Source organism: Heloderma suspectum, chromosome 6 (assembly GCF_057233095.1).
Source record: "Heloderma suspectum isolate Gila_16-S chromosome 6, 16-S_ref, whole genome shotgun sequence".
Classification (NCBI taxonomy): Eukaryota; Metazoa; Chordata; class Lepidosauria; order Squamata; family Helodermatidae; genus Heloderma; species Heloderma suspectum.
This window is the reverse complement of record NC_139463.1, coordinates 94,738,265-94,810,353: the sequence shown is the minus strand read 5'-3', so window position 1 is coordinate 94,810,353 and position 72,089 is coordinate 94,738,265. Positions and strand designations below refer to the sequence as shown.

Genomic DNA, 72,089 nt, shown 5'->3' with positions numbered 1-72,089 from the left:
GGGCTGTTGTGGACACAAATGGCGGCCGCTGTAGCGGCCGCCATTTGCATCCAGCCAGGCAGCCATGATAGGCTACATAAGAATTTACATAGCCTATCATGGCTACCCCCCCCCCCAAACAACCCAGCGTACACAAATGGCAGTGGCTACGGTGGCCACTATTTGCATTCCCTATTTTTTGCTGATTTATCTTACGTAAATATTTACATAAGATAAAACGGCGAAAAAAAGGGGATCGCAAATAGCGTAGTGGGCTCTATTTGCGTTCCTTTATTTTTCTCCGTTCTAGCCTACGTAAATATTTACATAAGATAAATCGGCGAAAAATAGGGAATGCAAATGGCAGCCACTGTAGCTGCCTGCATTTGCATATGCTGGGTTTTATTTTGGGGGGGGGGGCTTAGCCGTGATAGGCTACGTAAATTCTTACATAGCCTATCACAGCTGCAAGGATGGCAATGGTGGTGGCAGCAGCCCAGCCGTGGCCGACCAGGCGACCAGCCACCGGAGCTGCCCCCGCCAAAGCCGCCGCTGCCAAATCTGTCGCATACGCCCCAGGTAAGCGCTGTCCCAGGGGGATTCCGTAGGGGGACAGGGGGGTAGGAGGCCGTTCCACCACAGATTCCGGGTGGCCCGATTCTAAGGAATCCAGCCTCACTGGAATCTGTGGCAGAATTCTCTGCCATCCCTAGAGCAGCTTGCTCTGCTCCACTCTGCTCAACTGGGAGGCAGGAAACAGACTGAAGCTTCCTGCCCACACAGCTACTGGGAGTACTCAGGCTACCCCTCCCCCAATTCAGTTGGAGCTCTCAGAAGCACCTGGTGAGCTCACAGCCACTCAGAAGGATAAATGACAGTCCCCTACAGCCCACTTACCTCTTTGCCTCTGTCTCCTTTGTCTCCTTTGTCTCTTCTACCTCCTGGTGAGCTCACAGCCACTCAGAAGGAAAAGGACAGCCCCTTGGGCTTCCTGCAGCCCACTTACTTTGCCTTTGTCTTTGTCTTTGCCTCTGTCTCCTTTGTCTCTTCTACCACTGCATCTCCCCTGGCCGACTCCTGTTTGCTCCCCCTGTTTGCTCGCTCTTGTCACTCGCTCTCTGGGAGCTTGCTTGCTTCTGTAGTCCCTGGACCAGCTGGACCAGCTTGCTCTGCTCTACTCTGCTCAGCTGGGAGGCAGGAAACAGCAAGGAGGGTGGGGATGAAAGACACTGCACCTAACAATGTGAGCCTTGTGTACGATGTGAGGAAACATTGCCAGCTGAAAGGCCACCAGAACCGCCAGTCTGAGAATGAGTTCAAATTTTACCTTCACAAGCAAGCACACAAATCCCTCTATTTTCTCCTACAATACTATAATTGCAGTCCCTGAGATAAATTAAAACCTGCCTACTTGAAAGGTACATATGCACACATGATAGGTCTCAACCCAGGAGAATCCAAGATCAGGATAGTGGATCCTTCCTAGTTCCTCCCTGGTTCTAAATGGTACTGGGTGTATTTATAATTTCCTTCCCACTCTTTCCAATTACTTTTATGTGTAGCTACTGAAACACCACATGATTTGGATAAGCATCGGAATTAATTACCATCCTTTTGGTAATGAAACAGGAGGGTAATTATTGTCAAAGTTGGGGATTCCCTGTGGAACTACTGAAGAAATCTTGTTTGTCAAATTTTCTGAATAGACATAGATTATTTTTCTCCTGCCTAGTCAATTGGCAAGGGACTGTTGGGCTTGGAATGTTCCATAGCAAGAAAAGGCCACCAAATTTAATACTGTACAGAAGACATCTCTAACCTGGCACCCCACAGATGTGTTGGATTACAACTCCCATCATGTCCAGCCAACATGAGTCTAGGGTGATGGGAAGAAGCTCAGCTGAATAAGAAACTAAGTATAAAAGGTAAAGCGGGAATATACATACAGCTGATTTCCTTTCAATCAATTTGAAATTGGTTTGATTTTCCAATGGTTTCAAATAGGGATGTACGAATCCCTTACCTTGTTCCATTCCGGGGATCTGCGGTGCGGGGGGGAGGCAATCCGTCCCTCCCCCCGGAATCCTCCCCAGCCACCTCTGCTCCACAGCAAGACCACAGAGCCGCCAGCTGGGGCCTGCCGCAGCCACAAATGGCGGCCATCGTAGTGGCCACCATTTGTGTCCTTGCATTAGGCCAGGATAGGCTACATAAGTATTTATGTAAATACACAGCAAAAGGCAGGGATGCAAATGGCAGCCGCTATGCCATTTGTGCCTCCCTCTGTGCTTTGCCGTGATAGGCTACATAAGTATTTACGTCGCCTATCATGGCCTAATGCAGGTACGCAAATGGCGGCTGCTACGACGGCTGCCATTTGTGGCCGCAGCAGCCTGGCAGCGGCCGGAAGACAAGCCGGAGCCGCCGGTCCCACCGCATTCACCACTGCATCTGCCACCTCTGCATCCACCACTGCCACCGCATCTGCCACCAGGTAGGTCCATCCCGGGGGGGGGATTTCAGGGGGTGGCGGGGGAGGCCGTTCCACCATGGACTCCAAGGGGCCAGATTCCTTAGAATCCAGCCTCACTGGAGTCCATGGTGGATTTCTCCAACATCCCTAGTTTCAAAATAGGCAGAGTTACAAGAGTTTTTGGTATGATCTATCTGTCTGTCTGTCTATCTATCTATCTATCTATCTATCTAGTACGTGTTGAGAGGAAAAGCTGCACAAATATCACTAGATGGCAAGGCATAGCAAAGAACATAGTCACTTAATTTCATTTTTTTCTTCTTCTTATCGGCCGGTCCCTGTTCTTCAGGTCTCAACAAATTAATGAAACACTTGGGGGATCCAACCCAAGAGTCCAGAGCTGGAGGCTAAGATAGAATATATTTCCACACAGCAACTATATATTTTCACTTGGAGCTCAGGTAGCCTTGAACATAGGGTAACCAAACACCACAAAAGACCACCACGCCGAATATGATACACTTGGCTTCACTGAAACTGTCTGGCAGCTTCCTGGCGAGGAAAGCCACAGTGAAACACAGCACTGAAAGGAAGCCCATATAGTGCAGGACAGAGTAAAACATAGTCCCAGATCCTTCATTACACCCCAGTACAATTTCTCCAGTCACTGAGTGCATGTCAACATCTGGGTATGGGGGAGAGGTTGCCAACCACACAGTACAAATGCCTACTTGGAGAAGGGTGCTGTAGAACAGAAAACAGCGCCACAGTTGTAGAGAACCAATTATGAAACTGCAATTAGCACACAACTGAAAACTAGTCTCAGTATATTAATCTAAGAATGTAACAATATTTAAACTCACAATCATTTATAATTTTTGCAGATTTTCTTTCATTGAAAACGATTAAACAGAAATAATATAAATGTGAAAAAAACAATGTAAGTATATGCGCATGCATTATTAGACAATTTAAACATCTATATCAAAACTTGTATTCAAAAAATCTTTCTGAAAATCTTTTTCCAAGAGTCTTTTCTGAAAGCTCACAGGAACCTGGTGTGATCCTGTTCGCATATATATGTAGCTTCTTCAGATTGAAAAAACTGTAAAGATATTGCAGATATCAAATCTATGCATGCGTTTCTTTAAAATGAATATACCAACATTCATTGTGATTCACTGTAATTACACATGTATAAGACCATGATTTCAAATAAGCATTGATATTATTTTTTAAGACTTATTGCAATAACATTTCCAAGGACATTTTTTAAAAAAAGCATTTTCAAAAACCAGGGCCTACAATTTACAAACAAAGATGTTACTTAGACTCACCGCCTCAGACTCAACAAAAACATTGTGGCAATGATGCAAATTGCAAAGGGTTTTTTTTTTTTAATGAACTAAGCTGCTTTATCTGTTGGCACTGATTGCATTTTTGCCTTGTACAGCTTCACAGAGCTAAAATAGATAGATAAATAAATAAATAAATAAATAACTTGAGCAATATAATATCGGTGAGGCACCAATAAAATTAGAATGAGACAAGAAACGAACAAACAAACCTCAAACCACAGGCTGATAATGTTGCATGCTCTAACGGTGGTAACATGAGTTGGCAGCTGTGAGTATTCTACTCTAACGGTTTTTTAAATACCCCATACTATAAAATTGCTGATTTGTCCACGTTCCCATTAAGGGTATAACTAGGGTTGGCGGAGAATTTCTCCCCGAAACTTCGGGGGGCTGAGCGCCAACGTGTTCCGCCCCCCGAAGAAGTTTCAGGGAGAAATTCTCCGCACCCCCCCACCCCCCGCACCCCCCCCGGGACGCGACTTACCTTTCCCGAATGTCCCTCCCGGCGGCGGGTCCCAGCAGTGGTTCGTCAGGTCTTCGTCAGGGGCGGGGGCGGCAGCCGATCTTTCAACCGGCTGCCACCGCCGCCATTACAAGCAAAGTAAAAAAAAAAAAACGCCCCCGTGATAGGCTACGTGATGATTAACGTAGCCTATCATGGCTAGATTTGCAAAGTCAGCCATGATAGGCTACGTAAATCATCACGTAGCCTATCATGGGTGACTTAAAAAAAAAAAGCGTGCTATTTGCGTTGCCCTTATTTTCGCCGTAGTCTACGTAAAGATTTACGTAGACTACAGCGACCAAATAAGGAACGCGAATGGCGGCTCCCTATGGGGGCCGCCATTTGCGTACACACTTTTTTTTTTTTAAGTCACCTTTGATAGGCTACGTGACGATTTATGTAGCCTATCACGGCTGACTTTGCAGATCTAGCAGTGATAGGCTACGTTAATCGTCACGTAGCCTATCACAGGGGCGTTGGGTTTTTTTAAAACTTTTTATTTCACGGCCGGGCGAGGCGAGGCGAGGCTCTTCCTCCCCGGCCTGAATTTTGGCCGGGTGAGGCGGGAAGCCTCCCCCCCCGGCCTGAACTTCGGGGGGGAGAGCAGCGAAGCGCCTCCCCCCTACCGCGAAAAGTTGCGAGACCAGGTAAGTGGCTTTCGTGCACTCCTAGGTAGGGGTGGACGAAAGTCACTTACCTTTTCTCGCAGCTTGTTCGCGGTGGGGGGGAGCGCTTCGCTGCTCCCCCTGCGAAGTTCAGGCCGGGGGGGAGGCTTCCCGCCTCGCCTGGCCGAAATTCAGGCCGGGGGGGAGGCTTCCCACCTCGCCCAGACAAAATTCAGGCCGGGGAGGAGGCTTGCCGCCTCGCCCGGCCGCGAACGCGAAAGTAAAAAAAAAAAAACGCCCCCTGATAGGCTACGTGACGATTCACGTAGCCTATCATGGCTAGATCTGCAAAGTCAGCCGTGATAGGCTACGTGAATCGTCATGTAGCCTATCACGGGTGACTTTAAAAAAAAAAGAAGCATGTACGCAAATGGCGGCCCCCATAGGGAGCCGCCATTCGCGTTCCTTATTTAGTTGCTGTAGTCTACGTAAATGTTTACATAGACTACGGCGAAAATAAGGGCAACGCAAATAGCGTTGCCCTTATTTTCGCCGTGGTCTACGTAAACATTTACATAGACTACAGCGACTACAGCGCCGCCGGGAGGGACATTCAGGGAAGGTAAGTCCCGTCCCGGGGGGGTGTGGGGGGCGGGGGGGTGCCGAGGATTTCTCCCCGAAACTTGTTCGGGGGGCTGAACACGTTGGCGCTCGGCCCCCCGAAATTTCGGGGAGAAATTCTCCGCCATCCCTACTCCTAGGTATAACGCATGTCTTCATACAAGGTCAAATAAGTATCACTGATATTGGATGCCTCTGTATGTTACAAATAGGATGCCAAATCCAGACTGGAACTCAAATCTTTGGAGATCACGAATTGCAGTTTGAAAATCCATTCAGCCTCCTTATGTAGGAGTATGTTGTGGTAATCTGTTGAATTGCATTATGTGAATACACACTATCAATAACTAGGAACTTAAAGTCCCCATGTGTATGAACCTATTCTACAAAATGATGCACTAAAGTAGCATCCAAAACACTGTTTCTGAATTTGGACTGATGTTCAGTCATCCCAGGTTGAATAGCGCAGAAAGTTTTGCCTAGGTATAGTAAACCACATAGGCAAATCGTAGGGGTGTACGAACCCCACCTACCTGAATCCGCCGGCGGGTCCGTGGGGGGGGAGGCAATCCATTCCTCTCCCCTGGAATCCTCCTCGGATAGCTCCGCTCTGGATTGAGTCCCCGGAGCCGCCAGCCGGGTCCGTCTGCTGCCGGACTGCCAGATTGCAGACGCAAATGGCATCCAGTGTAGTAGACACCATTTGCGTCCCTGCTCTTTGCTGTGATAGGCTACATAAATCTTTACGTAGTCTATCACGTGAAGGGACGGGGATGCAAATACGCCATTTGCATCCCTGTTCCTTCACGTGATAGGCTACATAAAGATTTACATAGCCTATCACAGCAAAGAGCAGGGATGCAAATGGCATCCGCTATGCCGGACGCCATTTGCGTCCACAGTCTGGTAGCAGTCGGACCCAGAACTGGTGGCGGCAGGTAGGATCTGCCCGGTGTGAACTTCTCAGGGTGGTGGAGGTGAGTGGTCCATTCCACCATGAACTCATTAGAGTCCATGGAGGAATTCTCCGCCATACCTAGGCAAATGATAACAGTTCTTCTTTGAAATTCATATTTCTCTGCATTTTTGCAGTGGAGTTCTCCAATCAAAATGTGTGTACAAAAATGCATATATTATGGAAAATAACATTCAAAAGTGCATTCAACTAGAGAAATTCCTTTAAGATATTATGTTAGGCAGAATGCATACAAAATACATTTATTTTGTGAAAAAAATGCTGAAGAGGTTTTTCAATATTGGGAGAGAGAGAGAGAGAGAGAGAGAGAGAGAGGAAGACCCAAATTCTGACCGATAAATTCTCAAAATTTGAGATGAAACAAACTTAAGAAAAGATTGGAAAAAAAATGTGTAACAGAGAGAAAGCAAAACTGATAGATTTGTCCATCCTTACATGTAGGAAATGTGGTGATATCAGCATAGCTGAAGGTAGTATTAGCTCTAACATTTCTCCACATTTTTTTAGGGGTGTACAGACCCCACCTACCTGGGTCTTCTGGGGGGTCCGTGGGGGGGGGAGGTGATCCGGTCCAGAATCCTCCCTGGCCAGCTCTGCTCCATGGCAAGTCCGTGGAGCCGCCGACCAGGACTGGCTGTGGCTGGACTTCTGGCCGCGGCTGGTCTATAGACACAAATGGCATCTGGCATAGTGGACACCATTTGCGTGCCTCTCTTTGGCCATGATATGCGATGTAAAGATTTACGTCACCTATCACAGCAAAAAGGGAAGGATGCAAATGGCGTCCACTATGCCAGACGCCATTTTGCATCCACATGGGGCAGCGGACGGACCCGGCCGGATCCTGATCCAGCGGTGCCAGCCTGCCAGGTAGAATCCGTCCAGGTTGGACTTTGCAGGGTGGCGGAGTGGGGTGGTCTGTTCCGCCACGGACTCTGGGGGGGGGGGCGGATTCTAAGAATACAACCTCATTGGAGTCCATGGCAGAATTCTCTGCCATCCCTACCTTTTTTTTAAAGTCCTAAAAAACTGCTCGCTCCCTCACTTTGTCATTATTATTCATGTCAAAGTGATGAAGCCCTTGGTTGCTGTTTTTTAACATCTTCCTCACAGCCTGGATTATAAATTCTCTACCTCTTTCCATTTTAGTTTATCAGGCTTTATGGCAACATGCCTGAAAATGTTGGTAAAAGCTCTGGACACTTTACCTGCCTTGTCTTTTAGACTTCTATATCGACTCTAAGTTGTCCTGCCCTTCGGCATCCAGTCCAGACACATTGCTCTTGTTTCTTTTAAAATGGACTTTGGCTAGTCAATGCATTGTGCAAGCATCCTTATCTGAAAATCATCAGCAAACATATTTTAGACAGTATTTTCCTCTACTTTTTGGCTTCCTGAAACAGATGTTGGACTCCCACAAAACTCCCAACTTTCCAAGGCATGTAACATATATTCTTTAATTTCTTCAAGCTCTACCATACTGTTGGTTAAAACAAGTGTAGACACACAGGATTAAAAAGAACTAATTTTATTGGTACCAAGAAATCTTAGCTTTCAGGGTTCAGATATGGTACAAATAAAGAAAATGCAGGAAATAGCATGTGAACACTTTACATCCTGATGCTCAAGATTGCCATTCAGCACATTTTCCTGTGAAAGTGTATAAAGCAAAGAAGCAATTCAATAATTTTTAATACATTTGTATGAATAAAACAGGAATATCAAACAAAACACTAAAGAATTACTATAGTGAGGGCTTCTGTATTCCAGATTGTCAAGGGGGGCGGGGGTAACCAGAACATGGCACAGGCTCAGTCAAAACTCCCCAGGTCCATTTTCTCTGCAGACTGGCTGGCTTGTTTCATAAGCATAACTCCATCCACACTTTCAGTGGATTTTATGAGTTCCTTGAGACAGCCTCTAGTTTCAATGTCTCCTCCCTTTCTGGGACTAATTTTCATACATCTAAGAGGAAATGATAGACACTGACACATCATGTGGGTTCTTCCCTTCTTTCTAGGGTGGATGTTTAAGGGTGCTGTGGGGAAGGAAAAGCCCAGTGTCACCAGCTGTGCTCTCAGTGCCTTTTTGTTTATTTCCCAGAGCTTGTCTGGGCATGTTCATAGCAGGTGCACTGCTCTTAAGCCTCTTCCTATTGATAGGGGGTGCTGTGGTGAGTACATAAAGGGTGGACATTATACTCCCCTTTCAAACATGAGAGGTGATAGCAACAACTGATGTATTTCTTAATTACATTTTGATAGTGCCCAATAGCTGAAGCCAAACAACTTAAGGGGTTCTGTTTCTGATCCAGGGTTACACTGCATCATTTGCAGCCATACAACATTTGTTCTGGCAACTAGGGATGGTGGATAATTCCCCCACCAATTCCAGTGAGGCCGGATTCTTTAGAATCTGGCCCCCCAGAATCCATGGCGGAATGGCCTCCTGCCCCCCGCCCCCCTGTAGAATCCCCCTGGGATGGCACTTACCTGGGGCGGATTCAGCGGTAGCAGCGGCGGCAGCTCCGGTGGCGGTGGCTGGTCTCCTGGCTGGCCACGGCAGGGCTGCTGCCACTGCCATTGTCATCCTTGCACCGTGATAGGCTATGTAAGAATTTATGTAGCCTATCATGGCTAATGTAAAAAAAACCCCAAAAATGCAGCATACGCAAATGGCGGCTGCTACGGCAGCCGCCATTTGCGTGGCCTATTTTTCACTGACTTATCTTACATCAATATTTACGTAAGATGAAAAAGCGAAAAGAAAAGGGAAGCGTAGATAGTGTAGTGGATGCTATTTGCATTCCTTTATTTTTCACCATCCCCTTCATGGATCACTGCCTTGTTGCGGCGAAGGGGCTTGTGTAACTCAGTGAAGCCATAAGCTATGCCGTGCAGGGCCACCCAAGACGGACAGGTCATGGCAGAGAGTTCTGACAAAATGTGGTCCACTGGAGAAGGAAATGGCAACCCACTCCAGTATTCTTGCCAAGAAAACCCCATGGAACGTATCACAAGGCTAAAAGATATGACGCCGGAAGATGAGCCCCTCAGGTCGGAAGGTGTCCAATATGCTACTGGGGAAGAGCAGAGGGTATTTCCAAGTAGCGCCAGAAAGAGTGAAGCGGCTGGGCCAAAGCCGAAAGGACACTCAGCTGTGGATGTGTCTGGCGGTGAAAAGAAAATCCGATGCTGTAAAGAACAATATTGTTTAGGAACCTGGAATGTCAGATCAATGAATCAAGGTAAGCTGGAGGTGGTCAAACAGGAGATGGCAAGATTGAACATCGACATCTTGGGAATCAGCGAACTAAAATGGACAGGCATGGGCGAATTTAATTCAGGTGACCATCATATCTACTATTGTGGGCAAGAATCCCTTAGAAGAACTGGAGTAGCACTCATAGTCAACAAAAGGGTGGGAAAAGCAGTACTGGGGTACAATCTTAAAAATGATAGAATGATCTCAGTACGAATCCAAGGCAAACCATTCAACATCACAGTAATTCAAGTCTATGCCCCAACCACTGAGGCCGAAGAAGCTGAGGTTGATCGGTTCTATGAAGACCTACAACACCTTCTAGAACTAACACCAAAAAAAGATGTCCTCTTCATCATAGGGGATTGGAATGCTAAAGTAGGAAGTCAAGAAATCACCGGGATAACAGGCAGGCATGGCCTTGGTGTACAAAATGAAGCAGGACAAAAGCTAATAGAGTTTTGCCAAGAGAACATGCTGATCATAGCAAACACTCTTTTCCAACAGCACAAGAGGCGACTCTACACATGGACGTCGCCAGATGGTCAATATCGAAATCAGATTGATTATGTCCTTTGCAGCCAAAGATGGAGAAGCTCCATACAGTCAGTAAAAACAAGACCTGGAGCTGACTGTGGCTCAGATCATGAGCTGCTTCTTGCAAAATTTCGGCTCAAATTGAAGAACGTCGGGAAAACCACTAAACCGTTCAGGTATGACCTAAATCATATCCTTGATGAATATACAGTGGAGGTGAGGAATAGATTTCAGGGATTAGACCTGATAGACAGAGTGCCTGAGGAACTATGGACGGAGGTCCGTAACATTGTTCAGGAGGCAGCAACGAAATCCGTCCCAAAGAAAAAGAAATGCAAGAAAGCCAAGTGGCTGTCTGATGAGGCTTTACAAGTAGCTGAGGAAAGAAGGGAAGCGAAAAGCAAGGGAGAAAGGGGAAGATATACCCAACTGAATGCAGAGTTCCAGAGAATAGCAAGGAGAGACAAGAAGGCCTTCTTAAATGAACAATGCAAAGAAATCGAGGAAAACAACAGAATGGGAAAGACTAGAGATCTCTTCAAGAAAATTGGAGATCTTAAGGGAACGTTTTGTGCAAAGATGGGCATGAGAAAGGACAAAGAAGGCAGGGACCTAACAGAAGCAGATGAGATTAAGAAGAGGTGGCAAGAATACACAGAAGAACTATACAGGAAAGATCTGAATGTCCCTGATAGCCATGATAGTGCGGTCACTGAACTTGAGCCGGACATCCTAGAGAGTGAAGTCAAGTGGGCCTTAGGAAGCATTAGTAACAACAAAGCTAGCGGAGATGACAGTATTCCAGCCGAGCTATTTAAAATCCTAAAAGATGTTGCTGTTAAAGTGCTGCATTCAATATGCCAACAAATCTGGAACACTCAACAGTGGCCACAAGACTGGAAAAGGTCAGTTTACATTCCAATTCCAAAGAAGGGCAATGCCAAAGAGTGTTCAAACTACCGCACAATTGCGCTCATTTCACATGCCAGCAAGGTGATGCTGAAAATCCTACAAGCTAGGCTTCAGCAGTATGCGAACCGAGAACTACCGGAAGTACAAGCTGGGTTTCGAAGAGGCAGAGGAACTAGAGATCAAATCGCCAACATTCGCTGCATCATGGAGAAAGCAAGAGAATTCCAGAAAAACGTCTATTTCTGCTTCATTGACTACGCTAAAGCCTTTGATTGTGTGGATCACAACAAACTATGGCAAATTCTTAAAGTGATGGGAGTACCAGACCACCTTACCTGTCTCCTGAGAAACCTGTACGAGGGTCAAGAAGCAACAGTAAGAACCAGAGATGGAACAACCGATTGGTTCAAAATTGGGAAAGGAGTACGACAAGGCTGCATATTGTCACCCTGCTTATTTAACTGATATGCAGAGTACATCATGAGAAATGCTGGGTTGGATGAATCAGAGGTCGGAATTAAGATAGCCGGGAGAATTATCAACAACCTCCGATATGCAGACAATACCACCCTAATGGCAGAAAGCGAAGAGGATCTCAAGAGCCTCTTGTTGAGGGTGAAAGAGGAGAGTGCAAAACCTGGTTTGAAACTCAACATTAAAAAAACGAAGATCATGTCATCTGGCCCTATCACTTCCTGGCATATAGAAGGGGAAGAAATGGAAGCAGTGACAGATTTTACTTTCTTGGGCTCCAAGATCACCGCAGACGGTGACTGTAGCCATGAAATTAAAAGACGCTTGCTCCTGGGGAGGAAAGCTATGGCCAACCTAGACAGCATAGTAAGAAGCAGAGACATCACCTTGCCGACAAAGGTCCGTCTAATCAAAGCTATGGTTTTCCCAGTAGTAATGTATGGCTGTGAGAGCTGGACTATAAGGAAGGCTGAGCGCCGAAGAATTGATGCTTTCGAACTGTGGTGCTGGAGAAGACTCTTACGAGTGCCCTGGACTGCAAGGAGGTCAAATCAGTCCATCCTAAAGGAAATCAACCCTGACTGCTCATTGGAAGGAAAGATAATGAAGCTGAAGCTCCAATATTTTGGCCACCTAATGCGAAGAGAAAACTCCCTGGAAAAGACCCTGATGCTGGGAAAGACTGAAGGCAAAAGGAGAAGGGGACGGCAGAGGATGAGATGGCTAGATAGCATCACGGATGCAATGAATATGAACTTGAGCACGCTCCGGGAGAGAGCGCAGGACAGGAAGGCCTGGCGTGCTATGGTCCATGGGGTCACGAAGAGTCGGACACGACTGAACGACTGAACAACAACAACAACAACAAAATTTTTCACCATTCTAGCCTACATAAATATTTACATAGGCCAGAATGGCGAAAAATAAAGGAGCACAAATAGCGTCCACTACGCTATTTGCGTTCCCCTTTTTTTTCGCCGTTTTAATAATATTTAAATATTACAATATTTAAGTAAATATTGACGTAAGATAAGTCGATGAAAAATAGGCCATGCAAATGGCAGCCGCCATAGCCGCTGCCATTTGCATACGCTGCGTGTTTGTTTGTTTGTTTATGTTAGCTGTGATAGGCTACATAAATTCTTACGTAGCCTATCACGGCTGTCTAGCTGGATGCAAATGGCGGCCGCTATGGCGGCCGCCATTTGTGTCCGCACCAGGCTGTCTGCAGCTGGAAATCTGGCTGTGGATGGCCCTGGCCAGCTGCTCCATGGTCTGGTCGAGGAGCTGAGCCGGCCGTCAAGGATTCCAGGGGGGGAGGACTGGATTGCCTCCCCCCCATCGAGGATTCCGCGAGGAGGGACGGAGCAAAGGTAAGTGAGTTTCGTACATCCCTACTGGCAACAAATGGTATCATTTTTGGCAATGTGCAACAACAAAATATGCCATTTCTAGTCAAATGGCCTTCATTTTGTTACCATGATCAATCAAATGGTGCTTTTTTTTTTCCTTCACAGGTGCTGGCAACACTTCTGATCCCATGGTCTTTGTTATTGATACATGACTGAGTACATGGGAGTCATCTCTCCCTCATTTGTACAGGATGCAGGGCCACCCTACTACCTTCATATGCAGATAACTCTTTGAAAGTGAAACCTTGCTAGTAGTAGCACTATAATGCCACAAATAGGAAAAGGAGGTGTACTAACTGCTACATAATAAAGTTGCAATATTTAATCAGGTTTATTTATATTGGAAATTAATCAGTCTCATTGCCATCACAGTTCAGAGATAACAGTGTTTATTTCTCTCTGTTTGAGCCAGGGGATAATACACTTCCATTCACATGTTCAGAAGGATAGTCTCTGAGTTTCCTTGCCAGCATTAACTATTAGAGAAGAATTCTAAACTAGAGATGGCAGAGAATTCCGCCACAGATCTCGGGGAGGCTGAATCCCATTGCATTCAGCCCCCTGAAATCTGTGGCGGAACGGCCTGCCCCCCCGCCCCCCCTCGGATCCCCCCGGGATGAGACTTACCTGGGACGGATCTTCCGGGCGGCGGCGGCTCCGGCGGCGGCTCCGGTGGCGGCGGCTGGTCTTCCGACCGGTTGCCACCACTGCCGTTTGCAGGTTTTTTTGGGGGGGTTTACACCAACGTAATAGGCTACATAAGTTTTTACGTAGCCTAAAACGGTAAAAAAAAAAAAGGCGTACGCAAATGGCGGCAGCTACGGCCGCCGCCATTTGCGTACGCTTTTTTTTTTTTTAACCCAGACTTTTTAGGCTACGTAAAAACTTATGTAGCCAAAAACAACTGGGTTAAAAAAAAAGGCGTACGCAAAAGGAGGTGGCTATGGCCGTCACCATTTGCATTCCTTATTTTGGGCTGTCTTAGTCTACGTAAATAATTCTGTAGACTAAGACGGTAAAAATAAGGGGAACGCAAATAGCGTCCGCTACACTATTTGCGTTCCCCTTATTTTCACTGTCTTAGTCTACGTAAATATTTACGTAGATTAAGATGTCAAAAATAAGGAACGCAAATGGCGATGGCTGTAGCCACTGCCATTTGCGTACGCAGTCGTCCCCCCCCCAGAGCCCTCCACAGCCGGAAATCCGGCTGCGGACGGCTCTGGCCTGGCTGGGCCTGGCCGGCTGCTCTGCAGAGCCGCCGCGGAGCACAGCCAGCCAAGGATGATTCCGGGGAGGAGGAACGGAGCATCTCCCCCCCATCCAGGATTCCAGGGGAAGGGACGGAACGCCTCCCCCCCACCATAAACATAATCCATAAACAGGTAAGTGATTTTTGTACATCCCTATTCTAAACTCTTCAAAAATTAAAAAGCTGCATATGAGCTTCAGGAAGAGTACTGAAAGTGAAGCTTAGGGGATAATAAGGTGTGTGTGTGTGTGTGTGTGTGGTATTTATATTATGTTTTTCTTTAAACATGTCTTGATTCCATTCTCCAAAGAAGGTGAGATACAGAGACCTGCATAGAAGCTGCTGAAAGGGAAACTCTGAGCAATATTCCAGTGTGCAGACACAAAATTCTAAATTGCGAATTATAATAAATGACAATTCAGTTATTCAGTATTTTCTTCTCATGAGCTGTTCCCTGTTGTTCAGCTCAGGTCTCAGCACAATAATGTAACATTTTGGGAGAAAGATGCAACCCAGCAATCCAGCACTAGAAGCTAAGATAGAAAAGATCTCCACAGCTAACATGTGTTTCCCTTTTGTACTTAAGTAGGTAGGAACAAAAGATAACCAAACACTGCAAAAGACCAACATGCTGAAGGTGATGAACTTGGCTTCATTGAAACTGTCAGGTAGCTTCCTGGCAAAGAAAGCCACAGTGAAACTGACTATAGCCAGAAAGCCCATGTAGCCCAATGCACAGTAAAACATTGTCGCAGAGCCCTCATTACATTCCAGTATAAGTTCTTCAGTCACTGAGTGCATGTCAACATCTGGAAATGGGGGAGAGGTTGCCAGCCACACCGTACAGATGCCTGCTTGGATAAGGGAGCAGGAAAAAACAATAAAAGTAGCCAGTCTTTTCCCTACCCATTTCCTCATCCTGGATCCTGGCCTAGTGGCCATGAAAGCCAGAACCACTGTGACAGTTTTTGCTAACACAGAAGAAACAGCCACTGAGAATATAAGGCCAAAGGCTGTTTGCCGGAGGAGACATGTCACCTTCTGTGGCCGACCAATGAATAAGAATGCAGAAAGGAAGCAGAGCAGGAGGGAGATTAAGAGACTGTAAGTGAGGTCCCGGTTATTGGCTATGACCATGGGGGTGTTGTGGTGCTTCATAAATATTCCCAGCACAAGAGCTGTGAACAAAGAAAAGGAAAGAACAAGAGAGGCTAAACTGAAACCCAAAGGTTCTTCATAAGACAAGAAGGTTACAATCTTGGAAATACAGAAATCCTGGTTTTCATTTGGATAGTTTTCATCTTGACATTTATAGCACTCGTTCCCATCTGAAAGAGAAAATATATGTTCTTGATCACACAAAGTTGCCATCCATATCACCAATGCATCATAATTGTTCCTGTAATGTAGGCTGATTTTATTTACTTCTATTACAGGCTGCTGTTTTCATATGGAAAAGTAAGGATTTTTCTGTTAAATTTGTATTTTAAGAAACTAAAACACATGAGCTTTCTTCTAGGACAGTATTAATTGGCCTTAAAATATTTTTTCTTTATTTTCTGGCCTCTCTACAAGACCACCAGCAATGAATAAAGTCACCTCTTACTCTTTTTCATTTCGAGCAGAGTTCTTTGCAGTTCTTCTTTTTTGTGGGGATAACTCAGTTGTTGTTAGAAATGAGGCACTTTTTTTTCAGTCGACATTTTAATGCAAACTTTGCTAATTTTGATATTTCAAGCACTGCGCAAACTTATCCTTCTAAGTTCACAGTTTCATGAATTTTGGAATTAAGCTCTCCAATGGAAAAAAAGTGTACTACAATGTGTGTATTACAGAAAATAATGTTTAAATATGCATACTATTAGGAAAACTGCTTGCAAAAAAATGTGTATTAGGCAAAAATAGGGATGTACGAAATTGGCGTTACCTGGCTCTGCCGGGTTCTGCTGGGGGGGGGAGGCACTCCGTCCCTCCCCCCAGAATCCTCACTGGGTGGGAGGTGCTCCACGCCTCCCCCCCGGAAACCTCGCCGGCCAGCTCCACTCTGTGAGGATTCCGCGGAGCCGCCGGCTGGCTCCGCCAGCAGCCGGACATCCGGCCGCTGGCTAGCAGGGACACAAATGGTGGCAGCCGTAGCCACCGCCGTTTGCATCCCTGTAGTCAGCCATGATAGGCTACGTAAAACTTTACGTAGCCTACCACGTCTGACTTTAAAAAAAAAAAATGCGCTTACGCAAATGGTGGCGGTATAAAATATTTACGTAGACTAAGACGGCGAAAATAAGGGGAACACAAATAGTGTAGCAGACGCTATTTGCATTCCCCCTTATTTTCGCCGTCTTAGTCTATGTAAATATTTACGCAGACTAAGATGGGCCAAAATAAGGAATGCAAATGGCGGCGGCCGTAGCTGCCGCCATTTGCATACGCGCGTTTGTTTGTTTTTAAAGTCAGACGTGATAGGCTACGTAAAGATTTACGTAGCCTATCACATCATTGTTGTTGTTTGTTTAACCTAGCCATGATAGGCTACGTAAATCTTTATGTAGCCTATCACGTCTTTTTTTTTAACACTGGAAATGGTGGTGGCGGTAGCCGGTCGGAAGACCAGCCACAGCAGCCGCCGCCGCCCGGAATATCCGCCCCAGGTAAGTCTTATCCTGGGGGCGATCCACGGGGTGGCAGGGGGGTGGCAGGCCATTCCACCACGGAGTTTGGGGGGCTGAATGCACTGACATTCAGCCTCACTGAGATCCATGGCAGAATTCTCTGCCATCCCTATGCATGCATTTGAAAAATGTGTACCAAAAATGCTTATGAATTTTCATTCAAAGATAGGGGGAATCCTCAATATTTCAGATGAACAAAACTTAAGACTGGAGAAATTCCCAGTGTTCAAGATTAACAGAGCTTTAGGTTGGAAAAATGAGACTCAGAAGCCCTATTCAGGTGTTCAGCAAGTGCGTGAGAAGGAGTGTTCTAGCCCCCTTCACACATATCAGTTACCCTGGACTTGTGGAGGGTGATGGTTTGAACAGAATAATCTATATTTGTGGAAAGGCACCACACGATCCAGGATCCTGATGGTACAGCATCCAGGAACACGTGGAGAACCCCCTGGATACAGGAGGCTCTCCTGTTCAATTTGTTGCCCTCCATTACAGGGGAGATGGTAGGGATGTCAGAGAATTCCACCATGGATCTCGGGGAGGCCGAATGCCACCACATTCAGCCCCCCGAAATCACTGGCGGAACGGCCTGCCACCCCCCATCCCCCCAGGACAAGACTTACCTGGGGTGGATCTTCCGGGCGGCGGCGGTTCGGCAGCGGTTTGGCAGTGGTGGTGCAGCGGCCCCGGCCGGTCTTCCGACCGGCTGCCACCGCTGCCATTTCAGTTAAAAAACACAAAAAGACGTGATAGGCTATGCAAATGTTTATGTAGCCTATCACGTCTGACTTTAAAAAAAACCAAAAACCGTGTGTACGCAAATGGCGGCGGCCACAGCCGCCACCATTTGCGTTCCTTATTTTGGCATGTCTTAGTCTACGTCAAGATTGACGTAGACTAAGACGGCGAAAATAAGGGGAATGCAAATAGCGTAGCATACGCACGCTGTTTTTTTTTAAAAGTCAGATGTGATAGGCTACGTAAACATTTACATAGCCTATCACGGCTGACTGCAGGAATGCAAGCGGCGGCGGCTACGGCTGCCGCCATTTGCGTCCCTGCTAGCCAGCGGCCGGATGTCCGGCTGCTGGCGGAGCCAGCTGGCGGCTCCACAGAATCCCTGCGGAGCGGAGCCGGCTGGCCAGGATTCTGGGGGGGAGGCGCAGAACACCTGCCCCCCCAATGAGGATTCCGGGGGGAGGGACAGAATGCCTCCCCCCACCATCAACATAATCCGCAAACAGGTAAGTGACTTTCGTATATCCCTAGATGGAAATGTCTGAAAAAAGGGGCGGGTCTAGAGCCCTCTTTCTTCTTGTTTCTTTATACATAGACTGCACACTAGAGAGAAACTGAAATTGACAAGTGTGTCCATCCCTAACAATAATCATGAATTTTAAATTTTCCTCATTTTTCCCATGCTGTAGAATTCTTAAAATTATTTTTTATTATTACCCATAAATAAAACCAGTTTCCAATGGACAGCTGCATTTGTAAATCAGGGACACTTTTGGCAGTATAGGCTGAAGAGTCCTTCTTAACATATAATAGAACCTGATGTATTCACGATATTCCTTTATTATGTCTTGAAAACAGTGTAAATATGAGGCAAGGCAAGATAATGCACATATAATGCTCTGAGTACTGTATAATCTGGAAGTAATAGAAAAAATAGGGGACAAATTCCTCCCTTAAACTGTTGAAGGTGACAATATTATGTACTTGGTCAGTCTTGAATCTAGTCCTCATAAAAGGACTAGATATCATTATGATTAAGAATGGCCAACTTGCTGTACATTAGAAATGGTCTTTAGAGATAGGCCCAAGTAAAGTGCATTACAACAGAACTTCATAAAGGCATGGATGATTTTTGTTAGGTCTAGGGAAAAGCTTGCACCATCCATATTAATGATTTTTCCCCAAATCAGGTAATAGTTACTCATGGTCAGTGTTTGAAAACTCATGTGTCAAAATTCTGGTGAACAGAAGATACTGATCCCCAGGTGTGAACGGTGTTTTCTCTCTATCGCTACCATGTGACTTATTGGAATGCACTGTAATTTTTATTGGCTGCATTTATTTACAATAAACAGGACCTAATTATCACACACTTGTATGTGCGCGCGCGCGCGCACACACACACACACACACACACGCACTTCTTTCTTCTTTAGCAGCTTCCTCCCAGCCTTCCTTAGAAAAAAAAAAATCACTCATTTTCAAAACATTGAAGACCAGCAAACCTGAATAACTGTATGTGAATATTCCTCTGATTTACAGCCATTCTGTTTTATAATTCTGTGTGATATATACATATTTTACTGCCCTAGTCTCAGATATTCCCATTTCTGGATAGGCAGGTTCCCCTAGATTACAACCACTTTATTTGATAAACCTTTACAGTTCATTTCTTACCCTTCTCAGTTGAAATCTTCCCTTCTGGACATTGGATGCAATCATAGCAGCAAAATGGTTCCCCCTCCTTTACTTTCTTAAAAAAACCAGGATAACAACTTTTACTGCATACCGAAATAGGCTGTGCCTAGTCCAGAAATGAAAGAGGAGAATGATGAGAGCCAGTGTGGTGTAGTGGCAAGAGTGTTGGACTGGGAGCTGGGAGAACTGGGTTCTAGTCCCCACTTGGCCATAGAAACTCACTGGGTAACTTTGAGCCAGTCACAGATTCTCAGCCCAACCTACCCCACAAGGCTGTTGTTGTGAGGATAAAATGAAGAGGAGGATAATATAAGCTGCCTTGGGTTCCTTGCAAGAGGAAAAAAAGTGGGATATAAATGCAATTAATAATAATAATAATAATAATAACAACAACAACAACCTGGAGAATAATGAACATGGTATCCTAAAGATTCTGGGGCCTTTCCTACATGTTACTTAAATGATGAGACATTTCAGTAATGTATAAATGGACACAATAGAAAATGTTTGATATGCTAAAGTTTGGGACAGTGGGAACATTTGGCAATTTGCAATACTGTCATGGTACCACCACACAATGGCTGCTTCAATGGAATTTGGCCTCCCTGGGATCCGTGGAAGAATTTTCTAACATCCCTAGGATCCCCTTGCTTGCCTGACTGAGCATGCACTGAGTCGGGCAAGCTTGGGGATCCCTGAACCCTCACCAAGCCACAAAATGGTGGCTCTGACTTTTTTGTAATGGCCAATTTCACACAAATGGCAGCCGTAAAGCAGCCATTTATGCAAGATTACATGTGTAAATGGCAATTTACTTCTATAATCTTGAGTAAATGGCCACTTTACTGCTGCCATTTGCATAAATTTGGCCTTTGTGGAAAACACTGCACTGCCATTATATGCACAATGGCAGTTTGGTGAGGTTTGGGGCAGCCACACACCATTTGCTGGGTGCTTGCAGACCACCCAATGACTGGGTGCATGAGTGGATTTCAGCTCATGCTGTGGGAGTTTCCCTTCCCTTCCTCCCCAGTGCAGCCCCTCACACATTCCCAAATCTGCTCTGGATGGCCCCTCAACCCACTGGAGCAGATTTGTAAGGGGGGCTGGAGGGGGAAGGAGAACTTTGCTCCAACAACATTGTCCATTCTGCTATTGGAGAGACACCATTGGACACAACCCCAGATGTCCCTGTCTCTCTCAGAGACTTCCTTGATTGCCGCATGAAACAGGAGGAAGAAAAGTGAATTAAATCATATCATTTCATACTTTAGTGATTGTGTATTGAGCAAGCAAAGGACAGAAAGATAGACTGAGATATTTAAAAGTAAGTAAATACTTTTAAGAAATGCTGGGATAGATCTTTTATTGTGTGTCTGCTTTCTTCTTCCTGCCTGTGTAGTTCTGTTTATTAGAAGTGATTTATAGTTCGTCTTTAGTTTCACACTATCTTTTCCCTGAAAATCTCTTTGAGCTTTGCCAGTAAAAGCCACAGAGGTTTAAAGGTCTCATGCTGTAATTTGGGGAGGGGAATCACAGATTAACAGTACTCTCCTAAGCATGCATTTTTTTAGAATTACTATTTCACTCCCAGTTAAGTAGGGATGGTGGAGAATTCCGCCACGGACTCCAGTGAGGCCGAATTCTTTAAAATCCGCCCCCCTGGAGTCTGTGGTGGAATGGAGCAATCCCTCTGCCACCCTGCGAAGTCCCCAAGGACCATATCCTACCTGCCTCCAGTGGTCTGGATCTTGTCACTGCTGACCGCTGCTCCGGTGTGCAGCCATGAATGGCATCCTGCATAGGGGATGCCATTTGCATCGCTGCTGTAGCTGTGATAGGCTACATAAATATTTATGTCGCCTATCATGGCTAAAGCAGGGACACAAGTGGCAGCTGGTGTAGTTCTGTCTGTGCTGGTCATATGGGGAAAGGGGTTAGGAACATGGATTCCTGGATCTGACACTGGAGCGCTGTCTCCAGCCTCAGATCCAGGAATACAAAATATTCTATGACTGTGATCCCCAGACACTGTCATGGGGCCATAGGATTGCTCCCTAAAATTGTTAAGGCATGACCCTTAGGTTCCCATTTCCCTTGCTTAGTGTTGATGTTGTTCAATGTCACAAATTGTGCATGCTTACAACTTCCCTTCCATATACCCACACTTTTCCTTAAACCATGAAATCCTTGCTTGTCTACTCAGAAATAAGTCCCACTGTTTTAACAGAGCATATTCCTAGGTAAATCTGTAGATACGGATTGCAACTTGAATCTACAACATCACTTCCACTCTCCCCACCCCCAAAAGAAAGAAAAAAGAAAGGCCTGAGATATCTTTTACCCATTAAACAGTATACCTTTGGATCTTTTTGAGAAGCCCTAATTTTAAGCAATAAAACGTTCCTTTCCCCTTTTTATGCACACACACACACACTCCCTCTGTCCCTTGCACTTTGATGTACATTGTCTGTGAACATGGAGGTTCTATCTCTGATACTTTTCCAGAGCAAATTGAATGTCACTCCCTTCTCATACAACTCTCTCTCTCTCTCTCTCTCTCTCTTCCTTCTTTCCATTAAAAAAAAGCCAACAACAACAAAAGCGTAGAGGTATTTCATGTCTAATTTACCCACCCTAAGGGTATAGTTCTCTCTTATCTCTCCATCTTAGTAACATTCCACCTTTCTCTTTGTCCTACAGTCATTGGTATACTGGCTTTGTACACAGAGGAGCTTTGGACCTTTTCAGGAGAAACATGAATTCTGTTGTCTCCTTCTCCTTCTATTTTCCCCTAAATAAACATATTTCTTGGCTGAGATTAATCCTATACCCACTTAACTGGCTTATGCACTTGCCCCATGCCTCTCCAATCCCCTTCCCTCCCACTCTGCAGTGCTCAACTAGATAGGTGAAAATGCCCATCAAGGAATATTGCAGAGCAGGAGGAACACAGAGACAAAGACCCATGCTCCTCTTGCTTTGCATCGGATGGCCATAACCTCCAATTTCAGAGGCTTACCAACATTGGGATTGTGCCCTTAGCTGGCTTTTAAAAAAAATTCCTGGTTCCTGGCTTTTAAAAAATTTGATCCAACATGAGATAAGCTTTATTCTGGCCTTTTAAACTGGCTGATTTTTGTTGTTTTTTTAATCATTGAATTTACTTTGGAGCACTGAACAAAATTTCCCCATTTCATGTATATCCTATGCCCAGTGTGGATACCTTATTGCACCACCTGGGGGAGGCACTTTTCTTATGTAGATTGGGCATGACAAAAGGATACTCATTCCTCTTAACTCCACTTCACAGAAAAAGACAACCTTTGGTACATCCTGGTGTTTAGGGCTATGCTACAGTTTAGGACTATGCCATTTGGCTTGAGGGGGTCTACAGCCACTTTTCAAAGGATGGTGGATTTCCTATCAGCCACTTTCCAAGATTTTGTTCCTGCATACATAGATTATGTAATTACCTATAGTAATTCCTCGTAAGAACATCTGCAACATAATGATCTTGTCTTTAAGACCATATGAGATGCTGTCTTGCACTTCAATCCAATGAGTTGTCACAATGCAGGAATAGAGCTGGTTGATAGATTCGCAACCTTATGAATTTTCTGTGTGGTATAGGGCAGGTCACAAGCATAATAATGCTTACTTCTTTTTTCTACTGGGTGTCAGGGCAATTTCAGAAGGATGGACTATTTTTAAGGGAAGGGGTGCACAAGAAAGGAAGTGATTTGAGTTGACATCCTGTCTATGCTAGGTGGCTGAAATCAACTGGATCTGAGGCAGTTAGGGGAAGTCTGGGAAAGCAGTGAAGCTGAAAGAGCAGGAAAGAAAGCAGTTTTAGAAATCCCAGGGAGCTTGGAGGAAGAAAGAGAAAATGAAGAGGACAGAATCAGTGAAAGAAGGCAGGAAGGAAGCCTCTAAGGAAATATTAGATTCCCAGTAATAATTAATTTAGGGATGTACGAAAGTCACTTACCTTTCCGTGGATTATGTTGATCGTGGGGGGGGAGGTGTTCCATCCCTCCCCCCGGAATCCTTGACGGCGGGGGAGGCGATCCATTCCTCCCCCCCAGAATCCTCCACGGCTGGCTGTGCTCCGTGGCAGCTCCGCTGAGCAGCTGGCCAGGCCCAGCCCAGGCCAGAGCCATCCACAGCCAGATTTCTGGCCACGGAGGGCTCTGGGAAAAAACAAAACAAAACCACGTACGCAAATGGCAGCAGCTACAGCCGCCGCCATTTGCGTTCCTTATTTTTGGCCGTCTTAATCTACGTAAATATTTACGTAGACTATGACGGCGAAAATAAAGGGGAATGCAAATAGTATAGTGGGAGCTATTTGCGTCCCTTTTTATTCACCATTTTAGCCTACGTAAATATTTACATAGGCTAAAACGGCAAATCAAAAAGGGACGCAAATAGCGCCCTCTATGCTATTTGCGTTCCCCTTTATTTTTGCCATCATAGTGTACGTAAATATTTATGTAGACTAAGATGGCCCAAAATAAGGAACGCAAATGGCGGCGGCTGTAGCTGCCACCATTTGTGTACGCTGTTGTTGTTTTTTTAAGACCCAGCCATGATAGGCTACGTAAATCTTTACGTAGCCTATCACGTCATTTGTTGTTGTTGTTGTTGTTGTTGTTTTACAAGACTGCAAATGGCGGTGGCGGCAGCTGGTCAGAAGACCAGCCGCTGCCGCAGCCACCACCGGAGCCGCCGCCCGAAATATCCACCCCAAGTAAGTCTCGTCCCAGGGGGGATACGCGGAGGGGGGCGTGGGGGTGGCAGGCCATTCCGCCACGGAGTTCGGGGGGCCGAATGCACTGGCATTCAGCCTCACCGAGATCCATGGCGGAATTCTCTGCCATCCCTAAATTAATTGTGTTGTAAGTGGGAGGGATTGTCAGGCCTCAATCCTACACTAGGAAGAGTTGGGTATCCTAGCTTTAAGAACTGAGAGCTGGAACAGTTCCAAGAAGAGTCTGAGAGCACTCGAGGGTTTGTAATTTTAAGGACAAAACTCACATCTTGAACTCCATGAAATGTGAGATTTCACAGCAGCCAGTTCCTTACTCAAACGTATGAGGAGACAGATGGGTAGATATCGGGGGGGGGAGTCAGGGGGGCCATAGCATGCCTCCGCAGTGCCTACTATTTATTTCCATGGTGACCATGGCTATCTAAGACACAGTTCCAAGGGATGTAGGAAGCAGACAAATATAAGAGGTCGGGTTAATTAAAGGGGCATTGGAGTGCTCCTTTAGTTAAGGTGAGTAGCAAAAAAAGGTTTCCACTATTACAGGCCTCAAAATTCTACAGCTTATACAAATGACACCTGTTCAGCAAATAATTTTAAACTTGGAATCCATGATCAATGTAATGAGGTCTAGATTTGTGAAAATGTGAAAGTGATCTGATAAAATTGGCACAGGTACAGCAAATTAAAAGGTGCTGAAAACTGACAGTTTTGTACCTTTTACCTAAGATGCAGCTCAACACATGTATTCCTTTCCAATTGTGGTGAAAACTACTGATGTACTTTATTCAGGCTTATCTGAATCAGGATATTTGAGTGGTGGATAAGGGGATTTAACACTTTGCTCTTTGCCTGTAATTTACGTTGCAACTGGATGCCTTTTTGGCAAGATACATTGGAGGCAAGGGATTTATTGGGGCAGGGGGATGCCTTCTGAAGGCTGTTGTTTTAAAATGTTTTAAACAAGTCTCTTTGAAACCAGGCCAACATTTTTTCCATTATTTTGAATATTATTTACATTTATAGCTTAAACCTGCCCCCTTCCTCATTTCAGGCTAACCAAGAGCAGGTGTGTTTGTCCTCTTCCTTCAGCTAGCCCTGATAAGAGGATGTGGAGTTCCTGCTTCTTTGAGACTTGGGGTCCGTTGGTACCTGGATATATTATCTTTTCAGACCCTGATTCTCCTCTCAACAAAGAGTTGGATGTGAGTCAAGTATTCCATGGTGACTGTCATGTGGGGCTAATTTTGGAACTTTTTGTGTGAGTGTGTGCACATGAGTGTCTTACCTTAATTCAAGGGACACTTCAATGAAATTTCCTCCAATCATTTCTCAGTTAAGAAAGTGAAGATCACAGCAATCAGGGCAGAAACTTGTGGAGGCATATTTGTTATATCAATTCGTGCACTGTGTTTACTGCAATCAAAAGTCAGTCTTCCATAAGTGTTCATCATTGCCCAATGTAATTAATTTTGAACATCAGAACACACTTCGATGTTCATTCAGAAATGCAGGATTTCCCAACTGCTGATGGAATGCCTCCACCCATATACGCCTGCCCATGCTCTAAGATTATCTACAGAGGCCTTCCTCCTGGTTCCCTCTCATTCTGAAGCTCGAAGAGAGAGGATTTTCTCAGTGGTGCCCCTCACCCCAAGTTACGGAATGCCCATCCCAGGGAAATTTGCCTGATACCAATGTTATTTTCCTTCTGTTAAGACTTCTTTGTTTTCCCAGGTCTTTCAGATCTTTGCTATTTAATCCCTATTACATGTTGGTGGTTTTAACTCCTGCTTCATTTCTTGGAATGAGCTTTGCATTGTATTTTTTAAAAATCATTTTGGCATGTATATTTACATCCGTATTCTTATCATCTTTGGTTTGTATTGTTATATCTTTAGATCTTTATTTGTATGTTATTGTATTATTGTTTAATATTAGATAAATGTGCTGCCTAGATAATGTTTTATAGGCATTTTATGAATATAAATAGTAAAATAAATTTCTAATATATATTTGGTATCCTACCTGTTCAAACCAGCTGTGCCATGTTATGGCCTCTTCATTGATGGTTAAGGCCTGGTCTGGAGGTGCCTGGTGATCCACGGTCCCAACTTTCACATGATGCACTGATTGGTTGGGGGAAACAATCCAGTTGATCACATCAAATCCAGCTACTAACTCTGCATTCTGGTTAAAGGAAACCTTGTCTCCAGCACTGTTGTTAAAAGAGACACCTCTCAGAAAGTGATGGAGCTAGATTGAAAGAAACATGCAAGAGTTCTGAAAAACCTAAATTGAGATATTCTGAACTAAGTCATAATGGCATTAGAGGAATGATGCCATGGCCAGTTACTTGGTTGGGGGAAGATTTATGGAGGAAATACCTAATTTAAATTATATTATTTTTATTCATAAAAGAGTTCAGACAGCAGTGATACTCATGCAGTTCAAATCTGAGAAAGACTCTCTCTAGGCAGAATCAGGCCAATCCATGAAAGTCTTAACTGCAGTGCTCTAACTACAGGAGGTAATTGTGATGTCCTTCCTAGTGCTTTAGAAGGCTACAAGAGGGCCATGATTTGCGCCTCCCCTCTTTACGGCCCCTTTAGCCTCCCTCCCTGGATGTCTCCATCATGTCTCTCTCTGAGTATCTGACATTTTGAGAAGTACAGTCTGGTCTCCACCTTTATATTGCTTTCTTTATCCAGACTGTGTATCCAGATCCACCCATGTTATGTTCCTAGGCAGGATCTCTCTTTATCTAGCTGTCTGTTGGCCTGAAGCTTTCCCTGCATGCACTTGATTTAGTCAGATAATCCTGCCACATCCCAACAGTTCCAGCTGCCTTAAAATCTATGTCCCATGGTTGAGGGTCATTTCAAGGCAACTGAGACAGCCTCACTAACAGCTTAAATCCTTGCCTTCTGTCTGGGGCAATGTCAGGACCAGAAGAACCCTTGCTCCAAGATGAGCACATCCAGAAATGGGCAGGAGAGGGTTGCAGGGGTGCGGAGGAGTCTAATTCAAGTTGCCACAAGGAACCACACAGAGAAGAGATGGATTCTGACTGGGCTGGTTTCACATGTGAATGAAAAACATTTGTACTGAACTTAACATGGTTCAGAACCAAGAGGTACTTTGTCAGGGGCAATCTACAGAGAAAAACAAATGTAAAATTAAGGGAGCAATACTATGGCTGCTAGTCAGTGGCTAGACAGCCATAGGATATCTGGTTTTCTGGGAACTGACCTTCACCCTTCTTCTGCACTGCCTCACAGGCAGTGTGGAACAGCCCAAGCTCCACGCTTGGAAGAGGAGCACAAAGCGGACAAATTGGGGCATTCTGGGGGGATGTTCCAGGGTGGGGACATTCCAGGGTGGGGAAGGCGACATATCTTATGTGTCATCCAGCAGCCTCCTCCCCTGCTCCACCTTCCTGTAGCTAGAGAACCAATATTGGCTGTCAAGCTGCAAATGCAGGTCAGGAGAAACATGGAGGGAATGATCTCCTCCGTGCTTCTCCTGCCCTGCACTGAATAGGTGGTTGCCTCCGAGTTCAGAGGCAGCCGTCTATCCTCATAGCATTGTGCCCTAACTAAGTAAATGAAAAGCTTTACATGAAAGTTTAAATGAATAAAACATTTCAATTATAAAACCTTACAGTTTTGCCTCCCCATGTTCTGCCTTCCCAGGAGGAATCACGGCCCCACCACCACACACACAGAGAGACTCACAGACACCACCACTGTGCACTATGCACTATGTATCTATTAGTTAAAGAACTAATAGATACATAGCTGCATGCTACATATTTAGATGATGTCCACTTTGGCCCTCAGTTCTCCCACTTCACTGCAGTTACACAGGAGTTGGGAGGTAGCATATGCAGATCAGTGGGAGGAGATAAATTGGTGAAAGTCAGACAGGAGATAAGGCTTGTGGATTATATTATGGGTCCCCTAATATCCTCCCCATCACTGGCTGACTGTGACAGTGGAACAGTGGGAGAGAAACATACACCTCCAGAGAGATTCAGGAGGGAAAAGAATTGGGCTTCCTAAAGATGTACTACCATATAATCACATTTATTTCCTAGTATTCACAGGACGGGACCCTGTATGAATCAGCAAAGTTACAACAGTATACAGTTCGTATAATTCATACAGACTTCATATAGTAAATTCACAGAGATCAAAGAGGAAAGTAAAGAAGTATTATTGATGTATGAATTATTATTTCATCTACAGCTGATAGGGTTACAGTTCATAACAGATACTAGAGCCTGTTGTAACACCTACAGATATGGCACTATTCACCATGGGGACGCTGAGCCCATTACCTGCCAAGAGTCTTGATTCTGAAGCTTCAGTCCTCCTCTACCTGCCATTTTTCCATGCTTGACTCTAGATGAGGACATGGCCTGTAAGGAATAGGCCACAGCATAGACAGCATTGTAGATGCTGTAGCTATGGCCAGTCATGCTCATTTCAAAGAAGGTCTCTGGAAGACTCTCCAGCTTCTCCTCCCCTGTGCAAAAAGTCTCCTCCTCCACATCATCATCCATGACTGTATTTGGGAACACACAGCCAAAGGCTTGTTGCCAAAAGTCCCTGATAAAACCATCTCCCTTTGTGCCAAAAGGATTTCTGCTCTCAACAAATGACTTGAATCGTGGTGGATTGTTGGAGTCAATTGTGAAGGACAGAGCGCCGTGTATTACTTCTGTATCCCAATTCCTTTGATAGATCGATGCTGTGAGCTCCATCTGTGCTGTCATTATCCACACTATACCTTTTGGTTTAATTGTCTTATCTTGAATATGTGAAATATATGGCAACCATCTCAAAAACACCATGGAAAAAGATTCTCCATAGAACACTGATGCATTTGCTTTACCACCCATAATAAGCTCATAGATTTTTTCCCCTTGCTGTAGCATATCATTTAATTTATAAGCATCACTTAATTTGGGGATTCTTTCTATGAAGGAGAAACAGACACCACTCCGTGAAAAGAGTGGAACTACAATTTGCACAAATCTTTCTCCATTGTCATTATCCATAACAAGAACCCCAATCCACGTCCATCTGAAATGCAGAAGCAAAGAGAGAATCCCCTCATATTGAAGGGCTTCTTGAGGGACCATCTGGTAGAAGGAAAGGCCTGGAGTTTTATCATTCATCACTGGAGCAGAGCCATATGTGAGCTAGAGAGATAGGTGGGAAAGACATTAACAACAATCATATAGCAGTTTTGGTGTTCATAACAATTTGCATACATTATGCTAGCAATAGGGTTAGGGGATAAATTTGTTGGGTTTGCATTTTAATATGAACCAACCTAATTTGCAATTCCAAACAAACATGTGAACCAAAATGAATTATATTAACACGGGCCATTCCCTAAAATATTGTTGGGTGCTAACATCACTGCATTGGTGAGCTAATTAACATATGCAATGTGATATTTAAACAAATCAAGAAGCGTGGATTAAAAAGGATAAATGTATCAATTGTAAGCACTATAAACTTGTTGTATATGTGGCAATTTGTATAACAGCAGTTTCAAATTTTGAACAATTGTCCTCATCTACAATTGAATGTCATGGGCCCCATCTAGATGAGCCATTTGCCCCAGTGCTGTTTCAAAGAGAATATATTTGTGAGAGATAATGCAGTCCCTGCTTTGCAGCCCAATCATGGTTTTCTCAGAGAAATCTGAGTTTTCTCAGAGTCCCTTTACTGTGAAATTTTCACTTGCTTCGGGTTCACTGAGGAGGGTTGAGCTGTCTCTCCCTTCCTCAGACTGAAATTGCAGTGTCGGTTGTGATGCCCCTCCTCCTTTGCAGCTCTGCAGTTTAGGGATGTTGGAGAATTCCGCCATAGACCCCAGTGAGGCCGGATTCTTTAGAATCCGGCACCCTGGAGTCCATGGTGGAACGGGGCAATCCCCCCTGCCACCCCGCGGAATCCCCCTGGGATGGACCCTACCTGGCTCCGGTGGTGGTGGCTCTGGGCCATCTTCCAGCTGCTGCGTAGATACTTACGTAGCCTATCACAGCTTGGCAGGGATGCAAATGGCGTAGTGGTTGCCATTTGTGTTCCTGCCTTTTGCTGTGATAGGCTACATAAATATATACATAGCCTATCACAGCCTCTGCAAGCACGCAAATGGCAGCTGCTATGGCGGCCGTCATTTGTGGCTGGCGCAGCCCAGTAGCGGACAGAAGTCTGGCTGCAGGCGGCCCCAGCCAGCAGCTCCACAGAATAGCGGCAGAGCAGAGCTGGCCAGGGAGGATTCTAGGGGGATGGATGGAGCGCCTCCCCCCCCATGGATGCCCCCACCCGGAACGAGCTAAGGGAGTCGTACATCCCTACCGCAGTTACAGAGGCATGAAGGAGTGTGTTGGTGGAAGCTGCACTGAGTGGTGGAAGGGAAAGTAGCCTGGGGCAGGGGCCGCAGGAGAGCAATAAGGGAAACATGTCTACTGGGAAGTAACTCATTGCCTTCAGTTCCATATAACTGCCTCTCACACTTTATGTATTGAGCTTGAGAGTGGAGGTGTTCAGCTGCAAAGGAACACAGCTGAGAAATGCTGGATGCCTGTGGATTTGTAGCTGTGAAGTTGAGAAAGGGTGGGTGCCAGGGCAGATGGTTTTCATAAACATGTACTCAGAAGCACTTCATTGAGTGTTAGTGCAGGGCGGTGGGGGGAAGCCTGTTGATCAGGCAATTGAGAGACTACGTCCTACTCACTCTGTCCTTCTCCCCAGCACCATGCTCCCTGCTCTCAGCATGGGCTCAATCTCCCAAGAAAGTGGCTGCCTGGCTGCCTGCCTGCCTGCCTCAGAAATGTGTATGCAGGATTTGTTGTGAACATCTACTTGCAAGCACATACTACATGCTAGGCGCACACCCTCTCTGCACTCTCTGCTCTTCCCAGCTTGGGAAGCCCAGTTAATCCCTCCCATGTACCATCCCAGTTGTTGATTCACAGCGCTAATACTGCGCAGCTCCGACGGAACGAACAATGAAATCGGCGCTGTGTAGATGCAGCCAAGTTTCAAGGCCTTGTCTTGGTTCAAGGTATTAGGTAAACAGGTTTCATTTTTATATTCAGTAGAAATGTGAGGCCTATAAGTTTTGTTTGTTTGGGGGGGATTTTGGCAAATCACTTTAACTAAAGGGGCATTCCAATAGCCCTTCAATCAGTACTCAATATCGGAAATATATTCACACAAAATTATTAACACCTTGTAGCAGAAAAAACCCTAAATGGGATGTTTCTTTGATGGTGTCCTTTGAAACTTCACATATGCATTCCCTTTTCAAGAATCCCACATTCTCTCTCTCTCTCTCTCTCTCTCTGTGTATGTGCATGAGTGTCTCTCTGTGTGATGCATTTGTGAATGCACGATCACAAAATGAAATCTTTCCAATGTACACATTCTTTTTTCCCCAGAAAACAAAATAAATCTGGAAGAACCAAAGAAAGTAGTGTTAAATGCCTCTATTGCACAGAAGCCCAGCAGTCCTACCTGTGGAATTTTGTAGATATCCAAGATAATTGCAACATGAAGGGAGATTTCAGTGTCAAGTCCACCAATGACTGCTATTAGATTATTCTGGATGTCACATACGTAGTTTGGGATCAATCTCTCCAGGGCGGATATAGGTAGCATTGTTGCATGATAGGTTCTCCTTGCATTGTCATAGCTGTCATAGATATGGAAGCCTAAGGTGATGTTGGGTAAGATCTGAGAGTTTTCATTGATCTCCTTTACAGCAAAGGCCAATGCCACAATATTCTGGTAATTCTTAGGAACTAAACTACAACGAGAGTTACATTCTAGATCAGAAAGATATTCCACACTTAGTTTTGAGTTCTGTGTCATCATCAACATCATCACCACCACCACCATCATCATCATCATCACAATCATCATCATTATAATATCTAAGTAATATCTAAGAACATAAGAAGAGCCTTGCCGGATCAGACCAAGGGTCCATCTAGTTCAGCACTCTGTTCACACAATGGTCAACTAGTAGCCATCTATATTCTATCTTTCTTGAGGCACTCTTTAGCTAAAGGTGGCCTATACAAAGACAAAAACATCAGTATTCACCTTCAGAATATGCCACTCCAAATTCTTTCTGGGGTAAGGTAAGGTTTCCTAAAATCAACAATATGTGACAACGTATTTTGAAGTTACTGTTTAACACACACACACACACACACACACACTCACATGCTTATTACAATAGTATTCTTATTCAACATAGAACATCACCACCAATTGATTTACTATGACACTTTTGGAGAAACGAAGTTCTACAAGAAAATGAAATTGATTTAGGAATCAGGAAAGAATCAGGAATGCAAGTACATGGTGAATGTATTTTGGATTAATTAAATGAAAATTATATCTGAAGCCAAAACACAGGGATATCTGTGTGAATAATATCTGAGAACAATGAAGCAGAAAAGCACTGGTAATGGTTTGAATCAGCTCAAAAATAATTAGTAGCTTTCAAATGAAAGGCATTAAAAGTACTGGCACATAGCCAGAATGATTAAGTTGATAATGTTCACATGGATCCATGAAAATTCCTTGTGTGATGGTAGTGAGAAGTGTGGTTAGATCTTGAAGATGCTACCAAATATGCCCAGAAAGAAAGAACACAGATTGTAACTGTCCCAGATACAGCCCCTAGCATCACTCTTTAAATATGGTTGGGCTTTGAAAGACCTCTACCTAAGAACTTGGAAAGGTGCTCCCAATGTGAGTAGAGAGTATGGGGCTTGATGGACCAATTGTCTGACTCAGTATAAGGCTCCTTCATGTATTTGGTTAAGAATCCAGCTCATGAGGAACTCTTGTAAACGTTACAAAGTGTAAGTGCATGTATCTCTGGGCTTTGGTGGCACCTGAATGTATTCATCATTCTTTAGAAAGATAAATATGGTCCCTGATAAGTAGCATGGAGCATTGTTCTATTATTTCCAAGTATGACTATGAAATATGCTATTAAAAAACAAACAACAACAAAACTCCTGAACTAAAAAAGTACAGGTGCATAAAAGGGGATGAAGAGGAAGACATAAGATGAGGGAAAATAACCATGGAGGACATTGTTATTACATGGAGACTTGCTAGAAGAAAGAACTGAAAGGAAGACAAAAGAAAAAAAAATGGGGGGGATAAAATACTTTTTAAATGATTAAGTATGTTCCACAGCAGGGCTTCCCCCACCCCCTGTTGAGCAAAGGGGTTTTGTTTGTTTTTTCTTCAGCATTCCCTTAACCTTTTCTGCAGCCAATGCCACCACTCCTCTGGCCTGCAGCTTTAGGGTCAGACATTCACAGTGGTCCAGCTAAGACTGGACCATTTGACCAATGTCCAGGGCTCCGCAGCCCGGTCAAAGGGAAATGAGAACCCTGAGAACAGCAGGTGATGAGGGCATCAGAGCAGCAGAAACAAATTCCATTTTATTCCTGTAGTCATGTTGGTGCTATGATTTAAGTGAGTTTAGAATGCAAAACGGCACACGCTCAGAGTATTTCTCTTTCATCAGGATTGGCATATAGCTTTTGTTCCTGTTCTTCTGACAGATCAGGAATATAGAAGCAGTTTTAAAGCATGGAATGGCGCTTGGAGGGGGAAAGGGAAATGTCAGTATTACACATGCCATCTAAAAGGCTCCCACATAAGACCACAAAGTCTAAAATTACCTAGCTGCACCACTACTCATTCCAGTGACAAAATAAACTGCAAGAAAACAAACAATACATAAAATCCTCACATAAGTTCTTCATGCTGAGCTGGAGGGGGTTGTTCAGTCAAGGTAACTGAACTGGAGAGGATGCCAGCTAGAGAAGCAACACCACCAATGATGAGGTCTCCGGGCTGATAATACTTATGGAGTGGAGGGTGTGGATGATGAACGCTGCATTTAACCATGTCACCCTTGCACGCCATGTGAGGAAGCAGTACCAGCAGCAAGCACAGGAAAACTGCCATCCTCAGTGCAAGGCAATTATTTCCTCTACATTTAACCCCCCCCCATTTTCTTTTAAATCACAGTCATTATAGCTTCAGTGATTGAAACTGCCTGATTGGAATTATAATTTAATTATGAAACATAGTCTTTGCTATTAGTTTTGCCAGGGGGTCACTTAAATTCCACAGGGGTTTTGAGAAGGAGAGTAATGAATTACAGTCATTTTGATCAATACTCAGGAAGGTAATCACTAAGTAATCATAATCATCCCCTCTGCTCAGTCAGCACTGGTTAGGCCTCATCTGGAGTACTGTGTCTAGTTCTGGGCACTGCACTTTAAGAAGGATGCAGACAAGCTGGAGAAGGTTCAGAGGAGGGCAACAAAGGTGATCAGGGGACTGGAAACAAAGCCCTATGAAGAGAGGCTGAAAGAACTGGGTATGTTGAGCCTGGAGAAGAGAAGACTGAGGGGAGATATGATAGTGCTGTTCAAGTACTTGAAAGGTTGTCACAGAGAGGAAGGACAGGATCTCTTCTCAATCATCCCAAAATGCAGGACACAGAACAATGGGCTCAAGTTGCAGGAAGCCAGATTCCGGCTGAACATCAGGAAAAACGTCCTGACTATTAGAGCAATATGACAATGGAATCAATTACTTATGGAGGTGGTGGGCTCTCCCACACTGGAGGCATTCAAGATAAGGCTGGACTAGGGGTGTACGAACCCCACTCACCTGAGTCTTCTGGGGGTTCACAGGGGGGGAGGTGATCTGTTTCTCCCTCCGAAATCTTCCCCAACCGGATCCACTCCGCAGTGAGTCCATTGAGCCACCAGCCGGGTTCGTCTGCTGTCAGACCTCTGTCCACTGATGGTCTGTGGATGCAAATGGCGTCCAGTGTGGCAGACACCATTTGCGTCTGCAGACTAGCAGGGAACAGCAGCGGAGTGAGCAGATGGACCTGGACCCGGACCTGGCCGGCGGCAGGTAGGATCTGGCTGGCTCAAACTTCACGGGGTGGCGGAATCATAGAATCATAGAATCATAGAATAGTAGGGTTGGAAGGGGCCTACAAGGCCATAGATTCTAACCCCCTGCTCAGTGCAGGAATCCATGTCAGGGCATCCCTGACAGATGGCTGTCCAGCCTCATCTTGAATGCCTCCAGTGTGGCAGAGCCCACCACCTCCCTAGGTAGTTGGTTCCATTGTCATATTGCTCTAAAAGTCAGGAGGTTTTTCCTGATGTTCAGCCGGAATGATCTGGCTTCCTGTAACTTGAGCCCATTCTTCCGTGTCCTGCACTCTGGGATGATCGAGAAGAGGTCCTGGCCTTCCTCTCTGTGACAACGTTTCAAGGACTTGAAGGGTGCTATCATATCTCCCCTCAGTCTTCTCTTCTCAAGGCTAAACATGCCCAGTTCTTTCAGTCTCTCCTCATCGGGCTTTGTTTCTAGTCCCCTGATCATCTTTGCAGCCTCCTCTGAACCCTCTCCAGTTTGTCTGTATCCTTCTTAAAGTGTGGTGCCCAGAACTGGACACAGTACTCCAGATGAGGCCTAACCAGTGCTGAGTACAGGGGAACTAGTACTTCCCAGGATTTGGAAACTATGCTTCTATTAATGCAGCCCAAAAGAGCATTGGCCTTTTTTTGCAGCCACATCACATTGTTGGCTCATATTCAGCTTGTGATCGACAACAATGCCAAGATCCTTCTCACTTGTGGTGTTGTTGAGCCATGTATCCCCCATCTTGTAACTGTGCATTTGGTTTCTTTTTCCTAGGTGCAGAACTTGGCATTGATCCCTATTAAATGTCATTCTGTTTTTTCTGCCCAGTGCTCCAGTCTATCAAGATCACTTTGAATTTTGTTTCTGTCTTCCGAAGTATTAGCTATCCCGCCCAATTCTGTGTCATCTGCAAATTTGATCAGCATTCCCTGCACCTCCTCCTCCAAGTCATTAATCAAAATCTTGAAGTGCACTGGGCCCAGGACTGAGCCCTGCAGTACCCCACTCATTACCTCTCCCCAGTTTGAGAAGGCCCCATTGATAAGCGCTCTTTGAGTCTGATTCTGTAGCCAACTGTGGATCCACCGGATCGTTGTTTTATCTAGCCCACTTTGAGCTAGTTTGCTCATCAGGATATCATGGGCACTTTGTCAAAAGCTTTGCTGATGTCGAGGTATATTATGTCTACAGCATTCCCACGGTCTACAAGGGAGGTTACTTCATCAAAAAATGAGATCAGATTCGTCTGGCAGGATTTGTTCTTGACAAATCCATGTTGGCTTCAAGTCATCACTGCATTGTTTTTAAGGTGCTTACAGATGGATTGCTTTATCATATGCTCCAGAATTTTCCCAGGGATTGAGGTCAGATTGACTGGTCTGTAATTTCCAGGTTCCTCCATTTTACCCTTTTTGAAGATAAGGACAACATTAGCCCTCCTCCAGTCATCTGGCACTTCACCCATCCTCCATGATTTCTCAAAGAGAATAGACAGTAGTTCTGAGAGTTCTTCTGCCAGTTCCTTTATTACTCTAGGATGCAGTTTATCTGGCCCTGGAGATTTGAACTCATTCAAAGTAATTAGGTGTTCCTTGACCATATGTCTATCGATCTCAAGCTGCAATCCTGCCCCTTCAGCCTGTACTTCGCCTTTGCCAGGGGGGTCATAGACCCTCTTTTGGGAGAAGACTGAGCCAAAGTAGGAATTGGGCACCTCTGCCTTTTCTTTGTCATCTGTTATCATTTTGCCATCCTTATTTAATAGCTGAACAACCATTTCTTTCCTCTGCCCTTTACTATGCACGTAGCTGAAGAAAGCTTTTTTTGTTGTTTTTAGCATCCCTCGCTTACCTCATCTCGTTCTCAGCTTTAGCCTTCCTGACACCATCCCTGCAATTCTATGCTACCTGCCTGTACTCTTCCTTTGTTACTTGGCCTTCTTTCCACTTCCTATATGTTTCCTTTTTTGTTTTCAGGTCATCTCGAAACTTCTTGTGAAGCCACATTGGCTTCTTCTGTTGTCTTCCACCTTTTCTTCTTGTTGGAATTGTTTGTAATTGTGCCTTGAGAATTTCCTTTTCAAAAGCTCCCACCCATCTTGGATGCCTTTTCTCGTTAGGGTTGCTTGCCATGGGATCTTACTGATCATTGTTCTGAGTTTATTAAAATCAACTTTCCTAAAATCCAGGGTACGCATTTGACCATACTCGGCTTTTGCTTCCCTTAGAACCAAGAACTCAAGTATAACTTGGTTGCTTTCCTCCAGAGTTCCTGTAACTGCTACTTTATCCACTAAGTCATCTCTGTTGGTTAGGATTAGGGATGGCGGAGAATTTCTCCCCGAAACTTCGGGGGGCCGAGCGCCAACGTGTTCGGCCCCCCGAACAAGTTTCGGGAGAAATCCTCCGCACCCCCCCTCCCCCCGCACCCCCCCCGGGACGGGACTTACCTTCACCGAATGTCCCTCCCGGTGGCTGGTCCGGCCGGTGGTTCGGCGGGTGTTCGAGCGAGGCGGGAGCGACAGCCGGTCTTTCGACAGGCTGCCGCCACCGCCATTGCTATGAAAGGAAAAAAAAAAAACGCCCCCTGATAGGCTACGTGATGATTCACGTAGCCTATCATGGCTAGATTTGCAAAGTCAGCCGTGATAGGCTACGTGAATCGTCACGTAGCCTATCACGGGTGTCTTAAAAAAAAAAAAAAAGAGTGTACGGATAATGGCGGCCCCCATAGGGAGCCGCCATTCCCGTTCCTTATTTGGTCGCTGTAGTCTACATAAATGTTTACGCAGACTACGGCGAAAATAAGGGCAACGCTATTTGCGTTGCCTTTATTTTTGCCGTAGTCTACGTAAACATTTACGTAGACTACAGCGACTAAATAAGGAACGCGAATGGCGGCTCCCTATGGGGGCCACCATTCGCGTACACGGTTTTTTTTTTTTTAAAGTCACCCGTGATTTTAGATCCGTGACTTTGCAGATCTAGCCGTGATAGGCTACGTGAATCGTCATGTAGCCTATCAAGGGGCGTTTTTTTTTACTTTCGCGTTCGCGGCCGGGCGAGGCGAGGCGCCTCCTCCCCGGCCTGAATTTCGGCCGGGTGAGGCGGGAAGCCTCCCCCGCGGCCTGAATTTCGGCCGGGCGAGGCGGGAAGCCTCCCCCCCTGGCCTGAACTTCACGGGGGGAGCAGCGAAGCGCTCCTCCCCACCGTGAATGGCCTTCGACGACAGGTAAGTGACTTTCGTCCACCCCTAGTTAGGATAAAGTCAAGGATAGCAGATCCTCTAGTTCCTTCCTCTACTTTCTGTAAGAGGAAGTTATCTGCCACACAAGTCAGGAATTTCCTGGAGGGGCCATATTTTGCAGAATTTGTCTCCCAACAAATATTGGGGAAATTGAAGTCCCCCATTACTACTACATCATGCTTCCTTGACTATTTGCTTGACTATTTGCATTTCAAAAGTTCCTTCAAACGTTTACTATTTGCATTTCAAAAGTTTCATCCTCGTCTTCTCCTTGATTGGGTTGCCGGTAGTAGACTCCGACCACCAGGTTCCTTTTATTCTTTGCTCCAGTTATTTTGATCCAGATGCTCTCGATGGGGCTACAAAGCTCATCCTCCTGTATTTCTGTGCAGAGATATGTATTTTTCACATATAGTGCAACCCCACCTCCCTTTCTGTTCCTCCTGTTCTTTTTGAACAAGTTATATCCTTGAATTTCTGTATTCCAGTCATGAGAGTCATCCCACCAAGTCTCAGTTATACCTATCAAGTCATAATTTCCCTCATGCATTAAGAGTTCAAGTTCATTCTGTTTGTTTCCCATACTCTGGGCATTAGTATATAGACATCGAAGACCATGTGCTTCATGGTCTGGCTTTCTTCCTACAAGTTTGTGAAGATTATTATTGGGTGCTATTAGAGCTGTTCTCTCCATGGCAGTGCATGAGCCTTCATAGATTTTTAACCCCAACTTTACGTCAGATTGGAGGGGGTCTGAATCAGTCCAAGGAGGATCAGGATTCCTTCGGATGATCTGAAGTGGCTTCCGGTGCGGATCAGGGGGTTCATGCACTGCTCTAATAAAAACACCCCTGCCAGGTTAAAAGACCAGACTTAATGCTATCTCACATTGGTCCAAACTCAAAAAAGCCAGGAAATTTGAAGCCAAGGACAATGCCTTAACCACCATGCCATGTGATCAGTGATGATGTTGTGCAATGTCACAAATCGTTCTTGCTTACAACTTACCCTCCCAGTACCCACATTTTTCCTGGGTCTTAAAATGGAGCCATTTAGGCCAGCAAATCCAACTTCCTGCTCAGTGCAGGAATCCAGTTTAAAGTATTCCTGAAAGGTATCAGTCCAGTCTTTGCCTGAATACCTCCTGTGATGGAGAGCCCACCACTTCCAATGGCCCTTGGTTCCATTCTCTGACTGCTGTAATCATTAGGCTGTTTTTCCTTGTATTCAGTGAAAATCTGCCTTTCTGTAACTTAAACCTCTTATTTCATGTCCTGCACTCTTGGATGACAGAGAACAGGTTGCAGCCCTCTTCTGTGTAACAACCCTTTATGTACTAGAAAAGTGCTATCATATCCTCACTCGGTCTTCACTTCTCAAGGCCAAACATACCCAGTTCCTTCAGTTTTTCCTCATAGGACTTAGTTTCTAGTCTCCTGATCATCTTTGTTGCCTTTCTCTGAACTTGTTTGAATTTCTCTCAATCCTTCTTAAAGTGTGGTGTCCAGAACTGGACACACTATTCGAAGTCAGGTATGACCCATACAGAGTAGAGTGGAAGTATCACTTCCCATGGTTTAGAACATATGCTTGCATTGATGCAACCTAAAATTGCATTTGCCTTTTTAGCAGCCACATCAAACAGCTGACTCGTATTCAGTTTGTGATCAGCTACAATGACAAGATTCCTTTTCACACATACTATTGAAATGAAATGGAATGTGGAGAGAAAAAAAATAGTTTTCCACTGACTCCAATGCAGGAAGAATGGAAAGTTATCAATATTTTAGGTGACAAGCCTTTGGTCTCTAGAGGAATTGCAAATATAAAAAGGTCACCAACTCCCCACCAACAGGGGTCATGGGTGTCACATCTCTATTTTTTACAGGAGGCAGGGCCACCCTACTCCTTTCATAAATGAAAGGGAAATCTTGCTAGTAGTAGGAATATAATACCACAAATAGGAAAAGAAGGTCTACTAAATATTAGGTATATCAGTTGCAATATTTAAAAAGGGTTATTTATAGGGGAGATTAACCAGTGTCATTGCCATCACATTTCAGATAGAACAGTGTTTATTGCTTTCAGGTCAAGGCAGAGGATCATATGCTTACATGCACATGTTCAGAAGGATAGGATACTCTTTGAGTTTCCTTGCCAGCATTAACTATTAGAGAAGAATTCTAAACTCTTCAAAACTTAAAAGCAGCATATGAGCTTCAGGAAGAGTTGCTGAAAGTGAAGGAAAGGGGATAATGAGAGGTATATGTTTTGTTTGTGTGTGTGTGTGTGTGTGTGTGTGTGTGTGAGCATGCGCATAGGGGGGTATTTACATTGTGCTTTTTCTTTAAACATGTCTTCATTCCATTCTCCAAAGTAGGTGAGATATGGAGACCTGTAGGGAAGCTGCTAAAAGGGGAACTCTGAGCAATGTTCCAATGTGCAGACACAGAATTATAAATTACAAATTATAGGAAAGGAGAGAATTAAATTATTCAGTATTTTCTTCTTGTGAGTTGTTCCCTGCTGTTCAGCTCAGGCCTCAGGACAATAATGTAACATTTTGGGAGAAAGATGCAACCCAGCAACCCAGCACTAGAGGCTAAAATAGAAAAGATCTCCACAGCTACCATGTACTTTCCCTTGGTACTTAGGTAGGTAGGAACAAAAGATAACCAAACACTGCAAAAGACCAACATGCTGAAAGTGATGAACTTGGCTTCATTGAACCTGTCAGGTAGCTTCCTGGCAAGGAAAGCCACAGTGAAACTGACAAGAGCCAGAAAGCCCATGTAGCCCAATGCACAGTAAAACATTGTCGCAGAGCCCTCATTACATTCCCGTATAAGTTCTCCAGTCACTGAATGCAGGTCAACATCTGGAAATGGGGGAGAGGTTGCTAGCCACACCGTACAGATGCCTGCTTGGATAAGGGAGCAGGAAAAAATGATAAAAGTGGCCAATCTTTTCTCCACCCATTTCCTCATCCTGGATCCTGGCCTAGTGGCCATGAAAGCCAGAACCACTGTGACAGTTTTTGCCAACACAGAAGAAACAGCCACTGAGAAGACAAGGCCAAAGGCTGTTTGCCGGAGGAGACATGTCACCTTCTGTGGCCGACCAATGAATAAGAATGCAGAAAGGAAGCAGAGCAGGAGGGAGATTAAGAGACTGTAATTGAGGTCCCGGTTGTTGGCTATGACCATGGGAGTGTTGTGGTGCTTCATAAATATTCCCAGCACCAGAGCTGTAATCACAGAAAAGGAAAGACCAAAAGAGGCTAAACTGAAACCCAAAGGTTCGTCATAGGACAAGAAAGTTACAATCTTGGGAATACAGAAATCCTGGTTTTTGTTTGGATACTTTTCATCTTGACAGTTATAGCACTTGTTCCCATCTGAAAGAGAAATTATATGTCCTTGGTCACACAAAGATGCCGTACATCTCACCAAAGCACCATAATTGTTCCTATGACATAGACTTAAATTACAGATTGCCATTTTCATATGGAACAATAAGGCTTTTGAAATGAAATTTTTATTTTTAAAAACTTAAATACATAAGCTCTGTTGTAGGATCGTATTAATTGGTCTTAAAATAAATTTTCTTTATTTTCTAGCATCTCCACAAGACCACCAGCAATGAATAAACAATAAAGTCAACTCTTACTCCATTTAATTTCCAGCACAGATCTTTGAAGTTCTTCTTTTTTGTGGGGATAACTTAGTTGTTCAGTTCACTTTTTAAGGCAAGCTTTGCTAATTTTGATATTCAAAGCACTATGCAAACTTATCCTTCTAAGTTCACAATTTCCTGAATTTTGGAATAGAGGTCTGCAATGGGAAGAAAGGTGTACTACACTGTGTATATTAGAGAAAATAATGTTCAAATATGCATGATATTAGCAAAATGACTTCAAAAAATGCATATTAGGCAAAATGTGTGCATTTGAAAAATGTGCACCAAAACGCTTATGAATTTTCATGCAGACTGTAAAAAAATCCTCACTATTTAGGATGAACAATACTTAAGACTGGAGAAATTTCCAGTGTTCAAGATGAACAGAGCTTTTGATCAGAAAAACGAGACTCAGAAGCCCTATTCAGGTGTTCAGCAAATGCATGAGAAGGAGTGTTCTAGCCCCCTTCACATATATCAATTGCCCTGGACTTGTGGAGGGTGACATTTGGAACAGGAGAATCTCCTTATGGCTGGATGTTACAGCATCCAGGAACACGTGTGAACCCCAATGGATACAGGAGGCTCTCCTGTTCAGTCTGTTGCCCTCCATTACAGGGGATTGAAATGTGTGAAAAGAGGGGTGGGTCTAGAGCACTCTTTCCCCTTGTGTCTTTATACATAGACTGAACGCTAGAGAGAAACTGAAATTGACACCTGTGTCCATCCCTAATTGTTGTATAATGACCATGAATTTTCAATTATCCTCATTTTTCCCACACTATAGAATTTTAAAAATTATTTGTTTATTATTACCCACAAATAAAACCATTTTCCATTGGAAAACTCTGTTTGTAAATCAGGGGGCGTTTTGGAAATATAGCCCAAATAGTCCTCCTTAACACATAATAGAATCTAATGTATTCAGGATATTGCTTTTTTATGTCTTGAAAACAATGTTAAGTGTGAGACAAGGCAAGGTAATGCTCAGATTCTGAATACAGTATAATCTGGAAGTAATAGGAAAAAAAGGGGGGGAATTCCTCCCATAAACTGTTGAAGGTGACTATAATATCTAAGTGGTCAGTCTCAAATCTAGTCCTCATATAAGGACTAGATGTCACCACGATTAAGGACTGGATGACTTGCTGTACATTCTTAATGGTGTTTAGAGATAGGCCCAAGTAAAGTGCATTAAACAGAACTTCATAAAGGCATGGATGATGTCTGTTAGTCTATAAAAAAAACTTGCACAATTCATATTAATGATCTTTTCCTAAATCAGGTAATAGATACCGATGGTCAATATTTGAAAACTCATGAGTGAAAATCCCAGTGAACAGAAGATGCTGATTCCCAGGTATGAAAGCTGTCCCCGCCCGCCCATCACTACTATCTGTCTAATTGGAATGCATTGTAATTTTTATTTGCTGCATTTATTTGCAATAAACAGGAAGAAATGATCACACACTTGTGCACTAATACACATACACCACTTCTTCTCTTCTTCTTCTTCTTCTTCTTCTTCTTCTTCTTCTTCTTCTTTTTCTTCTCCTTAACATCCCACCTCTTTCCCAATACTGGGACTCAACTCGGCTTTACTACATTAGAAACTTGCGCACTTAAAACATATAAACAGAAATATATCAAAATTAAAAAATTAATTGCATCATCAATAATATTAAAATTGTATAGAATTTGCTGAAGATGAAACTTCTTTACTCCTCAGCAGCTTCCTCCCAGCCTTCCTTAGAAAAAAATCCTTCAATTACATTTGAAACACTGAAGACCAGCAAACCAGAATAATTTTATATTCACATTCCTCTGGATTAGTGCCATTCCGTTTTATAACTCTGTGCCATATATATGTATTTCTTACTCTCCTAGTTTCAGATAGTCCCATTTCTGGATAGGCAGGTTCCCCTAGATTACAGCCACTTTATTTGATAAATCTCTACAGTTAATTTCTTACCCTTCTCAGTTGAAATCTTCCCTTCTGGACATAGGATGCAATCATAGCAGCAAAATGGTTCCCCCTCCTTCACTTTCTTAAAAAAAACAGGATAACAACTTTTACTGCATACCGAAATAGGCTGCGTCTAGTCCAGAAATGAAAGAGGAGACTGATGTTCTTGAGAATAATGACCATGGCATCCTAAAGATTCTGGGGCCTTTCCCACATGTTACTTAAGGGATAAGATATTTCAGTAATGTGTGAATGAACACAATAGAAAGTATTTGATATGCTAAAGCTTGGGCCAGTGGGCACATTTGACAATTTGAGTAACTGTCCTGGGTACCACCACACAGTGGCTGCTAATTTTGGAGATGTGGCTAGTCCTAGAGGACAAGAAACCTGCCCAAAAGACCAAGTAAAAGGCTTAGGTCTAGTTTGAACCTCAACACACAAAACAACTCTGTTGAACTCAGAGTTCTTTTCACCAACAAAAAATCATTTCACAGAAGACAAATTCTTTTTCTCTCCCCACTCTGTTTGCCAGCTAACTCATTCCTACCTCCTCCCTGTCTCTCTCAGACTTTTGATCATCACCCATACAATCTCTTTCCCTCCCTCACTACTTACCTTTGCTCTCACACACATCTTGGTACCCTTGTGCATGCCACTTTCACATATGTTCACTCATTAAGTCAGTTTTGTCCTGTTCATGCGTGTGCGCACGCACACACATACACACACATCTGCACAAAAATCTACATGGAAATTTGCAGGTATCTATGTTTTTATGTATACATCTATCTATCTGTCTATCTATCTATTCTATCTGTCTATTCTATCTAACTATCTAGCATCATCTCTCTCTCAATGTAGGGATGTCACAGGTGTTTGACTAAGGATCGAAGCCCAGTGAGAAATCACAGCTTGGGCCCCCGACAACAATCCATGGATCCCCATGCTTGCCTGACTAAACACACTAAGTCAGGCAAGTGTGGGGATGCCTGATCCCTCAGCAAGCTGCAAAATGGTGGCTCTGACCTTTTCGAAACAGCTGATTTTTCACAAATGGCAGCTGTAAAGCAACACTTTATTTAAGTTTACATGTATAAATGGCCATTGACCCTATAATCTTGAGTAAATGGCCACTTTACAGCCATTTGCATAAAATCAACTTTCATAAAAAAAAAAAAGCTGAGCCACCGTTTTGTGTAAAATGGCAGCTCAGCAAGGTATTGGGGAGCTGTGCACTACTCGCCAGATACTCTCAGGGACTGCCTGGTGACTTGCTACATGAGTGCATTTCAGCTCATACTGTGGGAGTTTCCCTTCCCTTTCCTCCCAGTGAAGCCCCTCACACATTCCCAAATCTGATCTAGATGGCCCCTCAAACCACTGGAGCAGATTTGTAAGGGGGGGGGGTGGAGGGGAAAGGAGAACTTTGCTCCAACAACATTGTCCATTCTGCTATTGGAGAGACACCATTGGACACAACCCCGAATGTCCCTGTCTTTCTCAGAGACTTCCTTGATTGCCGCATGAAACAGGAGGAAGAAAAGTGAATTCAATCATATCATTTCATGCACCTCTTTCAAATAGAGGGCACCCCAACTTTTTTGAATCTGTGGAGACAATTGGAACTGTGAAAAAATCATGTGAGCAATAGCACAAAATAGCTGCTGTGGGGTGCATGATAATTCACAAAACACTGGGAAATTGAGTGCACACTTTAGGCTTCTTCACACAGAGTTTTATCCTGCTATTAAGGTTGGTTAGTCATGGAAATTTGCAGGTCCTTTAGATGACCTTGTCAACTTCCAGGGTGTCTCCTGCACTAAATGACCATTATTCCATCGTTAGAAAGATCGGCGATAATGAGCTATCAATTAGTGCTTCAGTTCCACTAGAGTTGCCTCTGTGAAACAAGGAAAACGCACAATAAAAGGAGCTAGACCACAGTGCCATCTAGTGGCTGTATATTGAAACACCTGGAAGACTCAGATAATGGGGGAAAGGAGGGCAAAGGGGGGAAGAAAGGAAGTGCGTGTAAAGGGAGTTAGCTATGATCATGTATTTAAAACAGAAGCAGAAAGCCCCGTTTTAAATGCAGGATTTTAGGAAGGAGTAGAGATGTTCTTCCTCTCACTTACTGCTTTCTCCCTCTCCCATTCTCAAAGCAGGCATTCACAGTTCCTCCATTTCACATGGCTGCTGGGACATTCCCTGGTGGTTCTGATAACGTCTTGTTAGAGCTTGTGTCTAGGGATGCACGAAAGTCACTTCCCTGGTCTCGCAGCTTGCTTCGCGGTGGGGGGGAGGCGCTTCACTGCTCCCACCGAAGTTCAGGCCGGGGGGGGAGGCTTCCCTCCTCACCCGGCCAAAATTCAGGCCGGGGGGGAGGCTTCCCGCCTTGCCTGGCTGAAATTCAGGCCGGGGAGAAGCGCCCCATCTCCCTGGCCGTGAACTTCAAAAGAAAAAAAAAACGCCCCTGTGATAGGCTACGTAACGATTAACGTAGCCTATCACGGCTAGATCTGCAAAGTCAGCCATGATAGGCTACGTTAATCGTCACATAGCCTATCACGAGTGACTTTGGAAAAAAAAAAAGCGCATACGCAAATGGCAGCCCCCATAGGGAGCCGCCATTTGCGTTCCTTATTTGGTCCCTGTAGTCTACGTAAAGATTTACGTAGACTACAGCGAAAATAAGGGCAACGCTATTTGCGTTGTCCTTATTTTCGCCGTACTCTACCTAAATATTTACATAGACTACAGGGACCAAATAAGGAATGCGAATGGCGGCTCCCTATGGGGGCCGCCATTAGCCGTACGCGCTTTTTTTAAAGTCACCCGTGATAGGCTACGTGACGATTAACGTAGCCTATCATGGCTGACTTTGCAAATCTAGCTGTGATAGGCTATGTTAATCGTTACGTAGCCTATCACAGGGGCGTTTTTTTTTTTTTTACTTTGCTTGTAATGGCGGCGGCAGCAGCCGGTCGAAAGACCGGCTGCCGCCCCCGCCCCTGATGAAGACCTGCCGAACTGCCACTGGGACCCGCCGCCGGGAGGGACATTAGTGAAAGGTAAGTCCCATCCCAGGGGGGGGGCGGGGGTGGGGGGGCGTAGAATTTCTCCCCGAACAACCTTCGGAGGACTGAATGCGTTGGCTCTCGGCCCCCCGAAGTTTCGGGGAGAAATTCTCCCCCATCCCCACTTGTGTCATAAGGCTGAGAAAAGGAATGATTTGACTTAGGGCCAATCTACATTGCGCCTGCCATAGCAATGAATTTGGTGTCCCGTCGGGTTAAATGCTCTTGCATTAAAACTTGATTATTCACACTCACCCATTTTCCCCGTTGCAGTGCTTCATCGAATGTGCAAGCTCGGTTCACACTCAAGTGCTGTGCTGTTTTCCTGCTGTTTTCCTGTGTGCGCTTGTCTGATCTCAGAAGCATGATCTTTGAAGATTCACAACTTCGAAGATCATGCCTGAATTAGAAAAAAAAAAACCATCACGGAGAAGCCCCGATTCTGCAAGGATAATGCCTGAATTTTAAAACAAACATCCAGAGCAGGGGATAGGAGGGGGTAAAACTTAATCTCATTTGAAGGGATAGAAAAAACCCCTGCTCAGTGCAGGAAGCTTGATTCCCAGGCAGTCGCCCATCCAACTACTGACTGGGGCTGACCCCGCTTAGCTTCCAAGATCAGACAAGTGTGCGCACATCCAGCCCTTTGCTTGTTGCTGAGGAAATGGGGGCTGCTGAGGAAGCTATGCGATCAGTAGCCGCAAGAAGACATGGGGCCGTTGAGAGCTATGATTGGACAGGAGGGAAATACAAACACCACCGTATATGGACAGACAGGGGAGGGGACTACGACCGGATACAGTAGCGAAGGAGGAAAATCAGAACACATTAAGGGGAAATACCGGGATATTAGGATATTGAAAGCGAGAGCACAGAAGTGGGAAATTCTGGTTCCAATTCAAGGCGGGTACTGCGTAGTGTGAAAGGCGGGCGGTGAAACCTCATTGGAAGTGAAAAAAGGCAGTAAGTGTAGATCCACCCTTAGTGTACTGACCACACTAGCTGGGTGAAATCAAGAGCAGCTAAGGCAGATAAGTGCAGAATTGAAAAGCAGTGAAACCAAAAGACCAGTGAAGCCTTAAAAGAAATGGTTGCCTCATTTGCCAGGGAGATCTGCTGGGAAACTTGCAAGCTGGGAAGTTTAGTGGTTATGTACAGAGCCAGCAAAGGACAGAAAAACAGATTGGGATATTTAAAAGTAAGTAACAACTCCCCCCCCCCTTCATGGATCACTGCCTTGTTGTGGCGAAGGGGCTTGCGTAACTCAGTGAAGCCATAAGCTATGCTGTGCAGGGACACCCAAGATGGACAGGTCATGGCACAGAGTTCTGACAAAATGTGGTCCACTGGAGAAGGAAATGGCAACCCACTCCAGTATTCTTGCCAAGAAAACCCCATGGAACGTATCACAAGGCTAAAAGATATGACGCCGGAAGATGAGCCCCTCAGGTCGGAAGGTGTCCAATATACTACTGGGGAAGAGCAGAGGGAATTTCCAAATAGTGCCAGAAAGAGTGAAGTGGCTGGGCCAAAGCCGAAAGGACACTCAGCTGTGGATGGGTCTGGTGGTGAAGAGAAAATCTGATGCTGTAAAGAACAATCTTGTTTAGGAACCTGGAATGTCAGATCAATGAATCAAGGTAAGCTGGAGGTGGTCAAACATGAGATGGCAAGATTGAACATCGACATCTTGGGAATCAGTGAACTAAAATGGACAAGTATGGGCGAATTTAATTCAGGTGACTATTATATCTACTACTGTGGGCAAGAATCCCTTAGAAGAAATGGAGTAGTGCTCATAGTCAACAAAAGGGTGGGAAAAGCAGTATTAGGGTACAATCTCAAAAACGATAAAATGATCTCAGTACGAATCCAAGGCAAACCATTCAACATCACAGTAATTCAAGTCTATGCCCCAACCATTGATGCTGAAGAAGCTGAGGTTGATTGGTTCTATGAAGACCTACAACACCTTCTAGAACTAACACCAACAAAAGATGTCCTCTTCATCATAGGGGATTGGAATGCTAAAGTAGGAAGTCAAGAAATCACCGGGATAACAGGCAGGCATGGCCTTGGTGTTCAAAATGAAGCAGGACAAAGGCTAATAGAGTTTTGCCAAGAGAACACGCTGATCATAGCAAACACGCTTTTCCAACAGCATAAGAGGCGACTCTACACATGGACATCACCAGATGGTCAATATTGAAATCAGATTGATTATGTCCTTTGCAGCCAAAGATGGAGAAGCTCTATACAGTCCATAAAAACAAGACCTGGAGCTGACTGTGGCTCAGATCATGAGCTGCTTCTTGCAAAATTTCGGCTTAAATTGAAGAACGTAGGGAAAACCACTAAACCATTCAGGTATGACCTAAATCATATCCCTGATGAATATACAGTGGACGTGAGGAATATATTTAAGGGATTAGACCTGATAGACAGAGTGCCTGAGGAACTATAGACGGAGGTCCATAACATTGTTCAGGAGGCAGCAACAAAATCCATCCCAAAGAAAAGAAATGCAAGAAAGCAAAGTGGCTCTCTGATGAGGCTTTAGTAGTAGCTGAGGAAAGAAGGGAAGTGAAAAGCAAGGGAAAAAGGAGAAGATATACCCAACTGAATACAGAGTTCCAGAGAATAGCAAGGAGAGACAAGAAGGCCTTCTTAAATGAACAATAAAAAGAAATAGAAGAAAACAATAGAATGGAAAAGACTAGAGATATCTTCAAGAAAATTGGAGATATCAAGGGAATGATTTGCGCAAAGATGGGCATGATAAAGGACAAAGAAGGCAGGGACCTAACAGAAGCAGATGAGATTAAGAAGAGGTGGAAAGAATACACAGAAGAACTATACAGGAAAGATTTGAATGTCCCTGATAGCCATGATAGTGCAGTCACTGAACTTGAGCCGGACATCCTAAAGAGTGAAGTCAAGTGGGCCTTAGGAAGCATTACCAACAACAAAGCTAGCGGAGATGACAGTATTCCAGCTGAGCTATTTAAAATCCTAAAAGATGATGCTGTTAAAGTGCTGCACTCAATATGCCAACAAATTTGGAACACTCAACAATGGCCACAAGACTGGAAAAGTTCAGTTTACATTCCAATTCCAAAGAAGGGCAACGCCAAAGGGTGTTCAAATTACCATACAATTGCGCTCATTTCACATGCCAGCAAGGTGATGCTCAAAATCCTACAAGCTAGGCTTCAGCAGTATGTGATCCGAGAACTACCAGGAGTACAAGCTGGGTTTCGAAGAGGCAGAGGAACTAGTGATCAAATCGCCAACATTCGCTGGATCATGGAGAAAGCAAGAGAATTCCAGAAAAATGTCTGTTTCTGCTTCATTGACTATGCTAAAGCCTTTGATTGTGTGGATCACAACAAACTGTGGCAAGTTCTTAAAGAGATGGGAGTACCAGACCACCTTACCTGTCTCCTGAGAAACCTGTACGAGGGTCAAGAAGCAACAGTAAGAACTGGACATGGAACAACCAATTGGTTCAAAATTGGGAAAGGAGTACGACAAGGCTGTATATTGTCGCCCTGCTTATTTAATTTATATGCAGAGTACATCATGAGAAACGCCAGGTTGGATGAATCACAGGTCGGAATTAAGATTTGCTGGGAGAATTATCAACAACCTCAGATACGCAGATGATACTACCCTAATGGCAGAAAGCAAAGAGGATCTCAAGAGCCTCTTGTTGAGGGTGAAAGTAGAGAGTGCAAAAGTGGGTTTGAAACTCAACATTAAAAAAACTAAAATCATGGCATCTGACCCCATCACTTCCTGGCATATAGAAGGGGAAGAAATGGAAGAAGTGACAAATTTTATTTTCTTGGGTTCCAAGATCACCGCAGACGGTGACTGTAGCCATGAAATTAAAAGATGCTTGCTCCTTGGGAGGAAAGCTATGGCAAACATAGACAGCATAGTAAGAAGCAGAGACATCACCTTGCCGACAAAGCTTCGTATAATCAAAGCTATGGTTTTCCCAGTAGCAACGTATGGCTGTGAGAGCTGGACTATAAGGAAGGCCGAATGCCAAAGAATTGATGCTTTCGAACTGTGGTTCTGGAGAAGACTCCTAGGAGTCCCCTGGACTGCAAGGAGGTCAAATCAGTCCATCCTAAAGGAAATCAACCCTGACTGCTCATTGGAAGGACAGATACTGAAGCTGAAGCTCCAATATTTTGGCTACCTAAAGTGAAGAGAAAACTCCCTGGAAAAGACCCTGATGCTGGGAAAGATTGAAGGCAAAAGGAGAAGGGTACGGCAGAGGATGAGATGGCTAGATAGCATCACCGATGCAATGAATATGGACTTCAGCACACCCCGGGAGAGAGCAGAGGACAGGAAGGCCTGGCATGCTATGGTCCATGGGGTCACGAAGAGTCGGACATGACTGAAAGACTGAATAACATAATAACAACTTTTAGGAAATGCTGGCATAGTAGATTTTTTCCACTGTGTGTGTGTGTGCGTGTGTGTGTTTTTCCTTCCTGCCTGTATCGTTCTATTTATTGGAAATGATTTATGGTTTGTGTTTAGTTTCACACTGTCCTTTCCCTGAAATTATCTTGAAAATAATTCTGTTTCAGCTTTGCAAATAAAAGCCACAGAGGCTTAGAAGTTTGATGCTGTAATTTGTAGGGATGGCGGAGAATTTCTCCACAAATCTCCGGGAGGCTGAATGCCAACGCATTCGGCCCCCCGAAATTGGTGGGGAAATTCTCTGCCAACCCCCCGCCCCACCCCCAGGATGGGACTTATCTCGTGTGAATGTCCCTCTTAGCGGCGGGTACTGGCAGAGGTTCAGCGGCGTTTTGGCGTGGGCGGTGGCTGCAGCCGGTCTTCTGACCGGCTGCCGCCGCCGCCATTGCAAAATAAAAAAGTTTTATTTTGTAAAAAAGTAGCCTATCACGGGTGATTTTTTTTAAAAAAAATAGTGTTCCCTTATTTTCGCCGTAGTCTACGTAAATCTTTATGTAGACTAGACGTGCCGAACTAAGGAACGCAAATGGCAGCACCCCATGGGCGCCGCCATTTGCGTACACGCTTTTTTTTTTTAAAGTCACCCGTGATAGGCTACGTGATGATTTACATAGCCTATCACGGCTGACTTTGGAAATCTAGCCGTGATAGGCTACATAAATCATTACGTAGCCTATCACGGGTGTGTGGGGTTTTTTATTTTACTTTCCTTTTTTTTTCGCGGCCGGGGAGATGGGGCACTCCTTCCCGGCCTGAATTTTGGTGGCGAGGGATGGGGCGCCTCCCCCCCGGCCTGAATTTCAGATGGGTGAGGCGGGGCACCTCCCCCCCTCGCCTGAACTTTGGGGGGAGAAGCGAAGCGCCTCCCCCCAACTGCGAAGCAAGCTGCGGGACCAGGTAAGTCCCTTTCGTCCATCCCTAGTAATTTGGGGAGGGGGAATCATAGATTAACAATGCACTCCTAAGCATGCATTTTCAGCACTACTATTTCCTTCCCAGTTAAAGTGGTATAGGTGTAACCCACTGGTATATTTTTCTTTAAGAATTCAGGATGGGAATATTCCTGCACATGCTTGGTAAAGGGGTGAGATAGGAGTGTCCACCATTTTAGGCTGTTACCAAAATGCAGTGTAGAAGAAGCTTGCTTTCTCCTCTCTGCATGACCCTGAACCCTTCAGTTAGTAGGGGGGTTCCTTTTGAATTTTTTTTAAAGACTCATGATTTTTATTTATTTTACAAACACTATCAGTTCCTTGTTGTTTATGTTCTTTTATATTATATAAGGGGCTGTTTACTAGGGGTGTACAAAACCCCGCTTACATGGCTCTGCCAGGTTCCGCAGGTGGGGGGAGGCAATCCATTCCTCCCCCCTGGAATCCTGCCCGGCTGGCTCCACTCCATGGCCTGGCTGCAGAGCCGCCAGCTGGGCCAACCTGCAGTGGGGCCTCCAGCCACTGCCGGGCTGGTATGGACGCAAATGGCGTCCTGTGTAGGGGATGCCATTTGTGTCCCTACGCAAGTCTGTGATAGGCTATGTAAATATTTACATAGCCTATCATGGCTAAAGCAGGGATGCAAATGGTATACCTGCTTTAGCCGTGATAGGCTACATAAATATATACGTAGCCTATCATGGGCCGGTGTAGGGATGCAAATGGCGGCCGCTATGATGGCCACCATTTGCGGCCGCAGCAGCCTGGCAGCCACCACCGCCACCACTGCCACCGCCGCCGCAGCCACATCCAGGTAAGCTCCGTTTCGTGGGGCTTTCGAGGGGTGGAGGGGCGGGGGGCTGCGTTCCCCCACCGATTCCAGGGGGCTGAATTCACTGGAATTCGGCCCCCCTGGGATCCGTGGTGGAATTCTCTAACATCCCTACTGTTTACAAAATTGGTCTTGTGTTGCTGCATCCTGGTCCATTTTGAGAAAATTGCTGCAGTGCTGGAAAGAAGTGAGTAGAGACTGAGTTTCTTCGGTCAGCCGAAAAATCAAGCTTCAGAGAGAAGTTTTATTCATACTTCTTGTTGAGGATTCAAGTTAAAAAGACAGAACTTTGGGAGGACTGTGTTTTGTTTTAAGGTTTTTGGTGATAGGGCTGTTTTTTAATGTTTTAATCAAGTCTCTTTTGGGATAATTGGCTTGTTGGAACTGGGCCAACCTTTTTTTCTTTTTCTTCTCTCTCTTTTTTCATTATTATGACTATTGTTAGTTATATATATAGATTAGGGGTGCACAAAACTCACTTACCTGGTCTCGCAGCTTTTCGCGGTGGGGGGGAGGCGCTTCACTGCTCTCCCCCCGAAGTTCAGGCCGGGGGGGGAGGCTTCCCGCCTCGCCCGGCCGAAATTCAGGCCGGGGGGGAGGCTTCCTGCCTCGCCCGGCCGAAATTCAGGCCGGGGAGGAGGCGCCTCGCCTCACCCGGCTGCGAAATAAAAAGTTAAAAAAAAAAACGCCCCCGTGATAGGCTACGTGACGATTAACGTAGCCTATCACGGCTAGATCTGCAAAGTCAGCCGTGATAGGCTACGTTAATCATCACGTAGCCTATCACGGGTGACTTAAAAAAAAAAATCTCGTATGCAAATGGCGGCCCCCATAGGGAGCCGCCATTCGCGTTCCTTATTTGGTCGCTGTAGTCTATGTAAATCTTTACGTAGACTACGGCGAAAATAAGGGCAACGCAAATAGCGTTGCCCTTATTTTCGCTGTAGTCTACGTAATCTTTACGTAGACTACAGCGACCAAATAAGGAATGTGAATAGCGGCTCCCTATGGGGGCCGCCATTTGCGTACGCGCTTTTTTTTTTTTAAGTCACCCGTGATAGGCTACGTGATGATTTACGTAGCCTATCACGGCTGACTTTGCAAATCTAGCCATGATAGGCTACGTTAATCGTTACGTAGCCTATCACGGGGGCGTTTTTTTTTTTTAGTTTTATTGGAATGGCGGCGGCGGCAGCCGGTCGAAAGATCGGCTGCTGCCCCCGGCCCTGACGAAGACCCGACGAACCGCCGCCGGGACCCGCCGCTGGGAGGGACATTCGGGAAAGGTACGTCCCATCCCGGGGGAGTGCGGGGGGTGGGGGTGTGTGGAGAATTTCTCCCCGAAACTTGTTCGGGGGGCCGAACACATTGGCGCTCGGCCCCCCCGAAGTTTCGGGGAGAAATTCTCCACCAACCCTAATATAGATTAACCCCTGCCCCCTTTCTGATGTCAACCTAATCATGAGCAGGTGTGTTTGCCCTCCTCATTTACCTAGTCCTGATAAGAGGATGTGGTGTTCCTGCTCCTTTGAGACCTGAGGTCCATTGGTAGTTGGATATATTATCTTTTCAACCCCAACTCTACTCCCAGCAAGAAGGCAGAGGTGCATAAGGTATTCATTGAATCATTCAATAGTAGGGTTGGAAGGGGCCTATAAGACCACAGAGTCCAACCCTCTGCTCACTGCAGGTATCCAAGGCAAAGCATCCCTGACAGAAGCCTCATCTTGAATGCCTCCAGTGTGGGAGAGCCCATCACCTCCCTAGAGAATTGGTTCCATTGTTGTATTGGTCTAGAAGTCAGGAAGTTGTTCGTGATGTTCAGCTGGGATCTGGCTTTCTGTAACTTGGACTCTGGGATGAACAAAAAGAGATCCTGGCCTTCTTCTCTGTGACAACCTTTCAAGTACTTGAAAAGGGGTATCATATCTCCCCTCAGTCTTCTCTTCTCAAGGCTAAACATGCCCAGTTCTTTCAGTCGCTCCTCGTAGGGCTTTGTTTCCAGTCCCCTGATCATCTGTGTTGCCCTCCTCTGAACCCTCTCCAGTTTGTCTGCATTCTTCTTAAAGTGTAGTGCCCACAACTGGACACGGTACTCAGGTTAAGATCTAACCAGTGCTGAATAAAAAGGATCTAGTACTTCACATGATTTGGAAGCTATACTTCTACTAATGCAGCCCAAAATAGCATTTGCCTTTTCTGCAGCCACATCACATTGTTGGCTCATATTCATCTTGTGATCGACAACAATTCCAGGATCCTTCTCGCTTGTTGTATTGTTGAGCCCAGTCTCCCCCATCTTGTAACTGTGCATTTGGTTTCTTTCAAGGTGCAGAACTTGGCATTTATCACTATTAAATGTCATTCTGTTGTTTATTTGCCCAGCACTTTAGCCTATCAAGATCACTTTGAATTCTGTCTTCCAGGGTATTAGCTATCCCACCCAATTTTGTGTCATCTGCAAATTTGATCAGCATTCCCTGCACCTCCTCCTCCAATCATTAATAAAAATGTTAAAGAGCACTGGCCCCAGGACTGAGCCCTGCGGTACCCCGCTTGATACCTCTCCTGAGTTTGAGAAGATCCCATTGATAAGTACTCTTTCAGCCCAATTCTGTAGCCAATTGTGGATCCACCAGATCCCACTTTTATCTATTTTGCTAATCAGGATATCATGGGGAACTTTGTTGAAAGGTGTGCTGAAACTGAGGTATATTATGTCCACGGCATTCCCACAGTCCACAAGGGAGGTTACCTGCTCAAAAACTGAGATCTCCTTTGGTGGCCAAGTGACATCAGGAATCATTTCCTAGTTACTGTCATATGGGACTAAATTTGGAATGCTGTGTGTGCGTGTGTGCATATACGTGTCTTACATTAATTAATGGGGCACTTCAATGACATTTCCTCCAACCATTTCTTGGTTAAGAAAGGGAAGATCACAGCAATCAGGACGGAAACTTGTGAAGGCAGATTTTTAATATCAGTTCATGAACTATGTATACTTCAAACAAAAGTCAGTCTTTCATAAGTGTTCATCACTGCCCATTGTAATTAATTTTGCACAGCAGAACACAGATTCAGTGCTCACACAGAACTGCAGGGCTTCTGAACTGATGATGGAATGCCTCCTCCCATATATTCCTACATTAAGATTATCGACAGAGGGCCTCCTCCAGGTTCCCTCTCATTCTGAAGCTTAGATAGAGAGGACTTTCTCAGTGGTGATCCCCCAGTTATGGAATGCCCTTTCCAGAGAAATTTGCCTGCTACCAACATTTTTTTCCTTCTGTTACCATATTTAGACTTCTTTGTTTTCTAGGGATGTTTGAAAGTTCCGCCACGAATCTCAGGGAGGCCGAATGCCTCTCAGGGAAATCGGTGGCAGAACGGTCTGCCCCCCCCACCCCCCCGGGATGGGACTTACCTTGGGCGGATCTTCCTGGCGGCGGCGGCTCCGGCAGCAGTTTGGCGGCGGTTCGGCGGCAGCAGCTGCGGCGGCCGGTCTTCCGACCAGCTGCCGCCGCCGCCATTTCCAGTTAAAAAACAAAACAAAACAAAAAAAGTGATAGGCTATGTAAAGATTTACGTAGCCTATCACGGCTAGATCTTTTAAAAACACCGTGATAGGCTACGTAAATGTTTACGTAGCCTATGACGGCTGATTTAAAAGAAAAAAATGCGTGGACGCAAATGGCGGCGCCCATGGGCGCCACCATTTGCGTTCCTTATTTTGGCACGTCTTAGTCTACGTAAACATTTACGTAGACTAAGATGGTGAAAATAAGGGGAACGCAAATAGCATAGATGCTACGCTATTTGTGTTCCCCTTATTTTTGCCGTCTTAGTCTACGTAAATGTTTACGTAGACTAAGACGTGCCAAAATAAGGAACGCAAATGGCGGTGCCCATGGGCGCCACCATTTGCGTATGTGCTTTTTTTTTTCTTTTAAATCAGCCGTCATAGGCTACGTAAACATTTACGTAGCCTATCATGGCTGACTGCAGGGAAGCAAATGGCGGCGGCTACGGCCGCTGCCATTTGCACCCTGCTAGCCAGCGGCCGGATGTGTGGCCGCTGATGGAGCCAGCCGGTGGCTCCACAGAATCCCTGTGGAGCGGAGCTGGCCTGCCAGAATTTTTGGGGGGAGGGACAGAGCACCTCCCCCCCCACGAATGTCACCCTTCAAAAAGGTAAGTGACTTTCGTACATCCCTATTGTTTTCCCAGGTCTTTTAAATCATTGCCATTTAATCCCTATTACATGTTGGTGGTTTTAACTCCTGCTTTATTTCTTGGATGCTTTTAGCTCTCTATTCAATTGAGTGGGATCTGCCTTGTATGTTTTAAAATCATTTTGGCATTTATATTTGCATCTGTATTTTTATCACCTTGGGTTTGTATTGTTATATTTTAAGATCTTTATTTGTATTTTATTGTATTACTGATTAATTTTAAATAACTGCACTGCCTAGAGAATATGTTTTACTGGCATTTTATGAATATACATAGTAAAATAAATTGCTAATATCTCTTTGGTATCCTACCTGGTTAAACCAGCTGTGCCATGTTATGGCCTCTTCACTGATGGTTAATGCCTGGTCTGGAGGTGCCTGGTGATCCACGGTCCCAACTTTCACATGATGAACTGATTGGTTGGGGGAAACAATCCAGTTGATCACATCAAATCCAGCTACTAACTCTGCATTCTGGTTAAAGGAAACCTTGTCTCCAGCACTGTTGTTAAAAGAGACACCTCTCAGAAAGTGATGGAGCTAGATTGAAAGGAACGTGCAAGAGTTCTGAAAAACCTGAATCTAGATATTCCAAATTATGTCATAATGGCATTAGAAGAATGATACCATTGCCAGGTGGTTGGTTGAGGGAGGGTGAATAGGGGAAATGTTTACTCTAAGTTATAGTATTATATATAAATATATATATATATATATATAGAGAGAGAGAGAGAGAGAGAGAGAGAGTTCACATGGCACTGATACTAATGCAATTCAAATACAGAAACACTCTTCATAGGCAGGAATCAGGCCAGTTCATGAGAGTCTTAATTGCTGTTCTCTAACTACAGGAGGTAGTGGTCATGTCCTTCCTAGTGCTTTAGAAGGCTAAGAGAGGGCCACAATTTGTGTCTCCCCTAATTAGGGCCTGTATGGCCTCTCTGCCTGGATATCTTATCATGTCACTCTGTGGCTATATGCCATGCTGAAAAGAGCAGTCTGGTCTCCACCTTTGGATCGCTTTATTTATTCAGGCGGTGTATCCCTATCCTCTCATGTTACCTTCCTAGGCAGAATCTGCCTTTATCTAGCTGTCTGTTGGCCTGAACCTTACCCTGCATCCACTTTATGGATGGATGAAAGTCCCTTACCTGGTCCCACAGCTTGCTTCGCGGTGGGGGGGAGGCGCTCCAGTTCTCCCCCCGAAATTCAGGCCGAGGGGGAGGCGCCCTGCCCCTCCTGGCCGAAATTCAGGCTGGGGGGGAGGCACCCCATCCCTCGCCGCCGAAATTCAGGCCGGGAAGGAGCGCCCCGTCTCCCCGGCTGCGAAATACAAAAGTAAATTTAAAAAAAAAACACAACAACACGTGATAGGCTACGTAACAATTTACGTAGCCTATCACGGCTACGTTTTCAAAGTCAGCCGTGATAGGCTACGTAAATCTTTACATAGCCTATCATGGCTGACTTTGGGGGAAAAAAAAGCGCGTACGTAAATGGCGGCGCCCATGGGCACCGCCATTTGCGTTTCTTGTTTGGGCAGGGGTAGTCTACGTAAAGATTTACGTAGACTACGGCAAAAATAAGGGCAACGCAAATAGCATTTGTAAAGATTTACGCAGCCTATCATGGCTGACTTTGAAAATCTAGCCGTGATAGGCTACATAAATTGTTACGTAGCCTATCACGTGTTTTGGGGTTTTTTTTTACTTTACTTTGTAATGGCAGTGGCGGCAGCCGGTCAGAAGAGCGGCCGCCGCCCCCGCCCCCGCCGAAACGCCGCCGAAACGCTGCTGGGACCCGCCGCCGAGAGGGACATTTGAAGGAGGTAAGTCTCATCCCGGGGGGGGCGGGGGGCTGGCGGAGAATTTCACCACCAATTTCGGGGGGCCGAATGCGTTGGCATTCAGCCTCCCGGAGATTTGTGGAGAAATTCTCTGCCATCCCTAATCCACTTAAGGATGGCAGAGAATTCGCCCCCCCGAAATCTGTGGCAGAATGGCCTGCCCCCCCTGCCCCCCCACAGATTCACCCCGGGATGAGACTTACCTGGGGCGGATGTTCCGGATGGCGATGGCTCCAGCAGTGGCTGCGGCGGCGGCTGGTCTTTCGACCGGCTGCCATGGCTGCCATTTGCAGTCTGATCTTAGCCATGATAGGCTACGTAAGTCCTTACATAGCCTATCACGTCTGGGTAAAAAAACAACAACAGCATACGCAAATGGCGGCGGCTATGGCGGCCACCATTTGCGTTCCTTATTTTTCACCATTTTAGTCTATGTAAATATTTATGTAGACTATTAAGGCGAAAAAAAAGGGGGAATGCAAATAGCATAGTGGGCACTATTTGCGTTCCTTTTTTATTTGCCTTTTTAGCCTACTGAAATATTTACGTAGGCTAAAACAGCAAATAAAAAAGGAACGCAAATAGCACCTACTACTCCATTTGCGTTCCCCTTTTTTTCGCCATAATAGTCTATATAAATATTTATGTAGACTAAAACGGTGAAAAATAAGGAATGCAAATGGCGGCCGCCATAGCCGCCGCCATTTGTGTATGCTTTTTTTTTTTACCCAGACGTGATAGGCTATGTAAAGACTTACGTAGCCTATCATGGCTCCCTGGCTGGACGCAAGTGGCGGCTGCTATGGCAGCCGCCATTTGCGTCTGAACCAGCCAGTCAGCAGCTGGAAATCCAGCTGCAGACGGCCCTGGACTGGCTGGCTGCTCCGCGGACCCACCGCGGTGCAGAGCCAGCCGTCATGGATTCCGGGGGGGAGGACCGGATCACCTCCCCCCCGTCAAGGATTCCGTGGGGAGGGACAGAGCACCTCCCCCTCCACAAACAGAATCCACGAAAACGTAAGTGACTTCCGTACATCCCTACTGATCCACTTGATTTAGTCAGGTAATCCCTCCTGCCATACCCCAATAGTTAAGCGGCATTAAAATCTATGTACCATGGTTGAGGGACATGTCAAGAAAAGTGAGATAGCCTCACTAACTGCTTAAACCCTTTTGTTCTATCTGGGGCGATATCAGGACCAAAGGAACCCTGGCTCCCAGATCAGCACATCCAGGAATGAGCAGGAGGTATGCAGGGGGGCGGAGGAGTCTTAACTCAAATGGCCACAAGCAACCACACAGAGAAGAGATAGATTCTGTCTCATTGGCCTAGTGTAAGCTGCGATTGAAAAAAAAAAAAACCCACTGCCATTTGCGTCCCTGTATTCAGCCATGATAGGCTACGTAAAGACTTATGTAGCCTATCACATCTGGGTTAAAAAAAAAAAATGTACACAAATGGCGGCGGGATGGATGAAAGGGACTTACCTTTCGTCCATTGTAGGGATGGATGAAAGGGACTTACCTGGTCCCGCAGCTTGCTTCGTGGTGGGGGGGAGGCACTTCGCTTCTCCCCCCGAAGTTCAGGCGAGGGGGGGGAGGCGCCCCACCTCGCCCAGCCGAAATTCAGGCCGGGGGGGAGGCGCCCCATCCCTCGCTGCCGAAATTCAGGCCGGGGAGGAGCGCCCCATCTACCCGGCCGCGGAAAAAAAAGGAAAGTAAAAAAAACCCCAAACCCACACCCGTGATAGGCTACGTAACGATTTACGTAGCCTATCACGGCTAGATTTCCAAAGTCAGCCGTGATAGGCTATGTAAATCGTCACGGAGCCTATCACGGGTGACTTAAAAAAAAAAAGCGCGTACGCAAATGGCGACACCCATTGGGAGCCGCCATTTGCGTTCCTTAGTTCGGCACGTCTAGTCTACATAAAGATTTATGTAGAGTACGGTGAAAATAAGGGAACGCTATTTGCGTCGCCCTTATTTTCACCGTAGTCTACGTAAATCTTGACGTAGACTAGACGTGCCAAACTACGGAACGCAAATGGCGGCGCCCCATGGGTGCCACCATTTGCGTATGTGCTTTTTTTTTTTTTTCAAAGTCACCCGTGATAGGCTACGTGACGATTTACGTAGCCTATCACGGCTGACTTTGGAAATCTATCCGTGATAGGCTACGTAAATCGTTACGTAGCCTATTACGGGTGTGTGTTGTTTTTTTTTTAACTTTCCTTTTTTATTTTGCAATGGTGGCGGTGGCAGCCGGTCAGAAGACCGGTCACCGCCGCAGCCCCCGCCGAAATGCTGCCAAAACGCCGCCGGGACCTGCCGCCGAGAGGGACATTCGCATGAGGTAAGTCCCATCCCGGGGGGGGGGCGGGGGGCTGGCGGAGAATTTCACCACCAATTTCGGGGGGCCGAATGCGTTGGCATTCGGCCTCCCAGAGATTCGTGGAGAAATTCTCCACCATCCCTATGCGTTTGTGTGGGTTTTTTTAAACCCAGACGTGATAGGTAAAGACTTACGTAGCCTACTTAAGGACTTACGTAGCCTACTTAAAGACTTACGTAGCCTACTTTACTATGTAAAGACTTATGTAGCCTATCACAAATGGGGGGGGAACAGACTGCAAATGGCGGCGGCGGCAGCAGCCGATCGGAAGACCGATCTTGTTGTAACACCTACAGATATGGTACGACTCAACATAGGGATTCTGAGCCCATTACCTGCCAAGAAACCTGATTTGGAAACTTTGGTCCTCCGTCATCTGCCATTGCTCTGTGCTTGAGTCTAGATGAGGACATGGCCTGTGCAGCATGGGCCACAGCATAGACAGCATTGTAGATGCTGTAGCTATGGCCAGTCATGTTCATTTCAAAGAAGGTCCCTGGAAGACTCTCCAGCTTCTCATCCCCTGTGCAGATAGACTCCTCCTCCACACCATCATCCACAACTGTGTTTGGGAACACAAAGCCAAAGGCTTGTTGCCAAAAGTCCCTGATAAAACCATCTCCTTTTGTGCTGAAAGGATTTCTGCTCTCAACAAATGACTTGAATCCTGGTGGATTGTTGGAGTGGGTTGTGAAGGACAGAGCACCATCGATTATTTCAGTATCCCAATTCCTTTGATAGATCGATGATATGATCTCCATCTCTGCTGTCATTATCCACACTATACCTTTTGGTTTAATTGTCTTACCATTAATAGCTGGTAGATATGGCAACCATCTCAAGAAGGTCATAGAAAAAGATTCTCCATAGATCACTGATGCATTAGCTTTACCACTCATGATAAGCTCATAGATTTTTTCCCCTTCCTCTAGCATATCATTTAATTTATTAACCACAGTTAATTTAGGGATTCTTTCTATGAAGGCAAAACAGACACCACTCTGTGAAAAGAGTGGAACTACATTTTGCACAAATCTTTCTCCACTGTCATTATCTATAACAATAATCCCAATCCATGTCCACCTGAAATGCAGAAGCAAAGAGAGAATCCCCACATTCTGAAGGGCTTCTTGAGGGACCATCTGGTAGAAGGAAAGGCCTGGAGTTTTATCATTCATCACTGGAGCCGAGCCATACGTGAGCTAGAGAGATAGGTGGGAAAGATATTAACAACAACAACTGTATATATAGCAGTTTTGTGTGTTCATAACAGTTTGCATCCATTATGTCAGCAGTAGGGTTTGGGGATAAATTTGTTTGGTTTGCATTTTCAGAAGAACCAAACTAATTTGCAATTCCAAACTAATATGTGAACTGAAATGAATTATTTTAATGGTGGCCATCCCTAAAATATTGTTGTGTGATAATATCACTGCATTGATATTATCTGATAAACGTTTGAAGTGTGGTGTGTGTGTTTTTAACAAAATTAAATCAACAAGCTTGGAATAAAAAGTACAAATGTGTCAATTTCTAGCACTTTACACATGCTGCATCTGTGGCAATTTCTATCAGAGCAGTTTCAAATTTTGCACAATTTTAGACCTCAGTATGTAGATTATGTATGCCATGGTTCAAAGTATTAGTTGATGAGGTGTCATTTTTATGTTCAGTAGAAATGTGAGGCTGATAATGGTGAAACCGCCCTTTTTTGTGCAATACACCTTAAATAAAGGGCACTCCCATGCCTCTTTAATCAGTATGGGAAATATATTAAGACAAAATAATTAACACCTTGTAGCAGATGGAACACTAAATCGGATGTTTATGTCAGGGTGTCCTTTGAAACTTCGGATATGCATTCCTTTTTCAAGAATCCCATACTCTCTGTCTGTGTGTTTGTGTGTGTGTTAGCGTGTGTGTGTGTGTGTGTCTGATGCATTTGTGAATGAATGATCGCAAAACAAAATGTTTCCAGTGTACACATCTTTGTCTGAAAAAAATAAAAAGAAATCTCAAAGGACCATAGAAGTTTGAAAGTAGTGTTAAATGCCCATGTTACACATATACACAATAGCCCAGGAGTCCTACCTGTGGAATTTTGTAGATATCCAAGATAATTGCAACATGAAGGGAGATTTCAGTGTCCAGTCCACCAACGACTGCTATTAGATGATTCTGAATGTCACATACTTAGTTTGGGATCAGTATCTCCAGGGTGGATATAGATAGCATTGTTGCATGATAGGTTCTCCTTGCATTGTCATAGCTGTCATAGATATGGAAACCCAAGGTTATGTTGGGTAAGATCTGAGGGTTTTCATTGATCTCCTTTACAGCGAAGGCCAATGCCACAATATTCTGGTAATACTTAGGGACTAGACTAAAATGAGAGTTATATTCTCCATCAGAAAGATATTCCACAGTAAGTTTTGAGTTCTGTGTCTTTCCTCCTCCTCCTCCTCCTCCTCCTCATCATCATTATCATCATCACCATCATCACTATTGTCATTATAATATCTAAGAACATAAGAAGATCCATTCTGGATCAGACCAAGGGTCCATCTAGTCCAACACTCTGTTCACACAGTGGTCAACTAGTAGCCGTCTACTTTATTTCTTTCTTGAGCCATTCTTTAGTCAAAAGAGGCCTACAGAAAGATAAAAGCATGAGTGTTCACCTTCAGAATATGCCACTCCGAATACTTTCTGGGGTAAGATATATTTTAGAGAAGGTTTTCTAAAATCAACTATATGAGTCAACATTTTGTGCATTGTTTCACTCAGCAACACACACCTATATTCTTATTACAATTATATCCTTATTCAACATAGAACTTCACCAACATTTTTGGAGAAATGAAGTTCTACAAGACAATTAAATTAAATTAAGGAATCAGAAAAGAATTGGGAATGCAACCAGGTAATGAATGTACTTTAGATTACATAAATGCACTCAATTCTATCTGAGGCCAAAACACAGGGATATCAAATGGAATACAGTGTGAGAACAATGAAGAAGAAAAGCCCTGGTAATGTTTGAATTGGTTCACATAGCCAGAATGATGAACTTGATAATGTTCACATGGACCCATGAAAATTCCTTGTGTGATGGTAGTGAAAAGGGTGGCTAGATCTTGAAGATGCTACCAAATATGCCCAGAAAGAACACAGGTTGTAACTGTCCCAGATACAGTCCCTAGCATCACCCTTTAAATATGGTTGGGCTATGAAAGACCTCTACCTAAGAACTTGGAAAGATTCTCCCAATATGGGTAGAGTACAGGGCTTGATGGACCAATTGTCTGACTCAGTATAGGCCAACTTCATGTATTTGTTTGAGAGTCCAGCACGTGAGGAACACCTGTAGATGTTACAAGGTAGGTGTGTGTATCTCTGGGCTTTGGTGGCACCTGAACGTATTCATCATTCTTTAGAAGGTTAAATATGGTCCTTGATAAGTTGCATACAACATTGTTCTATTATTTCCAAGTGTGACTACGAAATTTCCTACTGAAAAAACTCCTGAACTACAAAAGTCCAGGCATATAAAAGGCGATGATGTGGAAAAAATAAGATGAGGGAAAATAACCATGGAGGAAGTCGGCATTACATGGGGACTTGCTAGAAGAAAGAACTGAAAGGAAGACAAAGAAAAGAAGAGGGTAGCAAAATAAAATACCTCTTCAAATTTTGAAAATATTCCACAGCAGGGTTTCTTTTCCTCCTTTTGTACAAATGTGTCTCCCCCCACCCCCAGCATTCCCTTAAACTTTTCTCCAGCCTAGGCCACCAAACTTCTGGGCTGCACCTGCACCTCTGTTGTTGTCAGACATTGCCAGTGGTCCAGGCCCAGCTAGGGGTGCACGAAAGTCACTTACCTGGTCTCGCAGCTTTTCGCGGTGGGGGGGAGGCGCTTTGCTGCTTTCCCCCCGAAGTTCAGGCCAGGGGGGGAGGCTTCCCGCCTCGCCTGGCCGAAATTCAGTCTGGGGGGGAGGCGCCTCGCCCGGCCGCAAAATTAAAAGTTTCTTTTAAAAAAACGACCCCGTGATAGGCTACATGACGATTAACGTAGCCTATCACAGCTAGATCTGCAAAGTCAGCAAATGGGGGCCGCCATTAGCTGTATGCGCTTTTTTTTTTTTTTTTAAGTCACCCATGATAGGCTACGTGACAATTTACGTAGCCTATCACGGCTGACTTTGCAAATCTAGCCGTGATAGGCTACGTTAATCGTCACATAGCCTATCACGGGGACGTGTTTTTTTTAATTTATTTTTATTGGAATGGCGGCGGCGGCAGCCGGTCGAATGATCGGCTGCCGCCCCCACCCCTGACGAAGACCCGCCGAACCGTCGCCGGGACCCGCCGCCGGGAGGGACATTCGGGAGAGGTAAGTCCCGTCCCAGGGGGGTGTGCGGTGCGGGGGGGTGCGGAGAATTTCTCCCCGAAAAGTTTTCGGGGGGCCAAACACGTTGGCGCTCGGCCCCCCGAAGTTTCGGGGAGAAATTCTCCGCCAACCCTAGGCCCAGCTAAGGCTGGTCCTTGAGACCAAAGTCTAGGTCTCCGCAGCCCGGCCAAGGAGAAAATGTGAACCCAGAGAGCAGCAGATGACTAGAGGCAGATGATTTAGCACAAGAAGCAAACTCCATTTTATTCCTGTAGTGCTAGGATTTAAGTGAGTTTAGAATGAAAAACTGCACATGCTCAGAGTATTTCTCTTTCATCAGTATTAGCATATAGCTTTTGTTGCTGTTCTTCTGGCAGATCAGGAATAGAGAAGCAGTGTTAAAGCATGGAGTGGCAGTTGGGGGGTGGGGAAGAGAAATGTCAGTATTACACATGTAGTCTGAAAGGCTCCCCCATAAGAAAAATAAGTCTAAAATTATCTAGCTGCACTGCTCATTCTAGTGACAAAATGAATGGCAAGAAAAAAGTAAAACATAAATTCCTTACACAACATCCTCATGTTCAGCTGGATGGGGTTTTTCAGTCAAGTGTACTGAACTGGAGACGATGCCAGCCTGAGAAGCAACGCCACCTATGATGAGGTCTCCGGGCTGATAATACTTATGGAGTGGAGGGTGTGGATGATGAACGCTGCATTTAATGATGTCGGCCTTGCATGCCATGTGAGGAAGCAACACCAGCAGAAAGAACAGTAAAACTGCCATCCTCAGTGCAAGGCAATTATTTCCTCTACACTTAAATCCCCTATTTTCTTCCACAACACAATGATTAGAGTTCCTGTGATTAGAACTCCCTGATTTGAATTATAGGTCAATTATGAAACATAGTCTCGGCTACTAATTTTGCTAGGGGGTCACCTAAATTCCACAGGGGTTTTGAGAAGGAGCATAATGAATTACAGTCATTTTGATCAATAAGGAAGGTAATCATTAAGTCAGAGTTAATGATTCCCTATGGCATTGTTAAAGAAATCTTGTTTTTCAGATATTTTCAAGCTGTGGGTCTTTGATTGACCCACACAGCAAGAAAAGGACACCAGAAATAACTGGTTAAACTTGTGACTTGGACCAAAATTTTGGGAGGTATTGTTTATGATTCCTTACATGCCTGGGGTGGTTTTGTTGGTGCATTAAGAGAAGAAGATTCCTGTTGGTTACTACCATTTCCCCCTACAGTTCTCTTCACCCACTCCCCAATTGACATTCGTGCCTTACTGGGTGCCAGCAGGTGCCATTGCCTGAGAGCTGGGGTGGTGGTGTATATCTGTGGTAGTTGCTGCTAGACTTGTACTTTTCCCTCCATCACTCCCCTGCCCTTGAGTATCTAGGAAAACAAGCTGTACATATGTGACATATCCAGCTGTACATATCTTATCAGGTAGATATTATTATTACTAACTTCTGTACGTCACTATACCCACCCCCATACAAGGATATTTGTAACTAATTGATAAATCCTTTGTGTGCCTGCAACAACCTTGGCCAAAACTACATGGCAAATTAAGTGCGAAACAGGAGCACATTGGGGCCGTTCATGACACATGACACTGTCACAAATCCACAGCAACTGTTCAGCTTCCCTCTGGAAAAGGCACTTTTCACAAAGTTGATTTAGTGCATTGTTTTCTTTAAAAGTGGCTCCTGTCCAGTTCTGCTGCAGTGTGCCCCGTCCCTACGCATTAAAGCCTGGGTATGCCTAGGGGTGTTTCTGTGACCAGGCTATGACTAAGGATGGACGAAAGTCCCTTACCTGGTCCCGCAGCTTGCTTCGTAGTGGGGGGGAGGTGCTTTGGTTCTCCCCCCCAAAGTTCAGGCCGGGGGGGAAGTGCCCTGCCCTGTTCGGCCGAAATTCAGGCCGGGGGGGAGGCGCCCCATCCCTTGCCGCTGAAATTCAGGCCGGGGAGGAGCGCCCCGTCTCCCCGGCCGCGAAATAAAAAAGTAAATGTAAAACACACACACACACACGTGATAGGCTACGTAACGATTTATGTAGCCTATCACGGCTAGATTTCCAAAGTCAGTTGTGATAGGCTACATAAATCATTACGTAGCCTATCATGGGTGACTTTGAAAAGAAAAAAAGCGCGTACGCAAATGGTGGCGCCCATGGGCACCGCCATTTGCGTTCCTTATTTGGGCCCAGGTAGCCTACGTAAAGATTTACGTAGACTACGGCGAAAATAAGGGCAACGCAAATAGCGTATGCGCTTTTTTTTTTTTCAAAGTGACCCGTGATAGGCTACGTAACGATTTATGTAGCCTATCACAGCTGACTTTGGAAATCTAGCCGTGATAGGCTACGTAAATCGTTATGTAGCCTATCACATGTGTGTGGGGTTTTTTTTTTTACATTTACTTTGTAATGGCGGCGGCGGCGGCAGCCAGTCAGAAGACCGGCCGCTGCCCCCGCCCCCGCTGAAACGCCGCCGGGACCCGCCACCGAGAGGGATATTCGCATGATGTAAGTCCCATCCCGGGGGTGGCGGGGGGTGGCGGAGAATTTCACCGCCAATTTCGGGGGGCCAAATGCGTTGGCATTCGGCCTCCCCGAGATTCGTGGAGAAATTCTCCACCATCCCTAGCTATGACCTTGTCAAGGAGTGGGGCCATCCATTCCCCTCCATTCCCTCTTTTCCCCCATTTTTCGCATAGGGTACTTTTGGACAAGGGCTTCTTTTCCCACTTAGCACTACTTCACAGTAGCACTTTTTCAACCTTTCACCGTATTGCAGTAGCACTGTTTACCCATTCACAATATCACAGTAGCACTCTTTTAACCATTGGCAATGTCACAGTACCATTCTTTGAAGCACTCACAGTATTGTGGTAGAATGTTTTACCCATTCACAATATCCCACTGGTGGATTAGAGAGGAGAGGTGTGGGGTACACCTCAGGGGCCGCTTAATTCAGCACTTCCAGTAAACTTCCCTGAGCAGGGGAGCATGGACAGGGGCAGGGAACAAGCCTCTCTCATTTGCTAAGCAGCACTAGGGATGTACGAATTACTTACCTGCCATTATGGGGGGGGGTCTGCGGGGGGGGAGGCAATCCGTCCCTCCCCCCAGACTCCTCGCTGGCCGGGAAGGATTTTGCAGGGGAGGCAGAGGTAAGAGATCCGATCCTCCATGGACTTCTGGGTATGTGTGTGGATTCAATAGAATCTGGCCTCATTGGGGTCCATGGAGGATTTCTCCGACATCCCTAAGCAGCACCTTTGGGGTTGAGGAGTTCAGTTCTACTCACTGGACTCCGCCCACACAACCCTGAAGCATGGCGGTTTCAAATGCCATTTGTCCCATGGAAACAAGTTCTTAGGTAGTGTATACTCCACTTTTCTTGCTTCATGTGCAACTGATGGTCCAAAGTGATTTCATGAAAATCCAGATATAACTAGAAAAGTCTTTGGAAACCATCACCACATAGATTCCCCCCCCCCGCCCCTCCCAGGATTGGAGGCAAGTCCTGAAGGCACTTCAGTGTTAGAAAATTTTGTACTAAACTTGGAGAGTTCCAGCAATCACACTGACACAGGTAGCTAGCATACAACAGGTGACTTAATGGGTAGGTAAACAGGAATGGTTCTGTGTTTGCCACTTTAACAGTAGGCCTGCACAGCTTCAGCAATGTTACCTTTCTCTCCTCCCTCACAGAAAGACAACCATCCTCTCAAGGTCAGAGACATCGGTCACAGCAGGGGCTGTTGGGAAATGTAGTACCAAGACTCCAGAGAGCCATTACATGTTGAGATCACTACATTCATTTTGTGTGGTGTCATTTTGCATCCAGACTGATAGGCACTCAGCCACTCCAGTTTGCTATTAAAGGGAATGTACAAAGTATGGTTTAGTGTTGTTGTTGCTGTTGTTTAAAAAGGAATATCGAGAATGACGTGACAGATTATTTGATCAGAACTACTGCTTAATTTCTTAAAAGGAGAATGTCCAAACAGAGCTCTGTTCATCTGTCTGTCTGTCTGTCTGACTCACATACAAGCCACCACCTTTTTCTCAATGAGTTGGTTTTCAGCATATGTTTGTACTGTCCAGGGCAACTGTTTTGCATCAGGCTCCTGGACAGATGCTTGTACCTTTTAAACTTGAGCAGGATCTTGGCCATTAGAGTGGGTTTTCGTTGTTCCTCTTGAAGTAATATCCCACTGTATTGCATAATTGGTGTCATGTGCTTATGGGCTTTCTATTAATTAGGCAGGCACTCAGCTTCTCCCTGGGCCAAGTCAAATAGGTAGGGTTTGCTTGGAATTAATGCTGCCTCTAGGGATGTACGAAAGTCACTTACCGTTTCGTGGATTCATTTGCGGGGGGGGAGGCGCTCCATCTCTCCCCCCGGAATCCTTGACGGGGGGGAGGCGCTCCAGTCGCCCCCCCGGAATCCTGCCCGGCTGGCTTAGCTCCGCGGCAATTCCGCAGAGCTGCCGGCTGGCTCCGCCCGTGGCCGGACATCCGGCTGCTGGGCAGCAGGGAAGCAAATGGTGGCAGCCATAGCTGCCACCACTTGCATCCCTGTAGTGAGCCGTGATAAGTATTTATGTAGCCCATCACGGCAGGCTTAAACAAAAAAAAAAAGTGTACGCAAATGGCGGCGGCTACGGCGGCCACCATTTGTGTTCTGTATTTTTCGCTGTTTTAGCCTACGTAAATATTTATGTAGGCTATTACGGCAAAATAAAGGGGAATGCAAATGATGTAGTGGGCGCCATTTGCGTTCCCCTTTTTTTGGCCGTAATAGCCTACGTAAATATTTACGTAGGCTAAAACGGTGAAAAATACAGAACACAAATTGTGGCCGCCGTAGCCGCCACCATTTGCATACGCTTTTTTTTTTTAGCCTGCCGTGATAGGCTATGTAGATACTTACGTAGCCTATCACGGCCTCCGCAGGAATGCAAAAGGTGTCCCTGCGTTAGCCGTGATAGGCTATGTATGTATTTACATAGCCTATCACGGCCGTGAAGAAGAAGCGAATGGCAGCCACAGGGCAGCCGCCATTCGCAAGTCGGTGCCGACGGGAGCAGTTAAGTGCTCCACTTCGCATGACTTTTGTGGGTTGGGGGGGCGGGGGCTTTGTCCCGCCTGAGTTTCGTGGGTTGGGGGAGGCAGGGGCTTCGTTCCGCGATGGATTTCGGGGGGCCGAATGCACTTGCATTCGGCCTCACCGAGATCTGTCATGGAATTCTCTGACATCCCTAGCTGCGTCTCCAAATAAGCCTCAGAGGGTAGACGTCCTGTGTGGGAATCATCGGTGCTAAGGTCATGGGAGAGCAGTAAGCCTGTAGGTTGTTCTGTTTCAGTGCTTGCTTTGTTTCCCTCTCATCCTCCTGCTGTATCTTCTTTTATTTGTAATGTTGCATTGTAATCTAAAGTTTGACAATGATTCCCCACCAAATTCTAATGCAAGAGATAGTAGAAGATGCCCCCCCACCCCAATCACAGGGATGTTCTAACCCATCAGCCATTTGGAGAATTGATGTGGCTCCCACGCTATACAGAGAATCATCATAGGACAAAAATAATATTTTCTGGCTAACAAAATGAATAAGAAATGTAGATGACGCAGTGGTATGGAAGAGGGTAACTGGGCTCTGAGCCCAGGAAAGGGATCTGATTCCAGACAAATAACATGAAGATCCCT

At 45.2% G+C, this 72,089-nt stretch overlaps 2 protein-coding genes across 2 annotated transcripts; both read right to left on the bottom strand.

Annotated features, from left to right (window-relative positions):
- Nucleotides 1-14,791: 14,791 nt before the first annotated feature.
- Nucleotides 14,792-34,209, bottom strand: LOC146341897 (vomeronasal type-2 receptor 26-like). The gene is made up of 5 exons (XM_084807737.1): nt 34,052-34,209; nt 31,783-32,074; nt 26,270-26,497; nt 19,450-19,576; nt 14,792-15,693 (listed from the first exon to the last, which is right to left on the bottom strand). The coding sequence occupies exons 1-5, from the start codon at nt 34,207-34,209 to the stop codon at nt 14,792-14,794; spliced, it is 1,707 nt and encodes a 568-aa protein (XP_084663863.1).
- Nucleotides 34,210-40,997: 6,788 nt separating this feature from the next.
- LOC146341896 (vomeronasal type-2 receptor 26-like) lies at nt 40,998-67,101 on the bottom strand. Its single transcript, XM_084807736.1, has 6 exons — nt 66,926-67,101; nt 62,862-63,052; nt 62,305-62,531; nt 58,041-58,268; nt 44,139-44,279; nt 40,998-41,888 (listed from the first exon to the last, which is right to left on the bottom strand). The coding sequence occupies exons 1-6, from the start codon at nt 67,099-67,101 to the stop codon at nt 40,998-41,000; spliced, it is 1,854 nt and encodes a 617-aa protein (XP_084663862.1).
- Nucleotides 67,102-72,089: the final 4,988 nt, after the last annotated feature.

What these genes read in the sequence shown, in the direction of transcription:
- LOC146341897 (XM_084807737.1), bottom strand. Translation starts at nt 34,209, where the DNA reads ATGGTTAAATGCAGCGTTCATCATCCACACCCTCCACTCCATAAGTAT. An exon ending in GCTCAGCATGAAGAACTTAT is followed by an intron (nt 32,075 to 34,051) that starts GTGAGGATTTTA and finishes CTCTCGTTGTAG; the next exon opens with TTTAGTTCCTAAGAATTACC. An exon ending in GAAGATTTCAACTGAGAAGG is followed by an intron (nt 15,694 to 19,449) that starts GTAAGAAATGAA and finishes TTTCTCTTTCAG; the next exon opens with ATGGGAACGAGTGCTATAAA.
- LOC146341896 (XM_084807736.1), bottom strand. Translation starts at nt 67,101, where the DNA reads ATGGCATGCAAGGCCGACATCATTAAATGCAGCGTTCATCATCCACAC. An exon ending in CTATGAGCTTATCATGAGTG is followed by an intron (nt 62,532 to 62,861) that starts GTAAAGCTAATG and finishes TCCCAAACACAG; the next exon opens with TTGTGGATGATGGTGTGGAG. An exon ending in AGAAGGGTAAGAAATTAACT is followed by an intron (nt 41,889 to 44,138) that starts GTAGAGATTTAT and finishes GATGGGAACAAG; the next exon opens with TGCTATAACTGTCAAGATGA.